This window comes from Symsagittifera roscoffensis, chromosome 8 (assembly GCF_963678635.1).
Source record: "Symsagittifera roscoffensis chromosome 8, txSymRosc1.1, whole genome shotgun sequence".
NCBI lineage: Eukaryota > Metazoa > Xenacoelomorpha > Acoela > Convolutidae > Symsagittifera > Symsagittifera roscoffensis.
Window position 1 is genome coordinate 32,391,173 of NC_087069.1, and position 72,089 is coordinate 32,463,261.

Below are 72,089 nucleotides of genomic sequence, written 5' to 3' on the forward strand. Positions count from 1 at the left end.
ACTGAGCAGATACAACTTCAACCTGAATAAATCAGAACTCAGAGATTGTATTTACTAAAGATACGGATGGGAACCAACCAAAAACGCACTCACATGTGCATGTGGTGCTAAGTTTAACTTGACAAATGCGCTTCACTGTGCAAAGGGTGGTTACACACACATAAGACACAATGAAACTAGAGACACATTCGCCAACCTCATGAACGAGGTTTGCCATGACGTCGAGATTGAGCCGAAACTTCAGCCGTTGCAAGGCGAAAGCTTTGTCAACGATTCAACTACAACTGAAGATAATGCACGACTTGACATTAAGGCAAACGGACTCTAGGGTTCAAGATTCAGCCGCGCTTTTCAATCCCCATGCCAAAACATCGCGAAAACTGCATAAGGACGCATACAAATACAAGGAAACGCTGAAGAACTCCGAACTCCCGAATTTTAAACGTAGAGCAGAGTAGCTTCTGCCCGCTAATTTTCGGATGCACCGGTGGCGCTGCTCCAACAGCCACGCGGACGATGCAGCTATTAGCCGAAAAACTAAGTGTAAAAAGACAATAAAGCTATCCAGAATCTATAAACTACTTAAGAACTTAAATAAGATTCGCGCTCCTGAGGAGCTCTATACTTTGTATAAGGGGGTGCAGATCGCTACGCAAACTTCAATTTATCGACAACTCCATAAGCGCTGTTGTAGAGGAAGGACTGCTAAGATAAATTAACATTACGACGATGCATTTAATGCTGATTTATGACATCATTGCTGATATATATATATATATATATATATATATATATATATATATATATATATATATATATATATATGCATTTTTATATCGCTGGTATGGCCCTATCAAGCTTGTGCACTTACCGTAACTAAACGGAAGGGCCCCTTTTGTAATTTAGTTTTTTTGTGCAATTAAGTCTTCTACTACTACTTTTACTTCATTACTAATCATCTCCTTTTTGTCATTATCACTTCCACATCTAGAGAGTTCCAAGGATTTTGACCGGAATATGTGAAGGGACTCCTGTAACCTCGGTTATTATGATACTTTTGACCTGATTACCCCCCAAAAAATATTAGGTTTTTGAAACCTGATTATGCACTAAAAATGTGCGAAAACGTTCTTTATTTCACGAAATTAACGTTTTCGAACTTGTATGAAACTTTCAATCTTGATGATGCACCAAATGTGCGAAAACGAGCAAGTTCAAATCTGCAAAAGCGAGTGAATTCATTTTTTGAATATCTGATGAAAGAGTCATTTCGTAAATTTTGGTTGTCCGATCATTTTAGCCTAATTGTTGTGATAAACTTATTAAATAGATTTGTTATGTTTGATGTTTGTGCCTGTGTGTGGAGCGCCCTCTGAGGGATTTTAGAGACAGGTCTGTCAAGTGGCTTTCTGTGGGGAGGTGGGGAACTGGAACTGGCTTGAGAAGTCTGGTGGTGCGCCGCTGGACCTACTGAGCTCGGGTGAGATTGTTCCTTGTTTTTGATTTTTAACCTTTATGCTGCCTTTTAACCTTTTAAATTAATTTAGTTGTCTTTTTTTTTATTTGCTGATTTGTAAAATTCCCACTAACCGCTTATCATGGGTTAGTTCAGTCCCCTAAAGTCCAGTCAAAATCCTTTTTTTTACCTTTATGCTGCGTCAAGATGAGGAAAAACAACAAAGAGTGTACAAGCAAAGATTGCTTAAAACCTTCAGGACTGATAAATTGGATTAAATGTGATTGTTGTTCTAGTTAGTATCATATCAGTTGTGTAAATATTTCTCTTAGCGACTCTAAGAAAACCCAATGGTTTCAGTGTCCTTTATGCGTTGATGTAAAATCTGTTAATAAAGCAACAATAGGTAATGATTTAGTGCTAGACAATTATGTTAATACAGCCATCTCAAATGTCCGAGTACTCAAGAGAGTACCAAAAGACTCGCGTGTTCCCTTGGCGGAAAATCTGTCGGACAAAATAAATGACATCGTCTACAATGTAGAAGATGTTACAAAATGGCTAATTTTTTAAACGTCGTTCTTGTTTTTTTTGGAGCAACCGAAAAGAAGTGGACGCAAACAGACCACAAGCATGAGCTCTTTGATAAATAAAAAAATTCGAGCAAATGACGTGTCACTTCCAAAACCCCATCCCCAAGTTTCAAGCCCGCCTCTGAGTGACCTCGAGCAGAGAATAAAGTTAATAAGTAGTAAGCTCGATGAAGGAAATGTAAAGGGAGGAATAAGGCTTGCTGCTTCGGATGACAAAATAGCTCCTTTTTCAACTGATAACTATCAAAAATTATTATCTAAGCACCCGCAGCGAGCCAAATTTGCAGCTCCAAATCCAGAAAAGTTGGATAGTTTTTTCGTAACCGATTTCGACCTATACAAAGCGATAATGTCCTTTCCAAACGGATCAGCAGCAGGTCCTGATAAAATATTTCCTCAAATTTTTAAAGATCTTGTTAGTAAGTCGAATGGCAGTGCAGGACTTAATTTTCTGAAATCGCTTACTAAGCTGATAAACCTCATTGGAGATGGCAAAATACCGGAACCACTAAGACCTTTCTTTTTTGGCGCAAAGCTTATCGCCCTCATAAAAATAGACGGAGGGTTGAGACCGATTGCCATAGGCAACACGCTGAGACGTATCGCGTCTAAATGCGCTGGAAGCAAGGCCCTCTCCGAGCGACAAAATTTTTTCGGAAACGTACAGGTAGGATGCAGTACCAAACGAGGAGCAGAAATAGCTGCGCACTCGTTTCGAAACCTAATTGAACGCGACGACAATCCAAAATGTACTGTTCTTTTAAAACTAGGTTTTAAGAATGCCTTTAACTCTTTAAACAGAGAAACAATGCTGAATCATGTTTTTTCAAATCGCCCCGAATTATATAATTACACCCATTGCGCGTATGCTAAACCTAGTTACCTTTTTTACGGAAGCTCTGTCATAATGTCAGAAGACGGAACTCAGCAAGGTGATCCTGAAGCCCCACCCCTTTTTGCGGAAACAATTCATACACTAGTCAAACAGTTGGAGTCGAAAATTAACATCTGGTATTTAGATGATGGGAATTTAGCCGACGACTATAAGGTAGTACTCCGGGACCTTAAAAACATTCTGAAATCGGAACAAATTTACGGCCTGAGCTTAAACACTGAGAAGTGTGAACTTTGTTTTTTGGGACCGACTACTAGTACACAGTATAATTCAATTTTAACACAATTTCGAAAAATATGCCCCAAAATAAAAATAAAAACAAAAGAAGAACTCCTCATTTTAGGATCTCCAATCGGCGAACTTTGCCGAAAAGAATTACTCGACGAAAAAATTAGGGAGCTTGAAAAAATCTCGGATGTCATTGACAAACTAGACGCCCATTATGGTTTTTACATCCTGAAAAATTGCTTTAGCATGCCAAAACTCCTATATTTTTTGAGTACGAGCCCTTGTTTTTTGCAAAATGATTTTTTGGAACGCTACGATAAATTACTAAGAAATTCGTTATGCAAGGTCACTAACGTGAAAATGGATGATAACCAGTTTTTACAAGCAGTTCTCCCGGCAGCCAAAGGTGGCTTGGGCGTTTCTTCCGCTCGTCTACTCACTTTACCCGCTTTCTTAGCCTCAGCAGTAGGAGCAAAAGATGCCTTGAGCGAAATCTTTGGTTTGGAGCATGTGGATGGAACCTATGATGATGCGCTTAAACGGTGGTTTGACCTTGGAAAAATTGAAATGGCTCCGGAAAATGAAATCCAAAAAAATTGGACGGAGCCAATTTTTGACAGCGAAATTGCAGACTTGATTTTACGACTCGAACCAACGGACGTGAAAAGGTTCAACGCGTTCCAAGATAGATTTGGATCCCAATGGTTGAACGTCATCCCCTGCAAAAATTTAAGGTTAAAACTGTCGAACCAACAACTCAGAATTGCGATAGGACTTCGATTAGGATCAAAAATATGCGAACGGCATAAATGCGTGTGCGGAAAAGACGTTACTGAGGATGATTGGCATGGTCTTTCTTGCCTCAAAAGTGCAGGGAGATTCTCTAGGCATTCAAACCTGAATGCCCTTATAAAGCAGAGTCTATCATCTACTCACATTCCGTCTGTTTTAGAACCACGACACCTATACAGGACCGATCAGAAGCGACCAGACGGTTTGACGCTCGTTCCATGGGCTGATGGTAAGCAGCTCTTGTGGGATGTAACGGTAGTAGACTCCTTAGCTCCTTGTAGGATTAATGCCGGGTCTGTTTGTAACCCTGGTACGGCTGCCGCTGAAGCGGAAGAGCGAAAAATTGACAAATATAAAGATCTTGTAAATGATGTATATCTTTTTCAACCGCTAGCTTTTGAAATTCAGGGCGCGGCCGGCCCCAGCACAGAAGTTTTTTTTGAGCAAGCTTTGTAAGAACCTAAGCATATGCACTGAGGAACCCAGAGCAGGCAGCTTTTTAAAACAGAGAATCTCCCTGGCAATACAGATTGCGAACGCCGCTTGCGTACTCGGAACAATAAATGACAAAATAACTTTCGACGAAATTTTTTACTTGTAACACTTGCATATTATATTATCTCGTGTCGAGTTGCGTGTTCTTATTGAAGAAGCGTAACCCGTATCGATTTTAAATGAAAAGGACTTAAACACTTGACATCTTCTTTTATCATTATCACTTCCATATCTAGAAAATTCCAAGGATTTTGACTGGAATACATGATGAAGGGACTCATGACTGTAACCGCGGTTACTATGATACTTTTGACCTTCTGATTATATGTCAGAGAAAAAAAAAACTAAGAAAAGACGAAAAAAAAGAAAAAAAAAACAAAAAAAAAAAACAAAAAAAAAGAAAAAAAAAATTTTTTTAATCTACGAGTTTGTAACTAACATGTATTATGAGTTTGTAACTAACATGTATCATGAGTTTGTAACTAACATGTATTATGAGTTTGTAACTAACATGTATTGCTGTGTCAGATGACCCAGGTAAGTAATAATTGAGCCATCCTTCATGTAATTCTGAAAGTGTTTGATTTTTGACTCCGAGGCGTTTTCCGGTACCTGATAGTTTATCGAAACACATTGCCAACAGTCCTCTGCTTGATCCAGGAGACGTGATAGCTGGTTAAGATAATTTTCATATGCTTGTAAGTGATATGATATAATTTCAGGTACCTTTTGATATTTATAAATCATATTTTTACATCGATTAAGTAATTGACTGTCGTTTTGATCAGACATAACGTGAAGCTCATTTATCACAGTTTCGTAATCCATACAGCGATTGAGAAATTTCTTCGCCATCGTTTTGTTTTTAGCTGCCAAGCGGTACATATAGGATACATCTTTCCGCTGTAGCTCCAAGTCTTCTTTTTTGATCAGGCTTCGTTTATGTTTGTCTTTTCGCTCGAAAGTTTCTGCCATTCGTTTTACTGCTGGCATATATATGTACCAAAGAAACGTATCAAGAATAATTGCGGATATCGTGGCTGTTGCTAGCATTTCAAGCAAAGTAATAATTGACAAATCCTCCAATGCCATTGTGGTTGCTCAGCTCAAACTAATTTTATTTTGCAGTAAGTTGCATTTGACCACTGTATAATTTTTCTTTGGTTTTTCCTTGAAGGTTGCAGTTCTCTTATTCAGCTTGTTTTAATGAACGGTTTTGTTATTACACTTATTTCTGTTTTTCCTCAAATTGTTAAGCAGTCCAAAACTGATTCATTTTAAAAAAGCGTAAATTGATGCACTGCAGCTGTCTACGTTGGATTTTTTTTGCCCTATGAAAAAATTCCATAGCTGCTTTTTTGTATTTGAGAAGCTATGCTCTGACGAAAATGAAACTTTCAGATCTTTATTCAATAAAACGTTCCTCAATGGTTTATTGTTCCGACTTTCGAAGAAAACGGAATATTTATGCTCGGTGTCGTTTTTTTTCAGCACCAATCGATAATAATAATTTTCAACAAAATTTATTTTAATACCCCATTGAAGATATCGCCTTCCTAAATTCAAATGAAAAAAGATATTTCACCTCCGAATATTTTTTGTGAAGTTCTGGGGATTTGAAATTTGCCATGTTCTGGACTAAATTATACGCGCTTTTAAGAGTTTATTCATCATAATGCTGAGAGCGTAACGCACAGCAAAATCGTTCCAAATTGAATTGAGGCTAGCTAATTTGTCGTATCAATTTCGTACGACTCAAAATTTTACACATAAATTTTGTCCAAAATATATAGGTTTTCAATATTTTCTTTTCCCAAAAACTATTTGATACGAATTAAGGGACAGTCAGAACATTCAGGGCTTTGCCCTGATATACGAGCAGTCTTGTTGTTCATTATCGCCGTTATTGACATTTTTTCTGATTAATAAGCTACTGCTTTTCGAGCATATAATAAATGTTAAGTCAATCGAAGATTGACTTCCGATGCATTAAGATACATCCTCATAAATTGAAGTGGAACTGCATTCAATTTTTTCGGATTAATTTCCTATGACTATCCCTTGTTAGCTCAATTAAGATTTTAAAAAAACGAAAATTATCTGCTCGACGAAAATCTATCACGCGATTAGCAAGTCTCCACAGTGTAGAGTAGTATTTTGCTTTTGAATTGATATCGCGCGATACCGATTTGCCAATTGCGACCAGATTAATTAGGCTATTGCAACTGGATACCAGTCTTTTCTGGATAACAGAAATTTTTCCTCTCTTGTTTTTTCTCTTTGTTATTTTTATGTTTGTATTGTCATCAAACTGAATGTTTCCAGATTTCTGATGATGTCTTAGGACGTAAACCTTTAATTGAAGTAATAGTGATACACGTTTTTACCATCTTTTTCACAATTGTCAAGCCGTTTTTTATCAAAACTGTTTTCACTGGATTTTTTGTTTATTGTCGAAATGTCAAGCTCTTTTCATCTTAGGCTGAACTGTGTACGTTCACGAAATTTGACTTAGTGTGAGAGAGTAGAGAGAAAACTTGTCGCATCAATTTTTGCAGTTACAAAACTGATCGTGGATGGAACAAGTGTACGAAATTAATAAATGTGAGAATGAGAACAAAATAGAACGTTTCATCAGTCACTGAAAATACCAAAACTCTCCGTATTGTTCCGACCATTGAAAATGGGGAGGAACTTTGTATTCCCGGGTGTTTTTTAGTTTGGTTCTTTCTGTTGTCCACTCAAAATCAAGCACCACAAATAAGCATCGGAATGGGTTGAGTGATATATCATATCCTTTTGAACCACTCTAAGTCGTGATTCGAACATTTTAAAAAAAAATTGAAACTTACGGTGTCGAGAAAAACAGGTTTGAAAATTTCAATTTTTAGTCTAATTGTGAGTCAATTAAGCGAGCGAGCAGGCGCAAAATAGGCTTGTTATTTGTTATAGAAGAAGGATCAGCTGTGAAAGTTGTATTCAAGTCCTAAAAATTTAAATTTACTCAAGTAAAATTAGTTCGAAGTTTTTAGGCCATTTTTGGCATCAACATATCAAAAAAATGTGCAAAATTGTTTTTGAAAGTTTAGAAAAATATTCAAAAATTTTTTGACAATTTTTTTGTTGTTCTTGTCATGTTTCGACTGAAAATGTTGTCCATCTTGCCAATATTGCTAAGATGCCTAAATTTTAGGCTTTTGTCCAATATTTTTTGTTCTTGATCCAAGAATATGGTGGAACATTTGATACTTGCACAGCAACCGGCTAAACTTGTTTCTGCTTAAATTGTGCGGTTTCTTCATCAGTAGGTGTTCTACACTCTGAGCAAATGGATTGCAGCTCAACGTATTTTGCTGATGATGTTTTTTTATTTCAGAAAGTCACCCAACGGCTCATGATTTATATCTATCTATCTATCTATACTATATTTAAATGCAAGTGACAGCTATCTCCCATGTTTAAGCGTAATAATTTAGCATGTTTAACGAAAGAATTTTTTCATGTTTAAGCTATAGCACAAATTGCAATGCTTAAGAAAATGTTTCAATTAGTTTTTCGCAAGGTCATTAATTTGTCAGTATTTTTGTCGAGGCCAGATTAAGTCTGCCTGTCTGTATACCTGCTTTTTTAAATTAATTTGATTATGTCTGTCTACCCGTCGCCTAATTTTTTAACTTTCATCTATTATCTATCTATTATATATTTAAATGCGGGCTTCACTATCTGGCCATGCTTAAGTTTTTTCAACTAATTTTTTTTGCATGTTTCGCAACCCTCAGAGTACTCTGATGTGTTGCAAATCTTGCCACCAATTATCACTTCTCAAGTCTTTGTAGTTTTCGAGATATGACGTTTTTTATGATTTTTTCAAAAAGTTTTCAAAAACTTAGATTTTAAAAAATTCCAAAAAGTTGAAGATCTCAATCCTGTTGTTGGATATTGTGAGGGTATTGTCAGGAGTTAAGAATTTCGCCGCCAAATATGACTGCTCAAATCCTTTTAGTTTTCGAGATATGACGTTTTTTATGATTTTCTCTGAAATTTTCTAAAAAAAACTTAAATGTTAAAAAATTCCAAAACTTTGAAGATCCCAATCCTTTTATTGGAATCTGTGAGGGTAATCTCAGGGGGTTGTGAATCTTGCCTCTGAATGTGGCTGCTCAAATTTTTGTAGTTTTCGAGATATGACGTTTTTTTAGGATTTTTTCAAAATTTTTCAGAAAACTTAGGTATAAAAAAAATCGCAAACTTGAAATTCTCATCTCTGTACTGAGGCTCTGTCAGGGTACTCTCAGGAGTTGCGAATTTTTCCTCCCAATATGACTGCAAATTTTGCCTCCAAATAGGACTGCTCAAAATCTTGCAGTTTTCCAGATATGACGTTTTTTGTAATTTTTTCAAAAAAATTTCATGAAAATTAAAATAATTTTTTTTTGAAAGTTTGAAATTCCTAACCTGGGGGGGGGGGGGGGCTGTCAGTGTAATCTCAGGGGTTGCAAATTCGGCCTCTAATTGAGAATGCCCAAATCAATTTTGCTGAAGAGGAATGACAATTTTTGTGATTTTTTGAAAATTTTCAGAAAACTCAAATTACAAAATAACTTGTTAAAGTGAAATTCCCAACCCTGTAGTTGTGTACTTTCAAAGATTGCAAATATTGCCATCAAAAAAGATTGATCAAATTTTGGTACTTTTCGAGATACTTCTTTTACAAAACTTAAGGTGAAGTTTCTCAAAATTTGAATTTCCCAACGTTGTAGTTGGGTACTGTAAGAGTACTCTCAGGAGTTGCAAATCTTGCGTCCAAATGCGACTGCTCAATTGCTTTTAGTTTCTCAGATGTGACGTATAGAAAAACTTGAATATAAAATGTTGCTAAATTTTTAATTACGAACCCTGTAATTGGGTGCTGCCAGAGTACACTCAAAGAATGTATATTTTTGACTCGTCGAAAATTCGAAGGACCGGAGGTGCGTTACGCGCGAGTTATCCTAGATTTTTAGAGTTGATTTTCGCGGGATTATTGCTTGGGTTTCTGATTAAAACACAAAGCACTATCAAGATCTTAAAATGATTTGAGCATGTTTTGTTAACGTTTTCAACGTATTACCAACGTATTACCATTACGTATTACTCTCGAAATTCCATACTCGAAACAAGGATAGCCGGTTGCTTTGCAAGTGGCACAGAATGTTCCGACCATATTCATTGCAAAATTAGAGTTTTTTAGAAAATTTTCTTCGAATTAGTGTCGTTTTTAGTGGGTGATGTGATTCTAAAACTATGCCTACACGATCGCGTAGAGAATTAGCGATTTAGGCATGATCAAAAAAATTTGTTTTCAAAAAATGAACACCAAACAAAACATGATAATAATTTTTTATTTTTTGTACAATAGTTTTATTTTTTTGAAAATTTATTTTGTCAAATAACCGCTGAAAGAAACCTCCAAAACTAGTTTTCTTGATAATTAAATCAAGTTTTGTGAGCCTATGATTAGAAAAAAATTATAATTAATTTCCATATAACGAACGTTACTCGATCGCGTTTTTCGCTCGAAATTGAGCTAAAAATCAAAAATTTTACACCAGCTTTTCTCGACACTTTCTGCCCCGCCCCAAACCAATTGCATATCATACAAATTTAATATAGTTAGCCGAGCTTGGAATTTTAAGCCTTACCCTTCCTCTCTATCTAGACTAAATTTTCTATTTTTTTCAACAACTTTACCTGGAAATTTCTACAAAATGCTTTGCCACGCTCTTTTTCCCGAGGTAGAGACTATAAAACCCATGCCATGTCAAAATTCAAAGCACTGAACTATTGCTCGGACCCCTCAGTAAATTACTCGGAAATAATTTAGATCCATTCCCGAAATAGTTACGCGCGAGTTATCCCAGATTTTTAGAGTTGGTTTTCGCGGGATTATTGCTTGGGTTTCTGATTAAAACACAAAGCACTATCAAGATCTTAAAATGATTTGAGCATGTTTTGTTAACGTTTTCAACGTATTACCAAGTTTTCGCAAAATGTTTAGCAAGCTTCGTCTTCCTTCTTAGGTTTTTTTTTACTCATGCAAGCTAGCGAGTGTAGTGTTAGATTACAAATCCGTTTTCTAGTGCATGATTCGGAATCTAAGTAGGGTGGTCGATTTTTCTTTTTCTCTACTCAAGGTTACTTAGACATGTTGCAGATCAGTTTAATTTGACCCGCCGATGGAGCGTTTTAGTCACGCCCTTCATTGTTTTACCAAAAATACACAATACATGCTGTTGTTAGCAACCAATTGTTCGTTTCCTTATGAGCACAAAAATTGAAGGCAAATACGCGAGGGATGTCGCAGAACTAAAACAGTTTAACCTTTTCCAGGCAGATTCAACCTTCAAACCTCACGAAAGGCAGCTTTTTTTAACGTTTGTTCGAGTAAGTTGAGCAAATTTTCAAGAGCTTGGAGTAGCCCCCTCTATAAGACGGATGAAAAACTTGGACTTATAAAGAAGTTTTTTCTTGCGCTAGCCCCTCTACCGGAAATGCGATTTGGAATATGGGTTCAAATGCCGAATTTATCAAACGGCTGAGATTTTCCAATCGTTCGATAGCTCGAATATTTAGCAAGGGCTTTTTATTTTGTTTTAGAAGATGTTTTAATATTTTTCTTTGGTGTCAAGTCAACTTATGTTTTTTTAATTGCTCAATATCGAAAAAAATCCGCGTTACGAATAAAAATAACTTGATATAAATAGTCGTATGTTACGAATATTCGCCTCATTACGCTTGCGATTAGCAAGCGTTATCAAATCGGAATACATTTTTTTTGGGAAACAACTTATTTAACAGAATCACTATGTATCTTGGTTCCTAATGAATTCAACTTTCTAAGCGTCTCCGGCACACTTAGTCTGGAGGTAACGAATACGCCCGGGACAGTAAATGTCCTGGGTTCGCTTTGACCTGGATCATTTTTTGTTCAAACGATAATTTGTCTGCTTAATTTGTCCAATAACTTATCTGACTAAGTTTTGTCGGCTTAGTTGCCACATCTTAGATTTTTTTCGCCGTACGAAGTTTTCATTGAAGTTGATTTTTATATTTTCATTTACTCCTGCAATTTGCGATTCTACTAGCCTTGACTTCGTATATTTTACTTGTTTTTTTCCTCAAAAATGTTTCAATCTAATTGATTTCGGCTTATATTTTATTTCCCTGCTAACCTAATTTTGGTTTCTTCGAGGGAACCATTATTTGGTTCCATTATTTGTATCTATAACATCACAAGCAAGATAAAACTAGACTGATGAGTTTGAATCTGGGTGCGAACCCTTGAGAACTGTCTTTAAATCTTTTACTATTACTTCTACTACTAAGCTTTCCTCCGGATCGCCCAAAACGTTAAAAGTCTCAGAGTAGAATTTATAGTTCAAAGTTTTTCATGACAACAGTTTTTTTTTCGCTCGATAATTGTTTTTGAATTTAAGCTAAATGCCTTCGAATGTCTTTCTGGACGTGTTTTCCGCAACTAGAGCATCATTCCAGGCAACATTTTGAAGTTCTTTTAATTGTGGTTTCTTCGAAAGTTTTTCCGTTTCCTTTGGAATTTGCGGTTCTTTCCTTTTGTCTGCTAGCTTGCGATTTTTGTCTGCTAGTCTGCTGCAGTTTGAAGTTTTTTTAAATATGGTTTCTTCATAATTTTTCCCGGTTTCTTTGGAATAAGTGGATCTCCTTTCTTTTCCTGTCAGCTACCTTGCTATGCTATTGTTATGGTATCGCAAGTGATGCGAAGCTCCGCTTCGCCTCTGTCAAAATTTAAATTGCGAATTGTCCACTGTTACGAATTGTCTTTCAATCATTGCAAATGCAATATTACCTTTTTTCATGTTTTTTCACGACTTTGAAAAGGCAAGATAACCTTAATGTTTCAAATTTTATCAAATTCTTTTGTCAGCAAAACGTGTTTCAGGACGAAATTCTCAAAAGTTGTCATCGAAAATACATTGATTCTAAAGTGCCTGTTTTGATAGTATGTCATCCATTTCGCCGTAGCCGCGTGTTAAAGGCCGCGCGTCTTACGCACTCGGTCAGCCACGGCGTATCCAATTGATGTTATTTAAATTCAGAGTGGTCTTTAAATGACTGATTTTAACGGATATATTTATAGGGTTGAATTATCATAGGTATATCCGTATTATAATTTTCTATGGATGAATATAGACCTATTGCCATTTTTTGAGGTTTCGGAGAAAAAATTGTGCTATATAAATGTAAAAGTGATCACAAAAACTGGGTAACCGTAGACTGCAACAGTGATTGTTCACGAACATACTCTGCACAACTTAATTCTCTGGTGTTCACAGATAACCTGGAGGGGGTTAGACATTTTTTTGGAAAAGAGGCGTTTTTCTTCGCGGGGAGCTCAAAGGGTAGTCACGGAACAGATGGACCAATTCATATTGACATCTTGCCAAAATCGAGACAAAAATTTTAATACCGACTATATTTTTCCGCGTTGAGTTTGTTTGGTCCAAGAAGAATCTATGAAGAAGTGGATTAATGTTACGGGTGGGTCCGTGCAATTAAGTTGTGCAGAGTAATGATTTTTTTTCGAATTTATTGCAATCTGCCATTTAAAACTGCGTTACCCAAAAAAATTGTTGAAAATAAAGCTAGCAAGCAAAAATGGTTGCTAGATCACGATTTGAAAAGAACAGCAAAAGCCGCTCTTTCAAAATGTGTAATAGTTGTAATAGCATAAAAATGTGAAGACATAATTTTCAGTACTTTCACAGTTTTGCTGAAGCTGAACTCTGAACGAATGGACATGAAAGTTATCGTCCCTTTTGTGTTGAATAGATAACAGTTGTGAATTCTTTTCAGGCGGTATGACGTGAATGTGGAAATTTCCTATTAAGTAGAGTCGAGTGATGTCAGCATCCATTCATAGCAACGCCAGCCCAATGACGACCTCTACTTCCTACCCGTCCGAACCAGCTGGTGAGAAGAACTTTTTATAGTCAGACGGTAGATGAAAATTTAAAAACAGTTTGGGCAAATGAAACCACTTAGGACCAAATATTGCCCTTCACAATTATGAAATCTTCTAGAGTTATTCGAATTAATTAACAGTAAATAAATCTTTTATGTGTCATAAAAAATCAAACAGTTTTCAACGTGCTAATTTACTTGTTCGAACGGTTGTTGTTGTTTTAGGAACTGGCAATTACCAAAATAGTGGGGCGATGGGTATGAGCTCAGATGTAAACTACTCGCCCCTCCCACCGAGCATCGCAAGAAACCTAAACGATCGTTTATACGAAAAAAGAAAGCAAGCGGCCCTAGAAATTGAAAAGTAGGTTTTACCAGTTTTATCTTCTTTGGTACAATAGAGTGGTATCACTGACTGATATACAAATCATCTTCTTGTGAGTCAGTTGCTGTTAAAGTGACACAGAGTATTCCGAACGTGGTTGATTTCTGCATTTTTTTGTTCGGACCACTGAAAGTGGGGAGGATTCTGTTGTTTGTATTCAGGTGTTTGTTTTTGTTTTACTCGGAAAATCAGTTATCACAAATAATCATCGTAATAGTTCAAGTCAGGGGCGGATCTAGGATTTTCTCGTGAGGGGGGGGGGATTTTCAAAAAATTGTTCGACCTGATTGTTTTTTTTAGGTCGACCATATTGATTTTCCGAGCTCTCCCAAAGCACTAAAAAGACGTCCCCCTAAATCCGCCCCTAGTTCAAGTAATGTATCATATTAAGGTCGTTTGATTGAACCAGAAAATTTTTCTCGGTGTCGAGAAAAACCTGTTTTAAATTTTGCTTCTTAAATCAAGTTGAATCACTTAAAGCGAAGAGCCCTGAATTGAGCTATAAAACTCGTTGTCATTTTATGTTATCGAAATTTTAAACATTTTTTTGCTGGAAACAAATTTTGCTGGAAACAAATAAGTAACTCAAACTGAAAAAAAATTGTTTGAAAATAGCTGTGGGCAGAAATTTACAGCAACCGGTAAATCTTGTTGTTCCGACCATTTGAAAAATGTAGAGGAACTTTTTATTCGCGTGTTTTAGATTTTTTTCACGCTCAATTAGCTACCACAGATAATCATTCGAATGGGTCGAGTGATATATCATATTAAAGCCTTTTCAGTCATGATTCTAATTGTCCATAAATTTTTCCCAGTGGTGAGAATAACCAGTTTGAGTTGGTTTTTCTCCCAGTGGTGAGGAAAACCAAATTTTTGAGTTCCAGTCCAATTTCGAGAGTGTAAAGTGATTCATTGCAAAATTAGAGTTTTTTAGAAAATTTTATCCGAATTAGTGTCGTTTTTAGTGGGTGATGTGATTCTAAAACTATGCCTACACGATCGCGTAGAGAATTAGCGATTTAGGCATGATCAACAAAATTTGTTTTCAAAAAATGAACACCAAACAAAACATGATAATAATTTTTTATTTTTTGTACAATAATTTTTTTTGAAAATTTATATTGTCAATTAAGCGCTGAAAGAAACCTCCAAAACTAGTTTTCTTGATAGTTAAATCAAGTTTTGTGAGCATATGATTAGAAAAAAAATTATAATTAATTTCCATATAACGAACGTTACTCGATCGCGTTTTTCGCTCGAAATTGAGCTAAAAATCAAACAATTTTACCCCAGTTTTTCTCGACACTTTCTCCGCCCCCCAAACCAATTGCATATCATACAAATTTAATATAGATAGCCGAGCTTGGAATTTTGAGCCTTACCCTTCCTCTCTATCTAGACTAAATTTTCTACTTTTTTCAACAATTCACCTGGAAATTTCTACAAAATGCTTTGCCACTCTCTTTTTCCCGAGGTAGAGACTATAAAACCCATGCCATGTCAAAATTCAAAGCACTGAACTATTGCTCGGACCCCTCAGTAAATTACTCGGAAATAATTTAGATCCATTCCTGAAATAGTCCAACCACTACAAGGAACAAGCCACTTGAAACAGACTAAGAAGTTCAATGCAAAAATCCCGCGTGAAACCAACTCGGACCTAAAGAAACAAAAACGACAAACTGTTAAACATGTTAAATCCTTGATCAAACCAATCCAATTAAAGCGACCCAGTTTTGTCACATGCAGTTAGCTAAATTTTTTCAAAAGTTATTAAACTTTGAAAAATGCAGCCATGTGCCTTGATAACACGTGCTACAAAATGAACAAACAATGGCCTCCTCCGCACTTCTCAACGTTCGTCCATACACTATGCAAATTATTATCAGTATCCTTATACATATATCTCGTTCAGAACTAATCGAGTTGTCATCTAAACAACTATCCTGGCCGAAAAAATAAACCTAGAAAATGCAGCACGCGTGAATTTTTGAAACCAGATTCAAACTCAACTGCTGGGCCCGCTGTAGCCTAGCAACACTCCGCTCCTGTTTTTCTTCATTCGAAACTATTACCTCAACAGACTCGATCGAACTATCCCAGCCAGTATCCCCTAAGTGCTCCATTTTCAACCATGAAACTAATCAACATTATACCTCTCCCTTACACCATACCCCTTGACTATCTTCTCTTTGACGCTGACCGTCGAAGTCGCTAATTTATTCGTTTCGTCTCAACTTTGGCTCTTAGTCTCAACTATGAATAATGTTCACGTCCTCATCGAGGTCTTTCACCTATACAGAAAAAACGAAATTTGGTCACCATAGCACTATTATTAAAGCATTACCACGTTTAAAAGCTTGGTGCTTCAATGAAACAGCCGACGAAGCCGATCAGCTCACTATGTTATCCGCCTCTAGAAGGTGGGAATGTTATCGGCGAAATGTTAAACACTCTTCCAGGAAGGCCTTATAGTGAGTAGGTACGATGTAAATTTAAAAAAAAAAAACAGAATCAACGGTGGACTGAGGTTACGGAATCGGGGCCCACTGCTGCCAAGAAGTATCCCAGCGAAGACCGCAGTGTGGACCTATGAATCTTCGTTCACTTAAAACTTGACCACCGACTCAACCCATTCAAGACGTTTTACCGTTGACCGAAATAACAAGCGCCACTGCAGACAAGACAAAAGCTATAACACTTTTGTATTTTCAAGCACTTAAGCTCAAACAATATCTGTGTCATAATGCTTGACATGAGTTCTTAATCAGGAGGCCTTCATCATCTCTGAAAAATCTAATACGCTTCTGTTATGATGTACTTTTATTTGTGCTTATGCTTTGGATGATCAGAATTTTTTCGTTTGAAGTTTTGTTTTGTTCATTTAGAAATACGGTATTTAAATTCATTAGCTGTTTTAAATGCCCATTGCTGTCTTTAGGTATAAATATTGCATTAATTGATGGCGTTATGATTCATTTAGGCTAGTGCGCGGCTGGGTGAGCACAGAACACCCGAATCAGTGCAAGAATTATGTGCAGATGCTCATTTCATGCCTTCAAAAAGAGTATTTATATAGAGGCAGCAATCCACACACTAGAAAGGGAGGCCTCATAGGTCTAGCAGCCACTGCGATTGCCCTTGGATACAAAGAAGTGAGTGCGGCTCATTCTATGTCGTTGTAACGTACAAACGTCCTCACGTTATTTCAGTCTCTTCTTTTTGTCCTGTTATAAGTTCACAACATACTCACTGCATTTTAACACCAGATGAATATGCTTCGTTTTCTATTAGCAGCTGCTCCTCTACGCCGAAGTAAGTTCGGTTTGATCGTAAATTTTTGTTAAGGTTTAGTTGAGAATTGACTATTGACTGCTAGTTTGTTTTTGACCTCATCAATACGGAATTATTCGAGGAGTTTCTTGAAATCAGATAAATTTGAAATAGGAGTTGTCGATTCATTGGTGGTTTTTTAAGCAATTGCAATACGTTATGGAAATATAATATGATATGATTGTAATTGCTATAAAAATGTTGATATTTTGTTCATGTTTTTTGTTGCTTAGGTTCACGTGCACCTTGTTAGTCTTATCAACCCTGTGGTGGATTGCTTCAATGACCAGGACCCACGTGTGAGGTATTATGGCTGTGAGGCTCTATTCAACATCTCCAAGGTGGCCAGAGCCCACATCATGCCCCACGTGGGAAAGATATTCGACGGACTTTGTAAGGTACAACCAATTTGAGCAGCCTTATGATGTCAGCATTTGAAGAATGGATAGATTTAAGGGTTGACCCTATCCTTTAGGGATTCAACCTCAACATCTAAAGGGTCTCACATTGTTACTATTTTTAGCCGATTTGCTTCTATTGACAATCACTTTTGTTGTATTTGGCTGAACAATTTTTAAGGCCTTGTTCAGATTATTTTGCTGATCATGGTTGATCGAACGGCGAAATATTTGGGGACGATGTTTTCCAGCAGAATCAAAAATTGTTTTTTGAAAAAAATGCTTAATGTATACGGAAATCGAATAAAATTTTGTTTTTATAAAATTTCTGCTCTGATTTATTTGTGACGCCTTAGTTGAATATGTATACTTTCAAACATTTGTTGCACCGACGAGCGGCTGAAAGTTAGTGTTAGAATGAGCAGCGAATGAATTTTTCAAAGCTTTATTTCATTTTTTTCACCAGAAGTGTACTTGACTGTAAATATAGGTGAAAAGTAAGGGAGATCGGAATCAAATAGCGGGTGAAATAATTGATTTTTTTGAAGTGTAAGTTCAATAGCCGTCACAGAAGAGGTTTTTGTTCTGGTCTATTTTGGAGGTCTATATTTCATATTGATAGACAAACATGATTTCATGTTGGTGTGCAGTTCGCTGCTTTTCAAATTTCAATCATGGTTATTGTTGAATAAACAATCGTTCGTTTCAAAAAGGAATCTGATTTTCGGTAAAATATATACCAGTTTCAGTATACCAATGTAATTTTTGGAAGATCTGTCTCAGACAAAGCATATGAGTATGAGACTCTGTTAAATGACGGTTAAACTAGAAAGACAATCATCTCTTGCAAAGAGTTGATAACTTAAAGGGCCACTAACAACCGCAACCCTGAAACAATCAATTGAGTGTTTCCAAACAAGAGTTTGCTCACTGCTCGTTTCTTGTTCCAGCTGGCAGCAGATGAAGATGCTAATGTGAGGAATGGGACAGAATTACTGGATAAACTAATGCAAGACACAGTGGCAGAACATGTGGATAAGTTCGACGTCATCACATTTGTCCCCATGCTCACCGCCAAGCTGAAGAGCAACGACAAACAAATCGCTCTGTTCCTCGTCAAATGGGTCAGTAAAAATTGGTCCTAGCTACTTAAGACGACAAGTCATTAACACGACAAATGAGAGTTCAAACATGTAAATGAAGTGTTCGAATTTAAGCCAATTATATTTCTCAGAATTACAGTTTCAGGGTGGCCGCAGTATCTGAGAAATCGCAGGCACTGATACTCGCACTGATGAAAATAAGTGCGAGGCACTGAAATGTTCTGAAAAAAAAAATAGCCTGTTTTTTGGCTTTGTTACCCAACTTTTTTTTCATTGGCCGAACTCATTGGCCCAATTTCTTGACCCAACTATCTTCTTCTCGGAGCTTCTAATACTGCCTGAAAAAAAATCTTTTACTGTGTAAGCCTGCTTCGATTTTTGATTTTCAATGATTCATTAGAGAAGCGCGATGAAAAGAACTGGCACTGATTTGGCACTGACCGCCCTGATAACGTGGCCACCAAGTTTTAAGACGACAACCGCTTTTGATGGGACTTTAAGACGACGATGCACGCGCATTCTGGGTGGCCCCGGTGTCAGTGCGGTCAGTGCAAAGCGTGATCTATCAGTGCCATATCAGGGCCAGCAAATGATTATCAATGCCAATCAAAAACCTAAGCAGGCTTACACAGTATAAGATTTTTTCAAGTAGTATGAGCAGCTCTGAGAAGAATTTAGTTGAAAAAAAAGTGGGCCAATGAGTTCGGCCAATGAAAAAAAGTTGGGTAGCAAAGCCAAAAAAAGGCTATTTTTTTCAGAAAATATCAGTGCCTGGCATTTATTTTCATCAGTGCGAGTATCAGTGCCGTCAGTGCTTGCGACTTCTCAGAAACTGTGGCCACCCTGTAACAGCTGTCGTCTTATTGACCGGACACCGTAAAAATCCTTGATCTCTTGTTTTATTACTGAAAAAAAGTACAAATTCATTTTTTGGTAGTTTTTAGCTCTTTGAATTGGTCCTAATTAGCAAGCTGAAGTGTAGATCTTCCGGCTTGTAATAGTGATCTTAAATAAGTCCCAAAATCCATTTTTTGAATGTATATAAATGTAACACGCCTAATTTCAAGAAATTGGTATAAATCAGCAAAATCACTTGTCTTAAACGTTCTTTGAAAATGGAGGTTTTAGGAAAAGTCGTTTTTACGAATCTATAAATTGATAGTACAGAAATATTTAATTTGAGAACTGATTCATTCTGTATCTTTTATAGATAGTGGCGCTGAACAGTCGTCCGAACTCACACCTACTGAAGTACCTGCCCCAACTGCTGGAAGGTCTGTTCGGGTTCTTGGCTCTAGACGATGAAGTGGTGTACAAGGCGACGGAGGAATGTCTGAAGGAGTTCCTGAATGAAGTGAGGGAGAGACCGGAGAGTGTCCAGTATGCATCCATGGTCAACACAATTGTCTACCACTCAAAACCAAACCGTGAGTATAGCCTATAAAATGCCACTCCTAGGGATAACAGGTTTCCTTTTTTAGAAAAAAAATAGTCAATTCTTGCTTTGTTTCCAGCACCTGCTGTTTTGCAATTGAACTAATCGGAAGATATTTTCTGTGCAAAAAATTGCAATCGGATCATAAAGAGTCACTGTATATTACGAAAAAAAAAAGTTTTTTTTCCAATCCGACTTGCTAAAAGTGGTGCTCATTTTGTGTTATTTTTGCTCCATTTTTATCCGCGTTATTGGCGGTAAGTGTTAAGTTAATTAACGAGCAGAAGTCGGAGATAGGAGGACCTAAGAGTCTCTATGTTAGGTGCTGTTCGATTCCTTCGCATGGAGATAGCTTTAATATTGACACTTGCGACAGCAAGTGTATTGTAATCGAGAACTAGAATTTGTTTTTTCCCCGTAAACAACTTTTCTTACAAATTTTCATTTTTTTAACTGAATCTTAACAACTTTGAGGTTCCTTCGCACATAGCCTAGAGGTAACGCCGTCGCCTTTGAACCCTTATGTTTGGGGTTCGAATCCCGGCTGTACCTTGTTAAGATTTGATGAAGGCAGTTCCTACTCTTATATAAGTCTCGATGATTTTTTACGGTTTTTTCAGGAAAATTTGTTCCCAGCGAAATAAGAAGTTTTTTTGTCCAGTTTTTATCAAATTGGGTTAATTTTATCAAAAAAGTGTCAATCATAAATTGTTCTAAAAATTTGAAGAGTTCTGAGGCCATCTTTTTTTGAAGTTTGAAAGTTGCATTTTTTTAAAATCTGTTTTTCTGTTAACTTGCGTTTATTGAGTCTTCAACTGTCCGTTGGCTGTTTTCAGTGATTGAAATTGATTTTTATCGCGTATCAATGGTATTGCATTGATTTGAGCTCTTATTTAATTGAATTTATTTTTCGAATGCGTGTTGTTAGTCCGTCGTCCGACTTTCCCTGATGTTATTGAAAACGGAGATTGCAAACTTTAATTCAAAGTTAATTCGCCTGGTTTTGGTGGCTGATTATAATTTTGTGTTCTCAAACAGTATTGACAAGATTAGCATCTAACATACCATGAACTTTACTTTACATCACGCTATTTATTAATATCAACATAACGCCACTAATCAAAGTTCAATGTCTTTACTTACGAAGGTGAATGTTAAAGTTCATGTATGTTACAATTTTTTTTCAGAAAAAATTGAGTAGTCTGACTATAGTTCGTCTGCTTATGTTTTGTCGGCCTTAGTGGCCAAACCACGACTTTGGCTTAGTTGCGCTTTGAGCAGTTTTCATTAAAGTCTCAAGTTTCGTTGATGAACGCTTGTAGTTCTTAAGTTTCTATCCCTGAATGGTATGTTTTTCATTTTTTGTTGTTTTTGGTTTAGAAATTTTATTCGGTTTGAATATTTTCGGCTCATGTTTTGTCGGTTTAGTAAAATTATTCTGGATCGGTTTTAAATTCTGGATCGGTTTTAATTATGACAATTTCCTCTGGCATTTTGTTTTCGGATCAATTTTGTCTAATTATGTGTCGTTGGCTAAGTGAACGCTCGGAAAATAGAAGAAAAGTTGTTAAAAACTGGTGGTTGTGTTTCTCGCATGCTTTTTTGATATTGTTTTTTTTCATGTTTTCAAGAAAATACTTGAATTTTTCATGACAACAATTTCATGTGGCATTTTTGTTTTCGGATCAATTGGCGTCTAACCACGTGTTTTTGCCTCAGTGAAGGCTCAGAAAATACTAAAATTTTGGATAAAGCTAGAGGTTGTACTTCTCATCTGTGTTTCGGAGAATGAATTTTTCGTATTTCCAAAAAATTGTTGAAGTTTTTTAAACCTATTTATTTTTATCTCACTCTTTATTTGGTAGCTTGCAATGCTACGCTTTTCTGGTATGGCAAGTGATGCGAGCCAAGCTTGTTTTTGCCTTTTTCTCAACTCATTTTTAGAGTCACATTTTGGCGCTTTGTGGCTTGAGTTTGCGAAATACAGCTTTGTGTCTGTTTGATTATTACATTATTAAGAGACGATGAACGTAAATGGTGATGTTTTTTTTTCATGAAGTCGTGAAATTTTTATTACGCTCCAAATCGATTTTTCGCGGTTTGACCTTCGAGTTCATTTTTTGAGTTCAGCTCATTTCCTTTGTGGCTTGAGTTTGTGAAATACAGCTTTGCGTCTGTTTGATTATTGCATTATTAAGAGACGACGAAAGTAAATCGTGATGTTTAAGATGCGATGAACGTAAGGTCGCAATGTTTTTTATCACGCTCCAAATCGATTTTTCGCGGTTTGACCTTTGAGTTCATTTTTTGAGTTCAGCTCATTTCCTTAGTTCAAAAGAAGGCAAAATCCACTATCGAACCGCAAAAGTTTAAAGGTCACTAAAATCATGATCGACTTCTTGGTTCGAAAGTGGATACTATTTTTCAGTTTTCCTAGCGGGATAAAAATTTCATCTATTGATCAAGTTCTCTCAAATTGAGTGAGTTACTTTTTATCAAAAAGGTGTCAAAAATAAATTGTTCTAGAACCAAGAGCTTCTAGTCCATCTATTTTTTTCTTTGAATTTTGAAAGTTTGGGTAAGTTTTTTTCTGTTTACTTGCGTTTGTTGACTCTTTTCCAACTGTCCGTTGGCTATTTTTTTCCGTGTCTAGCTCAAGAGCCTTGAGGCAGTGTTATTTTTTTCTTTGAATTTTGAAGTTTTCTCTGAATAATTAAGTCAGTCTTTTTTCTGTTTACTTGCCCTCGCTGACTTTTTTCCAACTGTCTGTTTGCTTTGTTTGATTATTCTTGTGGTTCATTTTCAGCTTATTTCGGCTTCGACCAATTGACAGCAATCGGCCATGCAAATCGAGCACGAGGTTTGCTATTGCACTCAACACGGTTTTACATCACGCCGCAGCAGCACTTGTTTTTAGCTTTCATTAACTGAAAATTGCTTTCTGTTTATTAAAGATTATTTAGAGTGGCTGCCGTTTTTGGAGAATCATCCTACTAAACGTTTCACCGCTATAATTTTATAAAATTTTAATAGAAGATTGATAATGCCTTATTTAAAGATGAAATGGTTGTTGCGAGCACTTCACAAAATGGAAAGCATCTGTGGAAATTCATACTGTTTTTTGTCTGTAATAGAATTTGCACCATACATAAAATATTCTCCTCTGATTATGTGTGCTGTAGAACTTCGAGTGCAGAAGATGGCGTTGTTGTGGCAGAGTGAGTTTGTCAAGTGTGCTGGCAGGGAGATGCTCCCTTTCCTGTCCAACATGCTCCAGGCCATCCTCCCCATCCTCTCACTCAGTACAGAGTCAGTCACAGCCGAACTAGTCAGACTGGCACACGAGGTAAGAGAAGAGGAGTTGGAAGAACATTGTTTGTTGCTCATTGGAGACTAGAAACAACAGCCAATTTTTCTTGAGCTTTGATCTGAAAATCCTCAAAGGAACTTGGAGTAAGTGAACAAAATCATACAATGGATAAGCAATGTTTCGACTTTATCAATACGGAAGCTCACAGGATTACTTACTACTTCTTAATTTTGTCATGTTTGAGCAAAAAGTGTTGAGCATGTTTGTGTACTTAGGTGAACTCTGACTTGCAGCATCTAATCACAGAAGCAGACGATGCGCCAGACTCCAGAATGGGAATGGGAATGGGAATGGTCACCACATCGCCGGGAAGTGCAGGAGCAGCGGGTAACTTCACATCTCTCCAGGTCATCACAAACCACACTGGGGCAGCCAACATCAACCACAGCGGAGGGGGAGGGGGAGGGGGAGTTGCCGAGAGTCTGACGTCAGTGTCTTCCAGCTCAATCGACGATCAGGACAGTTTAGAACAGTTAGTATCCACATAGAAAACACCATGGAGCATAACTTCGTTTAGAGCTGAACAAAACGAGCACTCGTTTTCTGCTTTAAATAACTGTCTGCTCTGGGCACACTGTAAAAAACATAAGTGGACTTGCACATCAATATATATTTATTTATTGAGAGTTATGCTTAATTACTAAGTCCGTCTGAGACTTAGAGAAATATGGAGTATATGAATAGACTTGGTTCCTAGAGTTAGAAACTTCAACTTTACGTGCACTCGTAATTTCGTTTATCACACTAGCCGGCAGTTAATGTATTAGTACGAACCTTCTTTTTTTCTAACCTAAGTCATACAAAAAGTGTTAACTTATACGGTTTTTTCACTGTAGCATTGCAAATTCCATAGCATCTGTTCTCTGCTTTATGTGTGACTAGTATTTGAGCGTGTGTGGCTGAGTAGTTAGTGCGTGAGACTCCTAATTTCTAGATTGCAGTGTGTAATAGGTTCGAATCAGAGAAGAGATGTATCTGAATTTTTACTAATTCGAGGCTATTTCTACTTTTTCTTATTGCATTTTATAGAGGTGCTTTTGTCGTTTTCTCGTTAGTGTTTGCGAAGCAAAGCATCGCCTATGTGTTAATTTTACAATGTGCTGTTGCTCATTGTGTTGTGGACTCTGTTTATGTTTCCCAGATAGACTCTAAATGATGCATGTCATGATTGGCTCAGTTTGACTCAGGATGTGAGTAAGCCTCTATTTGAACTATATATCCGAGTTTGTTCGTTCGTTTCAGGATTCGCTCCAGACCCGGAGGTCCAGATAGCAATGGTCCCACACTGGTCACCTTTGGCATCGGAGCAGTGGAGCAACATCACTCTGACCAACATCACAGCCAACAGCAGCAGTCCACCAGACTAGTACCTCATCCAGTCCATGCGCCACAGGCCATACATCCACACTCCCATCATGTCCAGCTAGATGTCAAGGTCAGTTTCGCTTTCTTACATTCTGCTACTGATGAACAAAAAATCAGCCAGTCTTTGTGAAATTAGCCTATAATGCTCCGGCCAGTGAAAGGGTCACGAAAAACGTGATCGACTTTTAATTTCGAAACTGGATTATAATTTTCAGATTTTCTAGCGGAAAAAATCTTTACCTATTGATGCAGTTTTTTTTTCAACTTTTGTTATTTTTATCGAAAAAGTGTCGATCATAAATTGTTCCTGAAATTCAGAGAGCTTTAAGGCCATTTTTTGTTTGAAATTCAAAAACAAGTGAGTATTTTTTTTGTTTAATTGCGTTCATTGACTCTTTTTTTTCCAACTGAAGGCTAACTGATATTTTTATTGGCTCAATATGTTGGCCATGTCTTAGGATACTGTGGACACTTTGGCCCAACTGATCAACCAGAACCAGGGCCAGAATAAACTCATCCCCACCCAGGAGGCATGTCTCGACTGGCTCTTCAAGCTATACTCCACAGTGCCCCACAAGGTAACACACTCCTGTCCTCTGAGTCACTATAAGACACCTAACTGGGTGTAACTAAGCTGTCACTTTTTGTAATTTGAGCTGATGTATTCAGGTTACATGCTATGAAGTCATACCAGAATTAATTTTTGTAAAAGAGTATATGACAGTATTGCAGATTTTAATATTCAGTGAAAAAGGTGTGGGTTTGACATTATGTGTTTTAGTTCAACAGACAAATTATAAATAGCATGCACTTGGTGTGAAAGATAACGAGGATTAGTAGTCGTAAGTTTAATGAGCATTTTAGGGGAAAAATAAATTTTTCTCCACAATCCTATATTTATTCGAATGTAAATTTATCTTTATTACTTAGTTGCAATCATAATTTGTTCAACGGGTAGACGTCAAGTAGGCACATACTGCGCCTTTTGTCTATCCCCTCCATTTTGTTGATTTAATAATTTAAATAAATTGATGCTTGTATTATCAACTATATGGAGAAATAAATTCTTCTTCTTCTAGCATTTTTTTATTTCCCCAAATCTATGTATGCATTTGAAGTCTATAGAACATCATGACGCTATGAGCCTCAATTTGAGAATGGTTAAATGTTGATCTAAAAAGACAGCAGCTTAACGGTGTTCGGCATACATTATTGATATAAAAATGAGAAATGTTACTGATGACTTGTATGAAAATCATATTGAATTTTGATCTGATGTGAGGATGATTTTGTGATTGTTTGTTGTGTTTAGATGTTCATTTGCACAGAGAACATCTTCCCCACTCTGATAGCCCTGGTGCGCACCCCCTCCTCCGCCTCAGAGAGGGACCACAGCAGTAGGGACACCGCCTCCTCACACCTCCACCACAGGGACACGCCGCACCACTCCACGGTAAGTAGACCCAAGGCCACACTTTGAAGAGCAATATAGAACAACTGCAAACTATGCTAATCCTTGTCAAGTAGATCACGCCAATATTTGTGCTTATCAAGAATCGTTAATCACCTAACGATTGATCGCTACTCGAATTTAATTTCAATAATGAATTATCAGACAGGGTCGAATAGGGATGTTGACGTTTCGATTATTTTCACTTTCATGATTTTGTGGCCATGTGATTCTTTTGAAGTGTTCAACAAGACGAGTTTGGACAAATTAAGCTCATGGAATAGTTTTTTTTTACCTCATGACGACCTCCGATTTGTAGTGTTTTTTTTACGATTATTACCAAGTTGGCAAAACACCAGCATAGTTATTTTTTGATCGCAAATTTGAATCACTGGAGATTTTTTTATTGATCAGGTGCATGAGAAAGTGTTGAAAGTGCTAGCAGAGATTGCCTCCTCAGCTGCAGCTCCTCTGGAGACCTCCTCGGACATCACCTGTCCCTCCCAGAGGAACGTCTACTTCCGATCACTCCTCCGCAGACTTCTCGAGAGCTTCGCTGCTTATCCAGACTTAACAGAACTGGACAGGTCACACGGACTATTCATCATCAGGTTTGTTATTTAAGAACATATATATTCGAAGAAACATACCGACTAAAGTAGATGTGCGCTCTAGAGAAATCTGACACTATAGTTTCTGTAAAACCTACACGATAGTTCTTTGAGATAATTTTGCATTTTTAGAATTCACTTGAAATCGATTCAGAATTGGTCATTTTTTGCTGTGATATGAATTTGTTTATGGATATGATTGGTAATGATGGATATGGCTTAAAGCTTAAGATCTTATAAAATTACAATTTAGCGGCAAAGAGTATTTTGCCCGATTTTTTTGAAGAAATCATAATGTAGTGTAATTACACAAGCATAGCTTGTGTTATAGTATGAACTCTTTTTTTCAAACCTAATTCGCAAATTTTGTTGCGACAAATTGTGTTCATTTTGATCAAGCTATTAAGTACACCCAATGCTAAAGATATTAACTCAGACTATTATATTACAAATAGCACTTTAGCTTCAAGGTATCATGGGTCTGTAGCGTAGAGGTAGGGAAGGAGACAAGCAACATAATAAGAGGGTTCGAACCTGGGCAGGGTCGGATGTTTAAATGAACTGTTTCTGATACTACTTAAAATGCGTCCACTCTATAAATTGAGGCATGTTAATTGGTAAATTTCTTTTTTTTTCAAGTTGACTGGTACTGCTTATGCGTCATAATTGGCTTGCGCCACTTAGCAATTATGTAGACTCATAATTGGCGTGCGTCTCTTAAGAAATTTTTTAGACTCAAAGTTTTACTCATTCGGTTTTTCCCAGTAGCGTTATCGGTCATATTGTTGCTTGTATGCGAAATGCAACTTCGCCTCCGTTTCAAGATTCTGTAGCTTGCACGAAAAAAGACTTGAATATTTGAATTTGCCAGAGGCAGTAGATAGTAAATTCACTGCCTGGAGGGAACAATCGAAAGAGTTCTACTCATTTAGGTGTCATGAGAGCGTAGAAAGAGAGGAGTTGATTAAAGGGTGAGAGTGAGATAGATTAATTCTACTTAAAAAAAAACAACTCAAACATTTGCTTGTTATCAAAAACGTAGTTTATGGAAAAAGATTTGAAAGAAACATGTAAATTCTAGATGAAAAAATGTTTTTATATTTTGAGGAATCAATTCATTTTGTTTTCCAGAGCTATATGCAACGTTCAACCTAATTTTAAGCGCCTGCGCTCCAATTTTATTACGTGAAAAAACTGATGGGATAAGATTTCTTGCGGTTTGACGAGTTGATGTCCGTTGTGTTATGTCATATATTTTCAAAAAAGATGTAGACGCAGTTTCTCTCAATTCTGCAAAAAGTAATTTAAAAAGATTTGCAATGAAATTTTCGAGAACAGAGAAAATGCTGTTTTGAATTATATTTTGTTGAGTAGACTCGTAACGTTTTTTGTTAACTTATGCGTTTTTTGAACGTAGACTCGTAACGTTTTTTGAAAAGAGTAGACTCCATTATGCTGGGCACATTTTAATTTGATAAATCATCGCGCGTCTGTGTACTTCTTTTTCTTGATTGTCAAAATTTTGAAGCAGCTTCCTTGCTCTGAGTGAGTTCAGTTTGGATTTTCGCTAGGGTCTATCGTAGTCTTTTTTTGCCATATTTCGTCGTAAAATTCCCAACTCTAATGTAGACTTATAGAGAAGAATTTTTTTCGTCGTTAACCTCCTACATAAAATTTATTTCCCTGTTGATTTTGTATAAATGTATTCTTTAATTGGAAATTTTCATTCAGCTGCTAAAATTTCTAATGGAAATCTAGCTCACATTAAAGCAGGCTTTATTCTTCTGGACTTAAAGCTCCAATATTTTCAATAATTATATGATGAGGTTGCTAAAAATAATTGAGGATGATGATGATGGTGTGTTGTAGGAATCTGTGTGCCCTATTGTCTGCCCGTGACGTCTATCGCACGCTGTCCGAACTGCTCCTTCTGAGAGTGACTGCAGTACACCACGAGGATGGACAGGATAGACAGTTTGTGTCTAAGATGGTCAACCTACTCAACACTATCCTCATGACCACACACGAACTGTACCATTTGAGGGATGAGTTGAAACACTTTAAACTGCCCGTATGTACCAATTTTCATCTTCCTTTTCCATAAATTATGAATTAGAATTTTCCAAAATATCAAAAATCATAATAGAAAATACAAAGTAACAATCAATGCAACCGCTTCATTTAATATAGTTTTTAAAAAAATAGTAAATCTCATAAATTTCATGAAATCGTAATATCATAAGTTTCTCGGTATAATTTTATCCAAATGTAAAAGTAGTGAGAATTTCAGGACACTCGAGATCTGTTCACGTGTGTATACCGCACCTGGTGTCTATGTCCAGTAGCTGCTGTCTCTCTCTGTCTCCTCTCTGGCAAGTACAGACACGCGTGCAGACTACTCCACCTATTCGGCTCACTGGAGATAGACGTGGACATCCTGAATGAAGTGGACAAATTAGTACAGCTGCTAGAGAGTCCCATCTTCGCCAGTGAGTCAACTACCTCTTCATTTTCATTAATGTGCAACAGTTAAACTATACATGACTTAGTTGAGCATTTTCAAAAGGTCACCTGCTAAAACTTTTACCTGCAAAAGGCTGCAAGGAGATTCAAAAGAAGTTCGAAGAGAGGCTTCAGTTTTGTTGCTGCAGCACTGCGCAATAATCTGCAGCAAAGCTTCTTTTTTCTCTGCCTAAAAGTGGCAGATATGGAGCTCGATCTCAAGTTCGATAAAATTTGGTTTGCATGCTGTAAGTAATTGCTGTAGATTTAAGCCAAAACATGTGCCATGGTCTAGGCTCGAATTCGAGTTTAAAAAAAAAAAATTGGTTTTTTATATGATCCAGTTGCTTGTTCACAACTCATTAAAGATGCTTAGTACAATTTTTGTAATAGGGTCGAGTGATATATTATATGTTTTGCGGTGTCGAGATAAAAAACGTTATGAATATTTTTTTCTCAGACCAATTAAAGCGAAGAGTTGAAGGTGAATTGTATGTTTCTTTACGGCCGCAATAATTTCATAAGCTGTACATTATTTGTTAGTTACGCTGAGGTTAACTTGACATAAAAATTGAATTTACCCACCCTCTTTCTCCTCCGCTAATCCTAATTATCCTAAAATTTAATATTTCAAAAATGTGGAAAATTTCTTTATTACAGAACTATCTATTTTGCTTTCAGAATCATGACAGAGAAATTTAATATGATAGCAAGAATTTTTTTGGTTTATTCAAATTTGACAAGGAAAGTCTGCACTAGACGAAAATAGATATGCTATTGAACTAAGCTAATTTTCCATTATTGTTTCGACCATTGAAAATAGGGATGGACTTTGTATTCGGATGTTTTAGTTTTTCTTTTTTTTCCACGCAAATTAGGTACCACAAATAATCATCGGACTGGTTTGAGTGGCAAATCATATTAAAGGCCTTACAGTCCTGATTCGAACCACATTAAAAAAATTTTGAAATCCCAGCGTCGAGAAAACCCGGTTCGAAATTTTTGATTTTTCGTCTTAATTCGAGCGAATAAAGCAAGCGAGCAGGCTTACAACAGCTGAATTATGCATAATTTAAGACCTTAAAACTTAATTTTAAGCACTTAAACTAACTTTTGGAATTTTTTTAGCTTCATTTTGGGAACCAACAATTTCAATATCTCTGCGAAAAGTTTTGAAAATTTTTTTTTTTTAGTTTTTCTTGTCATTTTTTAACAATTTTTGTCTAATTTGTCTATATTACTATGACTGTTTAATTTGCCTAAACTATACTTTTACGTCAGATCCTTTTATCACACGAAGCAGAAAAACTCCACTAATTTGAAAAAAAAACTTTCTTAACCGTAGTTTTCGAAAGACTATGGTCGGAACATTGTGCTACTTGCACAGTAACCGGCTATCCTTGTTTTTTTCCTTTTGTTTTTCATGCAAAATCAGGTTCCTCTAATAATCATCGGACTGGGTTGAGTGATATATCAAGGTAAAGCCCTCTGAGTCGTGATTCGAGCCACATAAAATTCCCAAAATTTTTTTCTGGAATCCAGAAAAACCGGTTTGAAATTTTAAATATTTAGTCTAAGTTCGATTAAGTAATGCGAGCGAGCAAGCCTATTTATGCCTAATCTAGGCTTTTCTGTTGCAACTGAGATATTTTTCTTATGTTTGTCGTAATTTAACCAACTCGGCTTGTTAAAATGTCATTTTTGTTTGTTTTTCCTTTTCTTTTTCTCGGTTTATTAGGTTTCGTCATATTCTACATCGGCTTAGTGGCCTCATATTACTTGGCTTGATGAGCGTGTGTGTGCGTTTTTCCGATTTTTAAAATTTTTTTGGCTTTAAGGGTTTCGCTCAGTTATTTTTTTTTTTACCGCCTGTCAAGTTCTGCGATGGTAATTTTTTTAATCTATTTTATTAATTTGTTTTTGATTTCTAGATTAGATCTAGTCAGGGGCGTATTTAGGGGGGGGGGGGGGGGGCAGACCCCCCTCTCCCCCCTCAGGGATTCGACCACCTGCCGACCCAAAGCGTACCCTTTTGTACTATTTTGAGATATCCATTTCTGGCTGATGGACCCTAAAATTTTTCTAATTTATACTAATTTTGAAGGAAAAGCGTGCGCCAAAAAACGCCATTTTGTGGTCAAAATTTTCAAAAAAAGTGCCTAAAAACAATTTTTTCGGCCTACTTTTTCAAAATTTTGCCTGCGACGTAGAAAGTTTGGCCAAAACAGGGTGTTTTTTGTGCGTTGAGAGAGCTCGGAATATCAATTTGATCGACTTTAAAAACAGGTCGACAGAATTTTTGGAAAACGTTATTTTTCTTTTTTTTTGAAGTTTTTTCGACCATTGTTTTCGAGTATTGCATCGCAAGTGGTGCGAAGCTCAGCTTCGCATCTGTATTTTTATTTTTATTTTATTATTTTTTAAATTTTTATCTTACTATTATTTATTAATTGTTATTTAATGATTTTTTTTTATTCTTATATCATTTTATTTATTTATTTTTTAAATATAATTTTATCAGGAGGTTCAAATTAGTCTCTCTGATGACAGCTTTTGATTAAATTGCTTGGCTCAATTGCATAAGTTTTCTAAACTTTAATCTCCTTCAACTTGCGAGAGACTTTTGTTTCCATTGAACAAGACTTTTGTTTTCATTAAACAGCTTTAACAATTCTGTAAGAAATTGAACCTTAGTCATTTCAAGGCCCCTTCCGACTTGGTCTGGTTTTAAACGCTGCCATGGGATCCTGAGGTAGTTTAGAAATTGCTTTTTTGGCAAAACGAATGTCCTGCTTGCTTTCTTAAGCGTTCTATTATAAGCATCTTTACTGTAAAAAAAGTTTTGTGGTAATTTGTAAATTTATCAACTCTTATTTAGTAGAATTTTCGTTTTTTTCTCGTGCAAGTTGTTTCGGCTTAGTCGTCTTAAATATAATTTATACAACAATAGACTTAATGCTGTTGTGTGTTTCAGGCGTAAAACTTGAGTGCAAAACTTTATAGCTCAAATTTTTTCATAGAGTAATTTGTCTTTGGCTCAACGGTTGTTTACTGAAGTAATATGTGGCATTGTGGCGCTCCGATAGTGATGATGTCCAGCAATCTTATGATTGCTGGTTCAAACCGCACGTGCGCTGCAATTTGCAAGGTGAGCTCTTGCAAGTAAGTCATAGCTTAATGGGTGCTGGTGATATGCGCCAATAGTATGCGCGTAAATAGTTAACCTTCGGTAAATAGTTAACTAAAAAAATATGTACTCGGTTTCTGCTCCATAATTGTTTCAGAATGCGTTGTTAACGTTAATGATTGTTTCTCGACATGTTTTTTGACATTATACTAAATTAAATTTTCGTCTTAGTGAACTCCGTCTCATTTTCTATTCGCTTGTTTACATTGGCTTGTCTTCGCCTCCGTATAATTTGCTTTTTGTCTTCGCCTCCGTATAGTCGTTTTCATATTCCATGACTTCATGACCATTTAACCTAAAGCTATTTTCAATCAAGCCATACAAAAAAGGAAGGAAGACCCCATAGACAAGTGGTTAAGACAAATGACTGGTCTTCAGCAGGTTCGGGTTCCAGGTCTGAAATATTCTTTTTTAGAGGTTGATTTTAATAGTTAGTTGTATTTTTCCTTTGCCATTTTTAGAGCTACTTTGAAAGTTTTTTTTGTGAATTGCAACTTCGTCTCTGTGCAGGGGTGGATCTACGTTTTTCTGGAGGTGGGGGGATGGTTGTTAGAATTTCAAAAAAATGTCACCCTTGTCGACCCCTTTTTTTCAAGTCAACAAAATTGATTTTCCAAGCTCTCCCAAATCCTTAAAAAAAACTATTTTGGCCAATTTTTTTTGCCTCAGGCAAAACTGTCAAAACGAACCAAAACAGGCATTTTTAGGCGTTTTTTGGACAGTTTTTACCAAAAAAATGGTGTTTTTTGGCGCGCGCTTCCTTAAACATAGTATCTATTGGCGCTGTTTTAAGGTCTTGAAATAGTACCATCAGGGGGACCCTTTGTGGGGCCAGGGGGTCGAATCCCTGAGGAAAGGGCGTTCGCTACCCCCCCCCCCCCCCCCCCTAAATTCACTACTGTCTCTAGAAATAAATTTCGAAAGCGTGTTTTTATTAGATAATTGGAAATGCTACACAGTGGCGTAACCTTAATGTGAATTAAATTGGGCAATTTTTGTACCTACTACCTCTCTGTTCTCTCAATTTTTTGTTGGTTTTTTTCTATTTCATGAAAGAAACTTGTCTTACTCAGCGTGCAAATTACGTCACAAATTTATCGGGCAACAATTTAATTCACAACAAGGTTGAGTTTCAGGTTGAAGTTCAGAATTATTTAAAACTTTAAGACGTTGTCCGATGAATTTGTTATAATTAGTAGCAAAAAGTTCGGACAGACAAAAAAGAGCAATTGATCTATTTCGAAAAATTTTGCATGCAAAATCATATTTTTTATTCCGATTTTGTGTATCAGGGTTGTCTGAAAAAAGAATTTGCGTGCAAAAATCTGTCAAAATGGTACGATTGCTCTTTTTAATTATTTCTGTCTGTCCGGACTTTTTGTAGCTTTGAACAAATTATTCGGACATCGTACAGTGCTGATTTAAATTAACCGGACAAAACGCGTTAAACTTGAAATTTAAAACGCGTTTTTCTCAAATTGGGTTGAGTTTATGTGAAAACTTATGAAGACAAAACTTGCTTAAAATTTTAATAGAATTAATATGGTTTAATTTGTTTTGCAAAGCTCGGGCCCAAAATTTTACCCCAAAAATGGGTCATTTTGGCTTTTCTTAGTTAATCAAAAATTACGCCAAAAATACCCAGTCGATCACAGACATAATTATATCAAAGTGAGCCCCTTACGTAGCTCAACAAACTTTGTGAACGGTATATTCTCCAAAAAAAATTGCAAACCGTTTAAAAATTGTTTTTAAATCAAAAGTGGGTATTTTATATAGTAGAAACGACCTTTTTTGTCTATCAAACAAAAATAAATTAATTTATACAATGTTTTGGAGAATATACTTTTCGCAAAGTTTGTTGGGCTACGTAAGGGGCTCACTTTGATATAATTATATCTGTGATCGACTTGTTATTTTTGGCGTAATTTTTGATTAACTAAGAAAAGCCAATTGACCCATTTTTGGGGTAAAATTTTGGGCCCGAATTTTGCAAAACAAGTTAAACCATATTAATTCTGTTAAAATTTTAAGCAAGTTTTGTTTTCACCTAAACTCAACCCAATTTGAGAAAAACGCGTTTTAAATTTCAAGTTTAATGCGTTTTGTCCGGTTAATTTAAATCAGCACTGTATTAATGTTTAAATAATTCTGACCTCGAGACAGTAAAATCCATTTGAAATTGCAAACGAATTTTGAAAATTGAATTTGAACTGTCGAAAGAGCAAACCAAAATGATTGCGCTTTTTTAAATGTCAGATTTTTCGAATTTTTTCAGGCCCTTAACTTCAAAACCATTTTCATTCAGCTGTGATCTGACAACAATTTTTGAATTGAAATGAATACATAAAACGGCGACAAAAAGGCAAACTCGAAAAATCAAAGAAATATTTCTAAATAGCTTCCGCTTCAAGATGAGAATTATTTAAAAAATTTAATACGTCCGATAAATTTGGTAAAAGCTATATAGTTACGCGTAACACGAGTGATCATGCAAAAGTAAGCTACACATTTTGTCATTTGTATGAAATATAAAACCTAAAGACTCGTCAGTCTCTCTAGTTTTCCAGATTTTGAAGTGCAAACTGCGCATAAGTGTCTGGGTGTCAATCCACTTTCAGCAGGTTGAATTTGTGGATTATAGCTGCTTATTCATTTCCTCACTTTTGGGTAGATTTCTGTCTAAGTAGGATTAGATCTGGTTTCTTTTCCTCTTTTGAGGCCCATTGTCATTTCCGTTCTAGCCTCTATCTCCCCCGCCCCCTGCTGTGTGTGGACTTAAACCAACTCACCTTACCGAGGCTAATACTGTTAGTAGTAGTAAAAATTACTAGGCTGGTTAGAATGGGTCTTGATTGAATAATTCATGCTGACAAAGGATCTGAGCCCGCAATGCAAAGCGAACATTGATCTAACTTAAATGTCTGTTGAATGAAGCAAATTTAAGATGTGTTCACTTCGCCGACAATTTAGACACTGGCTGCTGAATGTCAATTGAAAATGACTAAGCTTAGTCCTCCAATTGCTGAGAAAATCATCCGAGTGTAAATTTACTCTTAATATCCCCAGCCTACTATTAGCAAAAATTGAAGTCTAAAAAAATTGTTGTTTTCGGTTAAGTGAGGCGTTAATTGCAATTGAAACGACCGAAATTTTGTTCAGTTCTGCTCCTGTTCAATTCTGCTCCTGTTCAAATTAAAATCACCGACCCGACCGGCTACTGACTGGGTCATGGGAGGTATTTATTGAATTGGTTTTGGTATTTCTTGGTACTCTCACTTTAAGGCCTTCAGTAGTAGTGGTACCAGTTGAAATCATTCATTCATTCACACCACACAGCCTTGCTTTGGACACGCCGCAAAGAAAAGGAAAATATGCTGAATTAGCGAAAATAAATGAAAAGAAATCGAGCTATTGAAAAAAAAAAGAAAGTGAAAAAATAAAAAGATTGAAATGGAAAGAAAGAGAGAAAGAATCCATTTAGTATTATGGACCTGGCATTTTAGGGGACACCTGAATTTACTAGTGCTCTTACTACTTTTACCACTTCCACTATACCATTGCCAGGTTGACTGATCTAACAGAAAATAATTTAAAATCAATGCGCCATGTCATAGTGCATGCTTGTTTATCGATCGATCGAACTACAGCTCTTTATTGTTCGAAAAGTAAATCCTGATCTAAATGCAAAACAAACAGGTATTTTATGGAAATTTAATTTTTAATGGAAATGGGTTTATCGTCAATTGACAAAACCTTCTGCTGTTTCGAGAGCGCATTTATTTATTTTCTTCAGTATTTTGATGTGTGATTGATTGGTGTGAAAGCCATTCATGAATTGATCAGTTATTTGTAAGTCAACATTGTGGCTGTACAACTGGTCGACTTATTTATATTTGTGACCCAAAATTACACGAACTGATCTGATCTATGACGAAAGAAATTTAACTAATGAACGTGAAGTTAATTCGATGATATATACTGGTGTCTTGTTAACTTAGATTTTCATGGTTTCTTTTGAGTTTGTTTTGCAGCACCAAAAGCACTGTATGGCCCTAGTGTCCAAACAAGACAACTCGTAGCAGAGCAAAACCCTGAATGTTCCTACTGCCATTTAATTGGTCTCAATAGATTTTGGTATATGCAGTATTAGCAAAACTATGAATTTCAGGCTGATCATATTAAAATTATAAGTATTACAATTTGAGTAGGGTATGGAATTAATAAAACCAATTAGCTGCCTCGTTTCAACTTAGAACGATTTTGTAGTGCGGGATAATTCACCACGGGTGTAAGTGATCAAACGAGCGGTTTAGGCAGACTCGTGGCAGATTACTATTATGGTGTGCGCACCCGGCTGGGCTCATGCAGATCACGAGATCGATCCCCGAGGCGCCAGAGATTTTTGAAATTGGTTCGAATAAAAAGCCACCCCGAGCATATATATACTTTGCATTTTTCAATAGTCGGAAGGAACAATTATGCCTTGGAGATTTCGAAGAGCTAATTGAGCACGTATTTTCAATTCAAATTTGTTTGCTAAAAAGGTAAATTGCGCTATCGAATAATAAAAGTTCACATGGCGCAAAAACGCATCTAACTTTAGTTTCGAAAATGGATTTTATACTGGCCGACATCGAAAGTGCAACAGTCATTTTTGATGTCTTTTTTATTGGGCCAAGGTGCAAGTATTTTTTCTGCCAAATAAGTTTTCTACCTGTTTTAAACCACTATCTTGCAAAAACCTTGCCTTTCTGTATCAAAAGTTTGAATACATTTAAACAATTATCTATCTACAGCCTGATTTCCTTAAATCAACGCTGGCAAATTTTGCGTTTTTTTAGGCATAGTTTTCATTTAAAATCACATCAAAATTCAAAAAATGAATGGAAGCAAATGCAGATAACTCGTGATTAAATATTTTCAAAAAACATTGCTACAAAAATTTTGGTATTATTAAGCATCCCATACAAAAATATCTTATTACAAAATATCCCATGACAATATAGCTCCATGGACACAAATGCCCATGCAATTATAGCCTACGCAATTAAAATATCCCATGAAGGATTAAAAACTAATTAAGAATATAAGTTACCGAGGATTGTTTCATATCTCTATATCGCAATCAAAAAGAGTCTCCGTTCAGCTGCCTCAGTTAATTTCTAGATTTTTATCACGAGCACAGCCATGAGTTTAACCCCAGTCTCGTGAAAGCAAGGCAGCTAGTTATTCAACTAAAAGAAGCAGAAAATCTCAAATCAGACCTGTAAATAACCAGTTGATGTGCAGCCTTGACAAGAACCCTCCATCACAACAAAACGGCAAAACTACTCGAAGTGATTTCATCGACTGACGTTACTTCGACCTTCCCGACAAATCTTTGTCTTTCTGTCTGGCTTATGTTTTTAATCGCAATCAGTGCAACGCTTCACCTCTGTAGAAATCGTTTTTTTTTTTCATTTGCTAAATGGAATATTAATTATGCTCACCAAAAAAAACGCTGATCGCGCGGAAAACATGAAATTCTGTAATTTAAAAAGTGCAGATTGCTTTCACAGAGTAATAAATAGTAGTAATCTAATCTAGTTTTCTCAATTTTCTTGAAAAAGCTCAATCATAAAAGATTTTCGAGGGATTCAAAGGGATATGTTTTTGGAAATTGGAAAACAGAACTGTCAATTTTCAGCTTGCCTGAGGTTAATCGCACTTTACCAACTGTCTGATGACTATGTTTAAGTTTCGAGTGGTGCGAAGCCCTGCTTCGTTCTTCAACTGTGTTGCTTCAATGCCCAGCTCAATTAAAGATAATGAGGTGACAATGTGACCAAATGGTAGGTCAAAAGCAAACAGCCAAATCGAACAAAATAGTAGCTGTGTTTAGACCTGAGACTACAGATGCTAGAAATGAGTGACAGTGAACAGCCGCACCTAGTGAAGGCCATGTACTCTCTGTTGATGCTACTCCCCCAGACAGCCGCCTACTCCCTCCTCAAAGACAGACTCTCATGCATACCCTCCCCACAACTCATGCCAACAGGGGGGTGCACCAGTAATAGAAGTGGGGGTGGGGGTATGAATACTAACAGAAGTACAACTATGGTGCCCAATTCAGAAGGGGGAGGGGGCGGAGATGATGAGTTAACTGCGGCGACCAAAAGTCCTCTTTGCAAGTTAGTATCTTCATCTTCGTATGTTCAAAGTTTGTAGAGTCAATTAGCTATCTTTAGCGGTTGCTTCGTTTGTTTTAAAGAGTCAAGAACATAGTGAATACACTTATATAGGGCTTGGTTATTTATTTAGTTTTTGATTTCAGGATAAAGTTTTAATTTTTTTTCAGGAACTTTTTCCCGCTCAAATTTGATTTTTCGCGGTTTTTATTTATTTTATTTCCTTTGTTAAAAGGAAGGAAAACTCCACTATCGAACAGAAAAAGTGTAAAGATCACTAATTTCGAAAAGGGATTTCATTTTTCAGATTTCCTAGCGGAAAAAAAATTACCTATTGATCCAGATTTCTCAAATTGGGTTTGTTTTTATCTAAAAGCGCCAATCATCGTTTTTTTATTGTTTTCTTTGAAATTCGGATATTGAAGTTTTTTTTCAAAAACTAAATAAGTATTTTGGTTTGTTTCCTTGCTATCATTGACTCTTTTCCGACTGTCTGTTGGCTATGTTAAGTATGTCGTAATGGAAAATCGGAAATTAGTATTTTGGATCATTTAATATTTATTAAATATAACTTTTGCTTGGCAAACTTTTGCTTGCGATCATAACTTTTAGCTGAATTTGATAAGCCAGATTACAATCACTTACTTCTAAATGAATGTAGTCCGCAGCCATAAGTACATTTTTTGCTCGGTATGAACCTTATTGCCCGTTTTACATTGATAGAATTTGCACACGCGCTTGCCAAAAATCTGAATATTTTTTTTAAAACTACGTCCAATAATACTTAAAGTTTATTGTTGATTGAGTCAACAAATTTAATGAACAATTTCATGCTTTTAGTGGACCTTCGGAGTTAGATTCAGTGCACAACATGAAAAACGATCTCCATGATAGAAACACTATGTCGCCCTCAGCTTCACACGGACACCACGAAGACATCGATTCAGACGCCCTGTTAGACTACTTCCGCGCATTCAATGTCGCCTCAGATGGAACCCCCAACGGACTGTACACCACCTCAACTGTACCCCTTCACAGCACCCTAAGTCCAGTAGGAGGAATAGGGGGAGGGGGAGGACTAGGAATGAACAGGGGGCCTCCTCAGAATCACATGAACTACTTCCGACCCTTGCAGAAGCCACAAGTAGTGAGTAGTCAAAGTCAACCCCCCAATTCACACATGTACGACCCAACTACACAAGGAAGTACGACAGTATCCGACGTTTAAAAAATGTCCAAACTGTTAAACAGCTGTTGTCATAGACTGTGTTTTGTAGTTAATGCCACATTGTTGGCATTCTCTTTTTCGGTAAACAATTCCAAGCCAGATTAATAAACATAATTTTGCTCAAATATTTTTTCAATATGATGCTTAAATTAAACGATTTTGTCAACAAGCTGGCATTAACTGTGAAATTGATGTTTTGACTGCATTTTAAACTCAATATTGAATGTAATTATACAAGCGTAGCTTGTCTTTTTAAAATTGTCTTGACTTTAAAAGTTGTCCATTTCCTTGTGAATCTTTGCTTCATTATTGTGGTAGTGATTTTTGACTACCTGAATCATTGTAGTTGTAATAAAAACAAGGTTTGCCATAAAATTAACTGGAATTAGAAAGAAGCAAAGAAAAGCAATTATCACATCCAAGCTAGAAGACCGTTACTTACAAAATTAGAGCTCAATACAAGCAGCAAATGTCATCCCAGATATTTCATATTTTATGCCATTTTGATGGTGTATTCGAAACATTACTACTTGCAATTTCACAATTCTGCCCAATGTGCTGTATATTGCGATAGACTCCAAAAATAATTATTGTTTTTCAACTCATTAAATTTACAATGTCGTTTATAGTAGTTTAAAGTGAATCTACTGACCTAACCATAAAAATTAAACGGAACTGAAGAAACAATAAAAAAAATATTGATTATGCTAGCAGCATCTGTTTACAAATTCAAGTTTTTAGTCTAATCTTCCTTCTCATTGATAATTCAGGAATCGTCTCATCAAAAAGATTTTGATTAGTTCAGTTATCAATTAACAATTGTTTGTTTTTATGGAAATATTTACTATTTGGTTTGTTGAAAAGTAGTGGTTTTAACCGTCTTTCTACTTTTTATATCTGATCGAAGTTATGTTCTTACACACATTGCATTTTTAGTGAAACCGAAATTCGAGGCGTATTTTCTCATGTCAAAATTGATGAAAGAACATCTTCTCAGATTTGGAAATCTCGTATTTTTGCCAAATCTTCTAATTTATGCAGTAAGTTTGAAATTGCAAACTGTTTTGTGGTCTTATTGATAATTATTTTCTAATTTAAATTTCTTCAAACCAATTTGTCATTTTTTAAATCGGAATTCAACTATCAAGTTATTATCATTTTGCAAGCAGTTGTTGTTCTTGCTGTTAGGACCGGACCAAAGTTGCCTTGTAAAACAAATTTTGAAAAACCATTATAAAAAATTGTGTGGAGGGTGGGAAAAAGGTAGAATAGGAAATCTTAGTGTTAATGAACAAAGTGATACAACTTTTAACTCAAATGCTTTTTCAACTAGTGGTTTACTGAAAAGAAGGAAAGTTACGCTGTCCAAATATGAAAGTATACATAGTGCAAAAAACATATAATACTAAGTTTCGAAGATGCGTTTTACATATTAAATTTCCTAGTTGAATAGAAAATAACCTTTTTGAGTTAGTTTTCTTAACTGGGGTTAGTTTAAATAAAAAAGTCAACTATAAAAGATTCGAGGAAATCATTGTGAAATTTTCCTTAAATTGAAAATTTTCCGAAAAAAAAATTATTTTTTTTTGAGGTCTCACAGAGTTCATTGCATGTTTTACATTTATCTGGTAGCTGTATATGACTTACTTGACCCAAATCAAATTACACACAGGAAAGTAAATTCCACGGAAACTGCGATAATCAAGATATCAAGTTCAATCCGTATGGCGTTTGAGAGGAGAAGCTCCAAAATTTTGTTTTGTCTTGATTTATCGGCTGGTTTTGATACAATTGATCACAAAATTTTAATGATGCTACTTCGAACGCATGTCGGCTTGGTAGGCGAGCGACGCGGCAAAAATAATGCAGTCATACTTCAGCGGAAGAAAGCATTGAGATGAAATCAACGGGGTTAGATCAGAATAACTTATAGTTGCAACATATACCGCAGGGCTCTTTGTTGAGGCCGACATGATTTAGTCTGTATCTTATTCCCCTGGGAGAATTAATAGAGTCTCTCACAGATTTATCAAACTTATGCGGATGATACAGTGATCTTTTTCAGAATTGGAATTATCAAAAATTGTCGTGCAGAAATTAACGAAAAAATTAACAGATTTACTGAATGATTCGCCAGACCCAAATTAAAATTGAATGGAGGCTAAACTAAATCTATGCTTCTCAGTTTTGAAGGAAACACAGATGATTATTGTTTTGTCAATATTGATGGTCAAATTAAAGAACCTGTAAAAGAACCTGAAGTCGCTCGGAGTTACCATTGATGAGTGTTTTAACTTGAAGAAACACTTTTTCATATAACGTTTCGTTGTTTGAAAAAGCTGTAACATCAGGAAGTACGTGAGCTTTGAGGACGAATCTGTGCTTGCTCGCGTTTTGATCAACAGTCGGTTTGATTTTTGAAATTCAGTATACAAAAATTTGCCAGAAAAAATGTATAGACTTCAGAATATGCAAAATTCTGCATGCTGACTCGTTTTAGGCTGCCAGAAAGCCTCTTCAATCGGAATAATTTTACACAATCAACACTTGCTAGCAGTCATGTCTACAATAGACTACAAAATCTTAATGTACATTCATAAATTAATATAAAATCCCCATATGGTGCCGAATTTCTTGCAATCTTTGATAAATCAACCTTTACATAACGCTCAAAGACTGTTTGAAATGCGCATTGAAATACCGTTCATGAAATCAAAAGCTGGGAGTTGTTTATTTGAATTCTACGGACGAAGCTGTTGGGGTCGCTTAAGTCTTGACTTGCGAATTGAAAGTTATCACCCAAAAGTTTTGAAACATTTGAAAGCTTATATATTTAGAAAACATATCTTATTAAAAATTAAATATCAAATTGAACGTCTCCTTTTCTGTGTTTCTGCAAGAAGTTGAGGGTCATTTTTTTCGCTCATTTTAAAAAAGCTTCAAAAATTGGAAAATTGAAGTTGTTTGAAAAGCTGAAAAGGAAACGATGGAAACAAATAATTTCAGATAGTTATAGCATGCCTTCAAGAAAAGATGCATTGATTGAGAATCAGCGAACAAAAATTTGTATTAGAAGAGAAAGTCTCAAACCATTTAAAATATCAGTGGTCACTGATTTAAAATCCTCTTACATGCAAGCTGTCATAGTGAGTCAGTTGTAATCGGCAATTATCTGAAAGATACAATGATGGTGTCGTGTCGCGGAGCTGGCCTTAATTTCTTAGCAAGTCGGATTGATTTAAAAAGCACAAAGGCTTAAAAAGTTCACATAGTGCGAGGAATAATGATCTAGTTGAACGTGTAGCTCTGATGGAAATGAAATAGAAGAAAAAATGAAAGGACCGGCAACATTATTAAAAAATAAAAAGTTCCAAGTAGTATTAATGAACACAATTGGGCGTTCTCGGAAAAAAACAAAAAAATGAAAGCTCCGCTACCTAAAAAGCTACATGAATCAAACAAAGATCTGTATTCTGCTGATGAGCTCCTCTGCTAATTTTCCCGATCGAGGGTCGAATTGTTGAGGAGTAGAAGCTATCTGATATTTTTAACTAGCTGGAGCCTTTTATGGTGATGAATATGCGATGAAGTGCACAGTAAGAAAGCATAGAAAATAGCATTAGGAAAAACGCTACCCCCAAAAATAAAAGACATAGCCGATGAAACTACTCAAAAAATTTTTTGAAAAATATCAACTAACACGTCTGATAACAAGAAGAGGTGTTTAAATCAAGAAAGTATGATGATGATGATGATGATGATGACTCTCAAACATTATTATGAAGTTAAAAAAGGGCATCGGGCCTAGCAAACTATCTATACCGAGAATACACTCCAAATAAGAAGGGTAACTGCAAATGTAGCATTAATCAAAGATGAAGACAAGGGTTGCGCACATTCAGATATTTTTTGGATTTACTAAATCAGTTGCCCAATTCAAAAGAACCTCCTTTTTGTTACAAAAGGAATTTAATATTCGGGTTTGTTTTTAATTGTGCTTTCCACGCATGATGATCTAAACAATAATCATCCTAATTGGCCGAGTGATATAACAATTAAAAGCCTTTCCAAACGTGATTCGAATGACATTGAAAAGTTTCCAAATTACTCAGTTTCGAGAAAAATGGTTTAAAACTCTTAACTGGCTCGAGCTTTTTATAGTGATGAGTATACGATGAAGTGCAAGTTAAGAAAACATAGAAAATAACATAAGCAAAAAACGCAACCCCAAAAAAACGAGTCACAGCCGACGAAACTACTCAAAAAAAATTTGAAGATATATCAATTAACATTGCTGAGAAAAAGAATAGGTGTCTAAATAAGAAGAAATGTTTTCCACGCAAAATCAGTTACTACAACAACTCATCGAAAATATTCGAGTGATATATTATTTTAAAGCTTTTTTAGTTGTAATTTGAACGAAATTTAAAAAATTCGAAAAATTGAAGGGAAATTTTCGACGTCCTAGTATAGAAAAAAAACTTTGATTTTTAGTTTCTAAGCTAATATCGAGCGAAAAAGCGCTAGTGGGCTTATGTCAATTTATTTTAAATTTATAACAACAAAATTCATTCAAGACAGGAAAATTTTTGTTGCAATGTAAGAAAACCAGGAGATGTTGTTTATGTATCAAAGATATCTGTAGTGAGTAAAGCCTACTTCGCTAAAATTCTACGCTTCCGTATTCTTTTTCATCCAGTCACACACAGAAACTTCTCTAATGTCAGACTATATTTTTTTTGTGAATACAGTGGAGCATTCTGCGCTAACTGCACAGCAACCAGATATCCTTGTTATCAGTTTTAATTTTTTTTAAATAGCTTGACAACTTATGGTGAAAACAAATGATCTTACAAACTGTGTATCAGAACCAGCTGTTTCGAGTAACCTAATAAGTTTTTATGCTCTTTTCTAGTAATCACTTATTGTTCCGACCATTTTTAAAAGTGGAAAGGAACTTTGTTTTAGGGTCTGTTTAAGCAAAGTCAGGCAACAACAATTCATCGGAGAAAATCGAGTGATATATTTTTTTAAAGCTCTCTTAGTTGTAATTCGAACGAAATTCAAAAAAAAATTGAAAAAATGAAAGGAAACTTTCAAAGTCCTAGTAGTAAGAAAAACGGGTTCAAAAACTTTAATTTTAATCTTAATTCGAGCAAATAAAGCTTTTCATGAAGCAAATATTTAAAAAAATAATTCGATCACTCTTGCATCAGCATATTTTATTAGCCTAATAGCTTACGATAGCTCAATTTGAACCGTAAACCTTTAGTTTTACTCTAGTAAGGTTCATGAAGCTTTTAGTTCCTTCTTAAAACAATAACATTCGAAATAGTGAAAAATGTTTTTTTTGTTTACAACTCACAGTTCAATAAAAATTGTTGTCCAATTTGCTGATTTTACTGTGACTGTCGATTATGCATCAGCTGTATTTTTTTGTCAAATCCTTTTGTAATATCTCCAAAAAAAGGTCACTAACTTAATTTTTTTTCAAAAGTATGGTCGGAACATTCTGTTCTACTTGCACAGTAACCGGTTATCCTTGATATAATTAAGAATTGTAGTTGAACTAACTCCACATCCGCTGTAGAAAAACTGTGTCTCAATTGAGACTGAAAATAAGAAAACTTGACTTTATTTTTCTTGACTCTGAAATTTGTTTTTTTTTCTGAAAACCCTATGAGGAATAAAATTAATTGATCGATTACAATTGCGAAAGCAAGTGTTTTGTAACTGGAAACAGTTTTTTTTCTCGGAAATTTTTTTTGTTTCAGATCTGTGAGAAATTGTGAATTTGCGTTATTAGTAACCCTTAGCTACCACTTGGCCTAGAAGGAACGCGGATGCTTTTTGTTCCCTGAGGTTTGGGTTTCGAGTGCCGGCTAGATCTTGTTTTTTATCAGTAAGTATGAATTTTTAGAAAACTTTCTGGAAGAAGATGTTAATTTCGTTTGTCTGATTATGTGTTGTCGGCTTAGTTGCCATATCGGGTATTTTCTGGTGCTATCAGCAAGTTTTATCGTAGATGCAGGCGTTTTTGGTTTACTCCAGTATTTTTTAAAATTACTTTTACTTCGTTGTGTTTTTTCCTTGGATTTTATTTTATTAAAAGAATAAAAGCTTTATTTAGACTGATTGTTTTCGGTTTCTATTTTTATTAACATAGTTACTTTAATTTGTGTTGCTTCAAAAGCAAAAACTGATTGATTTTTTGAAAATTTAGGTAGTTTCTGTTGCAAGATTTCATAGTTTCAAAACGTAACTGCTCAAAAGTCTTTCATGACTCAGTAAATACTGAAAGATTACTTAATTTTTGTGGTTGTGTTTTTTCATCAAGTTTTCATCATTTTTCTTGAATAATATACTTTTTTCGATTTTGTTATTTCCGTCTCGTTTTTTAGCTCTGTTTCGCCTGTGTGTACTATATTTAAAATTGAAAAATGAGTTATAGCTTCCTCTATTCTGAATCCAAATCATAAGCACGAGACGACTGAACTGTTGTTATAAGCAAATTTCTCATATTCATAACATGATTTTAGTGGTAAACGATCAGAAAAAAAATCAGTGCAATCGTTAAAATAAAACGTCGTTTTGATAAATATATATTCAGGTTTAAAACATGAAATGAATTTGTTGCTTGAACAATTCAAAAATTGATCGCCCCTGCTGCGCACAATTAAATATTTTTTGAAAGCCATAGATGATTTAAATAAAAAGAGACAAACCACTGTTTCAGTTACGCATTAATCTTCATCAACCTATATTGATTGCCCTGAGACCCAAAGACGCTAAAAACCGCTCAAAAAAGTAATTTTGATTGAATGATCTGGTTAACATGCACACACTACAGAACTAATTTCAACATGTCAACGGAACGAAAGTTGTTTCTAACCAATTAAAGACGAATATTTGAACTTTGGTTTTGTTAAAATCAATTTAAAATCAATAACGGAAATTACTGCAATTAAATTTACTTCAAGCGCAATATCTCTGAGTCATTGGAAGAAAAAGTCAATTGACAACATTCGCAGGAAGCGCAAAATCCGCTGTTGATAAAGTTTTTGAATCATAAAATAAAAATTTGTTTGATTTTGTTGTTTCTTTGAGAAGGAGTCAAATTACTTGAACTCCGGATTTCCAGTTAATTACCAATTAACTGCAATTATTTTCACCGAGTTAATCTTAAAAAAACCATGCTGCGAATGCATGACTGTTTGCCGTGACAAATTTTTCCAATCACCTGAAGCTGGGCGTAAGCTTTAAATATGCCAGCTTTGTATTTCTGTCATTGTTCCTCTTTTTTAATTGCAGTCGAGAAGTGCGAAGTCTAAACTGCTAAAGCTTTTGTGATAAATTAAGCCTTGAAGACTCTCTTCGCTAGATTTTTTTCCATGAGTTTTTTGTTCTTTTTCTTTTTTCCTATTATTTTTGGTCTTTTTCATTGAGATGGGTTCATTCCAGGCATCATACTGATTAAGTGAGAGTTTTTTATTGATGAGTTGAGGTTTCGTTAGACAAAATCAAGGTTTTAAGCAACCAATTTTTCACCAAAGGAAGTCCCATTGGAGCTCACGAAGTAGTCAGTATATCCATTACTGTACACTAAAATACCCCATCAGGGATCAAGTGGGCTTATATTTATCCTTTTTTTATTCGGTCGAGCACACTTATCTCGGTCGAGCACGGTCGAAACACCTAATTTTAGTCGAGACGGTCAAAACAGACATTTTTTGATCGATTCGGTCGAAACAAACCGATTTTTGGACCAGACGGTTGAAACAAACCGATTTTTAGTCGAGACGGTCAAAACAAACCGATTTTTAACCGAGACGGTCGAAACAAACCAATTTTGACCGAGACGGTCGAAACAAACCGATTTTTTTTGCCGAGACGGTCGAAACAAACCAATTTTTGGTCGAGACGGTCGAAACAAACCGTTTTTAGTCGAGACGGTTGAAACAAACCGATTTTTTACCAAGACGATCGAAACAAACCGATTTTGGGCGAGACGGTAGAAACAAACCGATTTTGGGCGAGACGGTAGAAACAAACCAATTTTTGGTCGAGACGGTCGAAACAGCAAATTTTTGGCCGAGACGGTCAAAGCAAACCAATTTTTGGTCGAGACGGTTGAAACAAACAAATTTTTGGTCGAGACGGTCGAAACAAACCGCTTTTTAGTCGGGACGGTCGGAACAAACCGATTTTTTGCCGAGACGGTCGAAACAAACCCATTTTTAGTCGAGACGGTTGAAACAAACCGATTTTTTACCAAGACGATCGAAACAAACCGATTTTGGGCGAGACGGTAGAAACAAACCGATTTTGGGCGAGACGGTAGAAACAAACCAATTTTTGGTCGAGACGGTCGAAACAGCCAATTTTTGGTCGAGACGGTCAAAACAAACCGCTTTTTAGTCGGGACGGTCGGAACAAACCGATTTTTTACCGAGACGATCGAAACAAACCGATTTTGGTCGAGACGCTCGAAACACACCGATTTTTGGTCGAGGCGGTCGAACAAGCCGATTTCCGGTCGAGATGGTCGAAACAGACCACTTTTTGGTCGAGACGGTCGAAACAGACTGATTTTTAGTCGAGACGGTCTCAACAAACCGTTTTTTTTTCCGAGACGGTCGAAACAAACCATTTTTGGTCGAGACGGTCGAAACGAACCGATTTTTCACCGAAACTGTCGAAACAAACCGATTTTTTGTCAAGACGGTCGAAACAAACCGATTTTTGTCTGCGATGGTCGAAACAAACCGGTTTTTGGTCGAGACGGTCGAAACAAACCGATTCTTGGTAGAGACGGTCGAAACAAACCAATTTTTGGTCGAGTCGGTCGAAACAAACCTATTTTTGGTCGAGACTGTCGAAGCAAACCGATTTTTGCTCGAGACGGTCGAAACAAACCGATTTTTGGCCGAGACGGTCGAAACAAACCGATTTTTGGTCGAGACGGTCGAAACAAACCGATTTTTGGCCGAGACGGTCGAAACAAATCGATTTTTTACCGAGATGGTCGAAACAAACCAATTTTTGGCCGAGACGGTCGAAACAAACCGATTTTTTACCGAGACGGTCGAAACAAACCAATTTTTGGCCGAGACGGTCGAAACAAACCGATTTTTAACCGAGACGGTCGAAACAAACCGATTTTTGGTCGAGACGGTCGAAACAAACCGATTCTTGGTCGAGACGGTTGAAACAAACAAATTTTTGGTCGAGACGGTCGAAACAAACCGCTTTTTAGTCGGGACGGTCGGAACAAACCGATTTTTTACCGAGACGATCGAAACAAACCGATTTTAGGCGAGACGGTAGAAACAAACCAAATTTTGGTCGAGACGCTCGAAACAAACCGATTTTTGGTCGAGACGGTCGAACAAGCCGATTTTTGGTCGAGATGGTCGAAACAGACCACTTTTTAGTCGAGACGGTCTCAACAAACCGTTTTTTTCCGAGACGGTCGAAACAAACCATTTTTGGTCGAGACGGTCGAAACGAACCGATTTTTCACCGAAACTGTCGAAACAAACCGATTTTTTGTCAAGACGGTCAAAACAAACCGATTTTTGTCTGCGACGGTCGAAACAAACCGGTTTTTGGTCGAGACGGTCGAAACAAACCGATTCTTGGTGGAGACGGTCGAAACAAACCAATTTTTGGTCGAGGCGGTCAAAACAAACCGATTCTTGGTCGAGACGCTCGAAACAAACCAATTTTTGGTCGAGACGGTCGAAACAAACTGATTTTTGGTCGAGACGGTCGAAGCAAACCGATTTTGGGCCGAGACGGTCGAAACAAACCGATTATTGGCCGAGACGGTCGAAACAAACCGATTTTTGTTAGGGATTGTCAAACCTGTCAAAGAAGTCCGGGAAAAAACAAAATCGAAGCCTAAAAGCTTCCCAGAATGCCAAGTTTTTCGGAATAGTATAATGACAGCATCTTCAGAACAGCGCGGCCTGAAGAGATAAGGGACATACTTCACAAAAGTAACAGCTTCCATCCTTCTCTGATTTTCACTCTTACCTCATCCTGTTTTTCATTCTAACAGTATCGTCTAACAGTATCCTAATAGTACCAACCTGCTAATATCGAAACTAGCATGCGCGCCTACATTAAATCAATGTAAAATAGGATAGTAATCACAAGTTGAACAATGCAACATTTGGGAAAAAATGTTGGAAATTAAGTCAAACAGATTGAAAAAATTAAGAAGAAACCGGTAAAAATCAAAAGGGTTGACCAGATATGAGCCCACAGCTCTGTCAGATGCTTAAGCTAGGCTTCTTTTGAGTTAATTTGGCAATACAAATAAAAACTATCAATGGATCCAAAATAGTTTTTATCATTAACGGTGCCGATTACGCAGCATTCGCAACCTGTATTGAGGGGGAGATGAGATGCTTAAGAAATGTATTTGGCCCCGGTTTCTTCAGTTTATGTGCTCAAGCTCTTAATGAGCCTACTCAGAAAAGTTTCAGTGCTAGGGCTGGAGGCACCCTGCACCCTGAAAGTTATTGGGCGAAAAAGTTAATCATCGTTTTTAAAATACATCTATAATAGTCAATTTTAAGATATTCGAACTCAGTGCTGCAGTTCCCAATTTACAAACTGAGCATAATTTACTAGGGAATAGGAAGGTAATTACCGTTATATACAACATGAACTACAACGAGCTGTTGGGCTACTTTTTTGAACATAGGCGGGGTCCAATTACAAAACTAACTGGCTGATTTGTTGTTTTTCGTTCTAAAACTTTATACGGGAAAAAATGTAACGGCCAGATTTTTTCTGGTAAGCATTGAATTGTTTTGCATTAGATCTCAGCTTCAAATTTATTCGAGAAAATTCGCTCTCGAAAATTGTTTTCAATTTTTTGAGCTTTATTTTCCGGCGACCTTTGGGATTCTGCAAAACCCAACCAAAAAGTTTGCATAATTTATTTTTAACCCTCAAGGTTCAAAAGTACAAAGTTTGTAAAACGTAGCTATCGGTCTTACTGCTGAGACTAAAAATAAGAAAAAAGTTTGACTGCAGGGAGAACTACTTCCAAAAAACTTTTTTTCACTTTTAGCTTAGTTACCAAAAATATTGTTTTTTTTTAAATTAGCTGAAGATGTTCAGAATATTTACTCAAAAAACCAGAGGTAGGCCCGTCGGCACCATGAACTCATAAAATAATGGTTGAAAAAGATAGTCTTCTTTTTAAATATCTATAGTTGCAGTATTAGGCTCAACCGCTGCAAGTCGCTTGTGCTTCATCTACTTAGGACTAGGCAGTCAAACACCCTTACATCCCACTGGAGCAAAACTCAAACCATTTGGTCGCTTATGATCTGTCTTCTTGTGGCTGCAAAACTTGAGTCAAAGTTTTTTCTTAAAGCTTTCAAATTTGACTGTCTAGATAAACTCACTGCATTTTTGTTTGATAAGACAAGCCAGTGTATCCGCTTTCGATTATATTGTATGCAGATAAATTTATTTATTTTTGCGTAACTCTAAGTCTAGACGGAATTTAATGTCGTTTCCTAAATGCTGGTTTGTCAATATTTTATTTTAACTTCAACTAATGGATTTATCATTACAGCCATTGAAGCTTTTCAAATTAGCGCATTCTAGTTTCCAAATCATTGCGAAGTATCGCTATCAATATGGACTTAGTTTTCTTTGGGAAAACTTTTGTAGACGCTTCACATTCTGCAGAATTGATGCAATTTTTTGAATGCTCCATTGTAGGCATTTTTTGTCTATTCTCAAACCTTTTGTTACTGAGGCTAAAAAGGAGCGGAAAAACTTGCGGGCGAGCTGAGACGAGATAAACCCAAGACATATTAGACTGCTGGGAAAACAGCTCAAAAAACCATTCATATTTCTTTTTCAATGAGTTACCAGATTTTTTGATGTTCTCAAAATTCGATTGTAAAAATGCATAAAACTGAGGAGAACAGGGAAATGCAACCAGGTTGTCATTAACTTCGAAGATTTTATGCTAGTTCAGATTTGTTCATTGAAACTCTCTTAAGACTCTCCGCTCTTTGCGTTACGATTCACTTCTAGGTGAGCCTAGGGTAACAAATACATCCTTTGTTTTGAATTTTTAGGACATTTCTAAAAAATTGATCTATGATTGTTTTGAATGGCCGTTTTGTGGTTTGTCTACCTAAACAAAACTATTTTTTATTGTTCCTACCTCAGCCATAGTTGTTTTCCGAATTCAGTCTGTTCTTAAGATCCCGGAGCGTTGTCTTATAATTGTTGACTAGGCTTATAGCATCGAATTACTGTGTTTTTCTTCAGCTTTCATTGGTAGCGTTCGTTTTGTTTTAGCTGTTAAAGTTAGAGTCCGGAAGTCACCTTGTTGTATTTCGTTCTCTCACAAAGTGATATGTGGATCACTTGTGCGGAAAACTTGTGAAAATTAGTTGTAAGGGCCAGCCCCGAACCGTTTTAATAAACATAATTTCTGCCATTAGATCAGACTCAATTGAACAAAATTATTGAACTTTTTTGGCTTTCAGGCAATATTTTTTTAACTCTTTTTGATTGCTCAAAAAAAAAATTTTAGTTGGTACTAGAGAAAGACGAAAAATTGTCAGCGAAAGCTACAGGCATTATACCCTTTTTTCCATTTTTTCTTCATCGAGCTTAGCTTTTAATCGGCTTTAATCTGAGCCAGCGATTCATTTGAGTCGGGTATGACCATTGATTAGAAACTTTAGGCTTTGAACAACCTTTTTCTCTTTTTTCGGTTTCTCTTCAGTTTAAATTGTTGATGGCTTACGAAAACTGTTGCTTGCTGACGACTTTTAGTATGTTCCAGATAACACAAAAGAGGCGTCAGAAAAACCGGCACATGGCGTCAGAAAAAACTCTAGTGTCGAAAATGTCATTTAGTTTACCCAAAGAGTATGAAGCCAAGGGAACTCGCAAGCCGATAAATTCATGTAATCTCTTGAATTGAGATTTAGGTACTTAATCACGTAATTATCTAGTAATAAGTTGTTAACATTGATGCGTAATTAAACACTTTAATCTAACAGCATAAAATACATTGAAACCCTTGTATCTTTTCGAAGATGCTAAGAATTATGGCTACACAATTGATAGGCTATAACTCTGAACAGTTATAGGGGGGGGGGGGGGGGGCGGACGTTTTCCTTCAGGGATTTGACCCCTTGCCAAAAGCAACAAAACAGAAACAAAGTAACTGTATTAAGCAAAATGATAAACTAATGAAACTTTAAAATACAAAACGCTACAGATGGTTGTATAAAAACAAAATCGTATTCTTCCCATGTAATTTATATTGGCTTCGCTGCGCGGCACTGGTTTCAGGGCAGAATGGCATAACGGATAAGGCGTCTGACTTAAAATCAGAAGATTGGGGGTTCGAATCCCTCTGTGGTCGACTTTTTATTATTAAATCTTGCCAGGTTTTTGAGCGGTTTTTTTAGATAAAACGTAATTGTCTAAAAAAACGACTCAAACCGCTCAAATCTTGCTTCAAATTAGGTGAAAAGTCTCGACTCGGGAAGAACAGCTATGTAGTAAACATGAAAAACAGAGCCAATATAGTTTCACTGTCGAAAGCCTTCCCAGGCAGATCTCGAGCAAAAATTAAGTTAATCAGCGTCCCACTAAAGAGCGAGGGAAATATAACGAGAAAGTTAAGACTTACCTAACCACCAAGAAGAGCTGATATGAATTCCCCAAACCCGAAAAACCTCGCTGGATTTTCTGTAATTGAGTTCGAAATGTACAAAGCAATGATGTTTTTCCCAATGGGTCAGCAGCCGGTCCGGACAAAATTGCTACCCAGGTTCAGTAAATTAAACGGCAATGCGCTGATATGAGTGCCCCAAATCAGAAAAATGTCGGTGGTTTTTTTTCTAGCTAATTTCGAGTTGTACGAGCAATCATGTTTTTTTTCCCGAATGGGTCAGGAGCTGGTCCGGACAAAATTAATCCCCAAGTTACACAAGACTGAAAGTTCCGAATGCCTTTTAACGTTCATGGAGCAGTAATAACATAAACAACATAAAAAAATAATTTTTTTTTCAAAGATTTGGAAATTTTTCAATGAAAAATCCCCCCACACGCCATATAAAGCACAAAACAATAGATTGCGCTCGTTGTAACAAATCAATTATGGCAAATAAGCTTCTTTTAACCAATTTGGAACGATTTCTAAGACGGATTAAATCTCCGCTTACGCGTTAATAGCGCGAATTATATCGCGCATTAATTGTCCCAAATTGGTCAAAATGGCAATCTTTAAACCCTCATAACTTTACAAAAAATGATCACAGGTGAAATATTTTTTCAAATTTAGGCACAGGACAACAATAGCTTTCAAATGATGTAAAAAAAGTCCGTCAAAAGTGGCTAGTTAAAAAATCGAAGTTTGTCTGAAGAAAAAAAACCCTACCCGAGCACAAATATTCCGTTACTTTCGTATCGAAAGTCGGAGCAATAATTATGAGCTACGTTTCCTAGAACAGACAACAACAAGTAGGCCTTTAAATACAATCATTAATCAATTTCAAAATAAATGGCCAAAAATATTGACTACATCTAAAGACGAGCTCGTAATCCAAAGATGACCTCGTAATCTTAAGCTCTCTATTGGCAAATCTTGTCGCAAAGAACTGCCGGCGGAAAAAATAGACAAACTTGAAACAAATTTCGTAGTTATTAAAAAGGTACAATCACACTAGGCGTTTTTGCAATCAATATAATGAGCAAAAACATTCGATTTAACATTTTTAATTTCTCAACGAAACAGTTTAATTTATTTTTTTTTGTTTTTTTTTGTATTAATTGCATTTTAATAATCTTAAGCTCTCTATTGGCAAATCTTGTCGCAAAGAATTGCCGGGGGAAAAATAGCCAAAATTGAAACAAATTTCGTAGTTGTTAAAAAGGTGCAATCACACTAGGTGTTTTTTGCGTTTCATTAAAAAGGTGCAATCACACTAAAATTGAGAACCAGACGTTTTTTGTCAAATTTCTTTTATTTTTTATTTTGGATCAGTTCGTTTGATCTTTGGGAATCCCATTATGTAGAGTAACGAATGTAAAATTGAATGATGACCAGTTTTCATATGCAGCCCTCACGTCAGCCAAGGGTGGCTTGGATGTTTCTTCTGCTTGCCCCTTAGGTTTACTTGCTTTTAAAAGCCTCAGCAGTATGAGCGAAATTTATATCAGGAAACAAATTTGGCTTGGAGCACGAGGAGGGAAAATATAAAAATGCATGCAAAATTTTTATTAGATTCTGCAAAAAGTGAAGCAGCTTCAGAAAACGGAAACCAAAAATTGAGCGTTTTTTATGATGAAAAGTACAAAACGATTTGAAACTAGAACCTTCTGGTGTGGATAGGTTAAGTACATACCAGGTTAATTTCGGAGTTTCGATAATTTAGCAGGGCAATAATTTAGCAAGCAAACAAGATTGAAATTGACAAATCAGCAACTAAGGATCGCTATTAGAATTAAAATAGGCTTAAAAAAATTAAGAAAACAAGAAGCGTTTACAAAAAAAAAATTAATCAAAGAAAATTAGCATAGCCTCATGCCTGAAAAAATTATATGGAGATTGTTTAGCCGTTCAATTTTGCATGCGCTAAAAGAAATGTTTCGTCTCCACTCACATTGTTTCTGTTTTGGAGCCACGACAGCTTCACAGACAGATTAGAAGCGACCAGAGAGTGTGACGGTTGTCCCTGGGACTGCTGGTTGGCAATATCTGTAGACTGTAATGGTATTTGAGTCCATAGCCCCTATTAGAACAGGCGCCGAATCGGATTGTTACCCGAAACGGCCGCGGCAAACTGACAAATATGGACTTTCAATTGATGATGGATATAATATACTACCAGTAGCTTTTGAATTTCCGCCGGCCCTAGCGCTGGGACTTTACCACGTAAGCTCTGTAAACACTTAATCATTTCAGCAGTTTCTTCTTTGCAGAAGCAATTTTTCTCAACCTGACTGGCTTATTTCCCAGCCATTTGACTCTTTACTTTGATTCGCATTAAATATTGTTTTCTTTAATTTTCTGAAATTTCAATAGTTTTTTGAATAGTTGAAAGGATGATCGAAGAGTGAAGTACTCTCGGTTACATGATAGTTTCTCACATTCTGACATTGAAACAAGATAAGCAAAACTTTAAAAAAAACTGAAATTTTTTTTTTTGGTTTGTGTCAATTTTTGAAGAAAAACGTATTCGATTGTGTCTACCTCTAATTTTTAACGCGTTTCTTAAGTCAAACTACGCACTAGTAACTACAAAAAAAAATAAAATAAATTAAACCATTTCGTTGAGAAATTAAAAATGTTAAATCAAATGTTTTGCTCATTTTATGCATCCTCAGGACTTGATTTTATATACAACTTGAAATGATCCATGATCTAGAAAAAACAAAAAACATGCCAAAAATACAATTAAATATTTTGACCAATTGAAAAATTACCACTGCAATTACATGAAAATATTGCAATCATTCATAAAAATTTCCTTTACTTTTCTGATTGCTTCTATTTTTTGATTTTTTTTTTCAGAATTAATTTACGGGATTAGTTTTCTCAAATCTGACAAGTCAGTTGTTTGAAATTGTTTTAGCTATGATTATCCATTTTTTTGTTTGTTCCCTGCTGCTGAATTTTTCAAGCGTGTTAATTTTTGTCGTTTCCTCTAAATATGCAAATGTTTTAGTGTGAGTTGTGGGCTATGATCTGTGATTCAACTCAGCAATTTTACCAACCTCCTTGTCGTATCCATGCAAAACATGTCCTACTGCAAGTCTTCATTGCGATGTTCATCAGTCCTGGTGGCTAAATGCCGCACTAATTGACCGACATAGGTAGAGTTACCTCCACTTCGTCTTAGTTCATACACCATTTTGGGTTTCAGTTCAGGTGTAAAAGAAACGTCGAAGGAGGGCAAGCTTTTTTCAATTCCTGCTGTTGAAAATTGATCGGCTCAGAAGTTTGGCCCAATTAAGCACAGAACAGTTGTAATGGATTGCGTCCCTACTCTATTGTCAAAAAATGCGTTGCATTGCTTGACCAGTTTTCGTCGTCGGTTTCTATACCGGCAACGCGGATCTTCTCTTACTTTCAAAAATCTTGTTAAGTGACATGGATACTTTTCTATTCAAACCATAAGAGTAAAAATTTAATCCATTTTTAATCATGATTAAAATCAAAATGAAATAAAAAAACTGACTTGGCAGATTTAAAAAGAAAATAACCTCGAAACGAAAAGTTACAACGGAAAAAAGATTCAGAAATTTAAAGTAAAAGGTTATTCAGCGTTAAGTAATTTTTATTTGTTCACAGTTGTATGAGTTTGATTTCTCGAAACTTCCCGACTTGGAGTAATTTGTATTCTGATGATGCACAAAATGTGTAAAAACGCTTAAGTTAATTTCGAAATTTTTTAAGCGAAATTTCACGATATCTTTTTGTTTTTAGTCTCAAGTTTACAAACGCACAGCTTGGTGTAAGTATCTGATAGACCAGTGGTCTCATCTCCAGCAAAAACTACAAATTTCTCTAAACTCTGGTTTACTTTGTGCAGGTGTTATTTTTCTCAACCTGGTTGTCTTGATTCTAAACCATCTGAATCGTTGTTTTGTTCATTCTTAACTTAACTTTTTTTTCCTGATTATCTGATGTTCCAGAGGTTTTTTGACTGGGTAGAAGGATGGTGGAGTAACGAATTAACTTCGGTTACAAGCTTTTTTCGACTGTTTGAAATATTTTTGAAAAAAGATCAAAAACTTATAAGAAACTTGAGATAAATTTTTTCTAAATTTCTGTTTTTTTTTAAAACAATTTTTGTCAATGTCAATCTGATTTACTTCACACATTTTTTTTGTTTTTAAAATATATTCAAAATCACAGAACGCGCTAAAAACGACATTAATTTGCAAAAAAAAAAAGACAATTTTTCAAAGTTTTTCTCAAATTTTGTTCATCATCAAGACCAACTTTTTTTTACAACCTTTCCAAATTGGTTCAAGATCATGAGAGATGGCAATTCTGGTTAAAAGATCAAATTTGAAAGTTCTGACCTATAAAAATTGTTCAATTGTAATTACATAAAAAATACGAAATCATTATTAAAATTTTGATGTTATTTTGTGAAAATATTTAGTTCAGTTTTGTTGTTTTTACAAAGTAAATTATTCTTTTTGAGATTTTTTTTCGTGCTAAATCTGATATCTAAATTTCTGAATTTATTTTAGCGATACTTACACAAAAAATATAGCTTTAGTGTTAGTTCGCGGCTACTGAATTCTTGCGTGTTCAGTCTTTGCTTTTCCCTCAATATTCAAAACTTCAGAGTGAGTATTCAACTCAGAAATTTACTAACATCCTCAACACATCCATACAAAACTTGCCCTACTGAGTGTCTTCTTTGCAAGGTTCATCATTCTTTTTGGCTAAATGCAGCACTAATTGGCCGACATAGGCTTAGTTACCTCCACTGCGTCTAGGTTTATACACTCCGAAGGACGGCAAGCATTTTTGTTTTTCTGATGATGAAACTGTCTGGCCCCAAACATTTGGCCCAATACTGCACCTAACAGTTGTGATGGGTTGCCTTCATAAGTGTTTGTCATAAGTATCTAGACGCAGTTACCTGCACTGCGTCTAGGTTTATACACTCCGAAGGACGGCAAGCATTTTTGTTTTTCTGATGATGAAACTGTTTGGCCACAGACATTTGGCCCAATGTTGCACCTAACAGTTGTGATGGGTTGCCTTCGTAAGTATTTGTCAATAAAGAGGGGTGGAATTTTTGACCAGTTCTTGTTTTGATTTTTGCTGCCGGAGCCGCGGATCTTTCTGTAATCCCAATGATCTTCTTAAGAGTTTCGTAGACCATTTTATTGACCATAATAATAAAAAATTAGTCTTTTAATAGTGAAGCCAAGAAACATTCAAAACATGGCATGGCAGATACAAGAAAACAAAAATCTCAAAGCAAACATATATTACGGAAAATTTTGTTCGAAAATTTAAGAAAAATGTTATCAATAAGTACGTTAATTATAATGTATATAGTGTATAGATTTTTTAATTTTTTTTTAATTGTATGATGTAGGCATGTTTCTGAGTTTTTTCTTCGTTTTGGTTTATTATGTATCCTGATAGCTAATATTCTTATTGATAATTGAAAATAATATCAAAATTATGCCTAAAATTGGTAGAGCTCCCACAAGTAAAACAATTGCGGCATTTCTTTGCTGAATTAATTTTTTGCCCACTTAGCCGACATTTATCATTGTTTTTTACCTCTGGGATTGTCCTGGGTTGGAAGTTCTTGCTCGATCTCTTGAACCTTGTAGCCTCTATGGTTTTTCTTCACGTCGCGTTCCTCCCCAAAGACTAGTGTCTCTTCGACCGTCACTGCTGCGGTTTATTTTTCACTACCGACCGATATATGTTCAACAATTCTGTTCTTCGAGTCTTCTAGGAATTCTGTTTCATCCACCCTTATGGCTGCTGATCGCGGCGTTTGTTCTCCCTTCTCTATTCTAAGGATAGCTTTCAAGTGAGGCGCCTACTTTGAAGTATTTGCCATGTTCGTGTCCTTGTCCCTAACTGTCTTGCGTAGCTCAAGTCTAACTTGACTGTGGTGCATCCCTTCAGGGAAACCTCGAAGCAATAAGTGGTCCCGTATATCTTTGGACTCGTCTGGGTACGCCTTGAGTGCCGATGGCTAAAAAATACCTTAAAAAATCTGTTAATTTTTCTCCTGGCTGCCGCACGCAATGCGCTATCCGTCTTCTGAAGACCATTGATTTGTCAGTGTAATGCCTTCGAAAAGCTTCAACGGTCTCATAATAGCTATTTCTAGTAACATCTGAAAGAATACGGTATATCTCAATTGCCAATTTCCGCAATCTCAACACATTGTAAGGCGGAGTTCATCAGTTTCGGTTCCACACATAATACTCTTACAGTTTTGTAATTCGGCTAATTATTCAAGGTTTGTTAAGTATCTTTCAAATTCGTTAGAAACGGTGAAAGCCCCGGTAGAAAAAATCTTTCAGACCGAACTTGCCGTGCTATACTTAACGCCCAGCCTACTCAATTATTATTTTATTTATCCCTTTACTTGGAGTTTTTCTAGGTCTTACCAAGTCTTATCCAAATCTTGCGTCCAACTTAAGAGTTTTGTAGACCATTTTATCCGACCATAATGCTTATAAATTAGTCTTTCTATAGTCATGGCCAAGAAACTTTCTAAACATGGCATGGCAGATACAAGAATACAAGAAGACAAAAATCTCAAAGCAAAAAAATTATTACGGAAAAATTTTCGAAGTTTTAAATAAAATATTATCAATAACTAAGTTGATTGTAATGTATTTTGTGTTTTTTTTTTATCTTTCCAAGTTTTTTTATTTGTATCATATAGGCTCGTTTGTGAGTTTTACTTCACTTTGGTTTATTGTGGAGTTATGGCATGCTAAAGTAATTTTTCAGTAGGTAAAAACCATAATGGTCGTCTAGTTTGTCAATGTTATCCGCGAATTTTTCAAGCTCCTTAATTTTTTTCTTCGAAAAAATCTTTTCGGCAAAGTTCGCCGATTGGAGATCCTCGAAGAAGGAGTTCTTCTTTTGTTTTTAATTTTATTTTTGGGCATATTTTTCGAAACTGTGTTAAAATTGAAGTGTACTGCGTACTCGAAGTCGGTACAAAAAAAAAACAAAGTTCGCACTTCTCAGTGCTCAAGCTCAGGCCGTTTTTTTTTTTGCAATTTCAGAATGTTTTTAAGGTCCCGTAGTACTGCCTTATAGTTATCGCTAAATTTCCATCATCTAAATACCAGCTGTCAATTTTCGACTCCAGCAGTTTGACTAGTGTCTGAATTGTTTCCGCAAAAAGGGATGGAGCTTCAGGATCACCTTGCTGAGTTCCGTCTTCTGACATTATGACAGAGCTTCCGTAAAAAAGGTAACAAGGTTTACTATACGCGCAATGGGTCTAATTACCCAATTCGGGACGATTTAAAAAAAACATGATTCAGCATTGTGTCTCTATTTAGAGAGTTAAAGGCATTCGTAAAATCTAGTTTTAAAAGAACAGTGCGTTTTGGATTTTCGTCGCGTTCAATTAGGTTTCGAAACGAGTGTGCAGCTACTTCTACTCCTCGTTTATTACCACATCCTACCTGTACTTTTCCGAAAAAATGTTGCCGCTCGGAGAGGTCCTTGCTTCCAGCCCATTTAGATGCGATACGTCTCAGCGTGTTGCCTCTGGCAATCGGTCTCAACCCTCCGTTTATTGTTATGAGAGCGATAAGCTTAGCGTCAAAAACGAATGGTCTTAAGGGTTCGGGTATTTTGCCATCTCCAATGAGGTTTATCAGCTTAGTAAGCGATTTCAGACAATTAAGTCCTACACTGCCGTTTGACTTTAAGAGCTTTAAAAAAATGAGCAACTATTTTGTGAGGACCTGCTGCTGATCCGTTCGGAAAGGACATTATTTCTTTCTATAGGTCGAATTCGGTTATGAAAAAACTAGCTAAGTTTTTTGGATTTGGAGTTGCAAGTTTGGTTCGCTGAGGGTGCTTAGACAACAATTTTTCATAGTTATCAGTTGAAAAAGGAGCAATTTTGTCCTCCGAAGCAGCAAGCCTTATCCCTCCTTTTCTATTTCCTTCATCGAGCGTACTACACATTAGCTTGTCTCTGCTCGAGGCCACTCAGAGGCGGGCTTGAAACTTGGGGTTGGGGTTTTGGAAGTGACACGTCATTTGCTCGAACTTTTTTATTTATCAAAGAGCTCATGCTTGTGGTCTGTTTGCCGCCACTTCTTTTCGGTTGCTCCAAAAAAAACATGAACCAAGTTCAAAAAATTAGCCATTTTGTGTCATCTTCTACATTATAGACGATGTCTTTTATTTTGTCTGACAGACTTTCCGCCAAGGGAACAAGCGAGTCTTTTGGTACTCTCTTGAGTATTCGGACATTTAAAGGGCTGAATTAACATAATTGTCTAGCAATAAATCATTAGATAATGTTTATTATTTTACATCAACGCATAAAGGACATTGAAACCACTTTGATTTTTTTAAACTTGCTAAGATAGATATTTACACAACGGATACGATACCAACTAGAACAAAATCAAATCCAATCCCATTTATCAGTCCTGAAGATTTTAAGCAATCTTTGCTGGTACACTCTTTGTTGTTGTCATCTTGACGCAGCATAAAGGTAAAACAAAGGATTTTGAATGGACTTTAGTTGACTGAACTAACCCATGATAAGCGGTTATAAATCAGCAAATAAAACAAATAAAAGACAATTAAACTAAAGTTTAAAATCGAACTACAAAAATCAAACACAAGGAAAAATTTCAGCCAAACTCAGTACGTCCAGCGGTGCACCACCAGACACCTCAAGCCAGTTCCAGTTTCCCCCTCCTCACAGAAAGCCACTTAACAGACCTGTCTCTAAAATCCCTGAAGGTGCTCCACAAACAGGCACAAACATCAAACATAACAAATCTTTTTATTATGTGTATACCCATTCTGCTCTTAGATATCGTGCTTATTGCTGAACCTCCTACAAAACATTAGTGGACAAAATTGAGCCTAAATTAAGGATTTTAATCTCTAAAACGCCTGTTTTCAATGTTCATTTTGAATAACATTTCCCTCTAAATTCTGTAAAATTTTTGCATAGAGCAAGAGCAAATGATCAGAACTAACCTCTAAGAACCCATCAAAAATTGGTTTCAATGTCTTATCAATGTAAACCGTGTCTGAAAATGCCAGTTTTTCTCAATTGCAGTAAGATCCTGAATATGTGCTTAATTTTGTCCACTAGTGCATAAGATTTTACCAAAAAACAAGGCAGTATTTTATGTCTGTATATTTGCGTTCAATGACTCGTTTCCATCTGTCTTATGGCTATGTTCTATGCTTACCATCCTAAAAAGAGAGTTTGAAACTCCCGCAAAAAATGTTTCAGCCAAACTAATTGTTGTGATAATTTTTAGCCTAATTGTTGTGATAAACTTATTAAGTAGTGTTTTTCAGATTAACTGAATTCGGAACAGCCGTGGTGGTCCCTATCTATTAATGAGATTTCATATATTCAAGGATATATTCACAAGCATATATTCACAAGCAAAACGCCTGGACTTCAGCAACATCAACATCCTCTATTGGCCTGGAGCACAGATACGCGACCTCTACCGGTTTGTACCAGCTAAAGATCAGTACAACAAGATTGTAACTTTTGCGGGTGGAAACGATCTCTATAACGGGTATTTGCCGACAACTGAAAGCGTTGACGACGTAGCGGAACGCATTGTCAAACTAACAAACAAGCTGCTGAACGTAAGCGAACGTGTTTGTGTAATCGGTATACCAGCTCGCTATCCCGCCGAATCTGAACGTGAACTGGTTCAGGATCATGAACTCATCAGACATTTTGCAGTCAATCTGAAATTAGAAAAGAAAAGCGCTGAAGCTCGCTGGGTTTTTCGAGGCCTATCTAGAGTGAGAAGCACGTGTCTGAACGAGATCACGTCCACCTAAAGGAACCATTTCTCAGTGGACTGAAAAGAAAGTTGAAGCAACGGGTGTCGTATGAAGACTATTCAGAGAACATACTTGAACGAAGACCAAAAGTATACGAGTGCAGTCAAGCGACTGGCTGTCTTTGCGGAAATTTCTCTGGATAAGTTACTACCCCTTTCGATTCTGTAACAGATAGGTCTCCTTCTCAGGAGTCACTGGTTTTTTTAATCGACCCCCTTTCGGTTCTTTAACAGATAGGTCTCCTTCTCAGAAGTCACTGTTCTAGAGTCGACCCCCTTCCCTTTTCTTTCCGCATAAGGCTTAGCAAATTGGTATCATTTCCAGGATTCATTGCCCTGAAGCCTCAAAGAAACAGAAATACACTATCGTGATAGATTTTTTGCTGCAATCACATAAATCAAACATATCCATTCAAAATACAATCACAAAGTCAAAATGAGTCACGAATCAAAACAAACAAAAAACTGCAAGACATGTACCTCCGCCATCGATAGCAAAACCTTGTCATACCACTGCATAGCTTGTGGTGAACACATGCATTTAACGTCAAAATGTGCTGGCCTGTCACATGACTTTATCTTTGGGCTAAGCACTTTCATTCACAATGTACCACTATTCTGCCAGAGTTGCATAAAACTAAAGAAGAAAGACCAGATAATTGACCGAATAAGTATCTCAAGAGAAAAACTCGAACAAAAAGAATTCGAAGAGAATGTGAAAACTCTACGAAATAAAGTGGATGAAATCAAGAATAACCTGAATGTCAATAATCTGATTAATCTGCAACAGTGACAGGAGCTTAAAGAAAAGTTGGATAACAAAAAATTTCCCCCGCCTGAACCAAAAGTATCACAGCTACCCCAAAAACCAAAGCAAATTAATTAAGAAGCTTTTGACGGAATAAGACTGCGAGGAATACCAGAACGCAGGTCAAACAATAGTCGGGAGCGATACGATCATGACATCAATGAGGCAAAATCAATTGTTGCACATCTTGCAGTAGAGGGAAATATTGAGGAACTCAAAAGAAGAGGAAAATATAGCGAAGGAAGAAATCGAACTTTTGTTATCAAGCTAGACAGCCAACATGCTAAACGCCTCATTTTTTGGTCAATAAGCAAACTCAAAACTTTTTGAAAGCCTGTGTATGTACGCAAAGGTGAATAGAAACTGGAGAACAAAATAATAATACAACGATGAGATCTTATAAACCAAAATAATGATCCAAAATAGCTACGTATACGAGAAACTTAGTCTACTAAGAGAAATAAACAATAAATGGGTCAGCCTAGACCAAACTAAAACTGAACAATAATGACTAGCATCAAACCCAGCTCTGACCATACTAAACTACAATATACACAGCTTACTTGAACTAAAACGTAGATGTGTTTTTGCAAACTGCTGAAGAATTGAAAGTAATATCCAAGTTATATGTCTATCTGAGACGTGGTTAACGAGTGATATCCCTGACAAAGCTTTTTATCTACCCTTTTTACCCTTTTTCGACACATATTGAACCGACAGACCAACACATGACTATAGATTTAAACACGGTGTTGTGCTAATTGGTGTCAGAGATATTCCACATAAACCGCTAGGCCTAAAAACAGAATGTGAATGTGTTGCAGTTAAATTAACCCCCAAAAGTGAATCAATCATTATATGCGGTCTATAAAACCCTCCTGAAAAAAATCATTATCGAATTTGTCAACAACGAATCCTCGATCTAATTGATGAACTTATAGCGGTTAGTGAAAACAAAAATTGTAATAATTTAGTCATAACAGGCGACATAAACTTCGTACACGCGAATTGGGAGGCAATGGACTCGAATGACAGCTACGAGCTGAATGTTTTAATCTTTTCTCCGAAATTGACTTTGAGGAATGTTCATGCCATAACAATAAAAAACATTTAAATATATTTTTGACAAATAATCCAAATGTCTCACTGAACTCAAACAATTTCAACAAGTCTTACAGATCCGATCACTTAGCATACACTATAACGATTCACACTGAAACGGAAGTAACCAATACAATACAAAATGAACGGTTTGCGTTTCATTAAGCCGATTGGAATGCAATAAATAAAAGTATATTAGATAAACAATTTCTTCTGTACTGTTATAGTGATGTCGACAAACTTGTAAAAAAATGGTATAAATGGTTTTGCAAGATCATTGTCTCCAGAGTAACAAGCCACAAAAAGAGGCTCCCCCTTGGGTTTCTAGTAGTACATCACACCAAACAAAAATTATTTCCAAAAAAAACTTAAAACGTTAAAACGTCAAATTGAAGAGAAAAACAGAAACAATCTAAGCGGCCTCATGAAACTAAAAAAGAAAGAAGCTCTGCTACGCAAACGCTTAACACAAGATCAAGCAGACTATAAAAAAAAAGCTTTTCAAAGGAAATTTTTTTTCTGAAAAGCAAAAAAATCTTCGATCAATCCACAAAGGCAGTCATTTTCCTGACCTTATGTCTTTCGGAAACAATCAAGTTTTCAATGGTAATGAAAAAAGTAAGCTTTTCAAGAAATTTTTTTGCAGTGTCTTTACCAGAGATTATCAACTAAATGAAAAACTAATTTACGAAATTAATTTCCATAATAAATTAGTTATAACAGAAAAATAAATTGTCCAAATTCTCTCGAACCTTGATACCAGTAAAGCATGTGGGCCTGACAACATCGGAAATCTTATCCTAGAAAATTTACCATTTCTATCAAAATCACTCTATCTTGTTTTCAAAACTGTAATAGCAAAAGGATTTTTCCCCACTTATTGGAAAATCAGTGAAGTAGTCCCAATTTTCAAGGACGCGAACCAATCACAAATAGAGAATTACCGGCTAAAAAGCCTCTTTGCATTGTATCAAAAATACTAGAGACACTTATCTTTGATGAACTTTATAATCTAACCAACAAACACTTGCATGAAGCCCATCACGGTTTCTGTAAAATGCGATCGGTGATGACTCAACTTCTACAATTTCTTGACCATCTGTACCAAAAACATGACGTTTCAACTGAAACAGAACTTTATGTTCTCCATGTAGATTTTTTAAAGCATTTGACAGCGTTCCTCACCAAAAAAAAATTGATAAAATACAACAAATTGGAATTGGCGGATACTTCGTGAAACTCATTGCAAATTACTTAACAAACAGTGGACAATATGTGAAAATAAATGATAAGCGCTCCCCAACAGCATCAGTAACTAGTGGTGTGCCACAAGGGTCAATCATTGGACCCCTATTATTTATCCTATTTATGAATGATTTACCAATTATTATTAAAAATAGCGAATCTTTTGGGAATGCAGATGATTTCAAACTTGCAAATACTGACCCTTGTACTCTACAAGAAGACAAAAATAGAATAAAAAAATGGTGCTCAGAAAACAAAGTGAGACTCAATAGTGATAAATGCTATAATGTTCCAATCAAAACGAAAGGTGAAATTGATAATTTAACGCTAAATACCAATCGCCTAAGTTGTAAAAAAGAATAAAAATATCGAGGTATTATAATGGCGACGAAATTAAATTGGAAAGCAATTTGTGAAAAAAGATGTTCCAAATCCTGGAGAGCTTTCTATTTTCTAAAACGCAACTTATCAAACTAGAAAACAAATCTATGAAACTGAACGCATACAAAGGATATTTAGTCCCTGTAAAAGCATACGCATCTCAGGCATGGTCAACAAACAAAGGTGAAATGAGTGATATCCAAAAACGGGCCACCTCATGGATATTTGGCATATGGGAAAATTACAACAATAGATTAAAACGACTAGAACTCCTGCCTCTGATGAGTTCTGAAAAAAGCCGATGAAAACTTCTGGAAGAGATCTGACAGACTGTTGTGAATATAACAAGCCTAATTGTTGTGATAAATTTATTAAACAGATTCGATATGGGAGGAGGACGAGCCAAGCAGAAGAAAGCAAAGAAGCTCAAGGATGACTGTCCAAAGTGTGACAAAACAACGACTGTTGGAACATCTATGGATAAAACTCTTGTGATTCCTGGTGGCATCCGGTATGCTTCAACCTGACGCAAACAGAAGTAGATGTTTTATCAAAAATAACTGCTTGTAAATGGCACTGTCCGACATGCCTACCTGCTGTTGAAACTAAGCAATGTATCTGCTGGATTAAAACAAAAAATTTTTTGAAGAGATTCAAGAAATAAAGCAAGCCGTTGTTGCTAACGCGCATGACATCATAGGTTTTTCACATGCCAATCAAGATATTGGACCAACAGGTCAAAGAGCGGCGCCATCGCACGACTTTGTTAGCAAACGATTGCGTTTTAAAGGTGTCACTGAAAGCGCAAGCAAAGAGCAAATGGATGAGCAAAACTTGGTCCAAACTGTGCTTCCTTCTGTGGACCTCAAGGTGCCCGTTGTGAATTTAACAAGGTTGGGACGATATAGCGCTGACAGAAAAAGGGCAAATATTGTTGAATTGAATTTCAACTGGGACACCAAGTTAGTTCTCCACAAAGCTTGTAAGCAAAGACTTGACAACAGACGAGCAAAATCTAGAAAAACAGGCACTGAAACAGAGATATGAACTGATTAAAAGTGGTGTTGACAAATCCACGCTAAAAATTGTTAATTTCCGCTTTCAACGAGATGGAACAGTTATATCAAACCTTTGACTAGCTCCAAAAAAAATGTTAATAAATGTTAGATCGCTCAAAAAACCACACTGTTGTGAGCTGCTAGGTGCTGATATAATTGCAATTGATTTTGATATGTGCTTTGTTGCTGAAACATGGCGCAATTCAGAAATACACTACAGTTTTATCAAAATCGATGGCTACAGTGTTTTGCGGTCTGACAGGACGACAAGAAATTCTAACAAGCAAATTTTTGGTGGCGTAGTTGTATACTACTGAGATGGATTCAGAGTATGCCAGTTTTTTTCCTATGGGTTTGAAGATTTTGAAATTTTCTGGTTCTTGTTCATTCTGAGCCACAGAGTGTACGTTTCTGCATTGTTGTATCACCCTCAGATGCTATCAAGGAAGTTGACTTATATATCCATTTTTCCAGTGTTGCTGATTGTTCATTCAGATCATTGTCTTGCTCAGGGAGTTTTCAGAGCGGAGATTTTAATTACTTCGACATAAGTTTGTTTTCCGGTTTCAAGCTGGTTTTTAAAGCATTTACGCGAGGACGCACTCAGCATGACCGAATTTTAACTTCATTTCCATCTCCATTCCAAGATGTTCAAGTGAGTTGTCTCACCGTGCCAACTGATCTGTAATTTGTTCTCCTTCAAACAGACCAGAAAAACTCCAAAAATCAGTATTTTTAGTGATCAGCGGGATAGGAATCGACAATCTTTCAATGTTGCCTTGGATTATCAAGACGTCGACTATATTCTGGAGTACACTAATAATGACAATGCAATGGGTGAAATTATTCGGGTTTTGATGGTTGAATTTAACCACAACTGTCCGTTAAAGAAACTGAAAATGAATACCAGAGACCCTTTTTGTATTATCCCACTGATAAAGTTTCTTACCAAGCAGAAAAACAGAGCGTACTCTCCAAAAAAATCTCAGAAAGCTGCTGATTTGGAAGCCAAAATAAAAATATTGATACGCGATAATCTGAGAAATACGAATCGTACAGGTTCGAAACACTGGTGGCCTGTTGTGAACCAGACCACGGGACGAACAAAGTCAGATCGGCGACACTTGACTTAACTCCTGATGATGTCAATAAAAATTTTGCTAAGATATGCCATACAGACAACTATTTCGAACCAGAAATTATAGAAAGTCACATCGACGCTTACCCAGCCTTGACTTTTTACGAAATATATCACAGTCTGAGAAAACTGCAAGGGGGTTTGATGGCATTCCAGCGTGGGTCTTGAGCAAAAATGCCCATTACTTAGCTCCTAGTATTCAACACATCTACAATTTAGCACACAGAAGTGGTGCTTTCCCGAAGGCTTTCAAGATTTCAAAAATTGTTCCTCTAGCCAAAGTCCTGCAACCAAACAGCTTGGACCAACTACGGCCAAAATCAATCACACCAGTACTCAGCAGACACTTTGAGCGTTTGGTCTACACGAAGTTCATAAAAAACAACTACAAAAGTTCACTGAAAATTATCAATCCTGTTTCGAAACTCATCATTTTGACGTTGTACGTCTCTTCTCGCTGGACCTGTCCAAAGCTTTCGAAAGAGTGCCCCATCTTTTTATAATTAGTCAGATCAAACAGATAAACCCAGGAGTCAAATCACATGTAGTGAATTGGCTGAAAAGTTTCCTATCAGACCGAGTGCAGATTGTATCATATCGGAACGAATTGTCAAAACCAGCCTCCATCAACCAAGGTGTACCTCAGAGGACGGTACTTGGATAGAAGAAGTGTAAATTCAAGTCTTCTTAAAAGACATTATTGCAAATTTGAAAACATGAAAAGTATCAATAGTTAAAGTTTCAAAGTATCAAACATCAGTTGTAGTCTAGGTGTAGTTGTTTTAGGTAATATCAAGTCAGCTTTTAACGTTTATAAATTGAAAGTGTGACCCTTTATTACGGTGTAACTCATGTTTTTTGGGACAAATCTTTGAGAGGTCTCGGAATATAAGCGCTATTGGTACGGTTCTATATTTTGGCAGGCATACAAATCACTGATATTGCTACAAACCATTTGACAGGAAAAAAATTTCGGATTCTAATTGATTTTCCAATGATTCTTCCAAATAATGCCGCAAACGCCCAAACAATTCTTTCAAATAATGCCGCTAATGATTCTTCCAAATAATTCTTCCAATGATTCTTCCAAATAATGCCGCTAAAGCCAGAAGAACCAAGGTACTCGTGAACTTGCTTGACTTCATCATTCCATCACAGTTTCTTATTTTTAGTATATCTGATTTTTTTTTTCTGATGTTCATTTAATATTTTTCTACTGTAAATGTTTTGAACAATATGGTGAAATAAATTCATGCACATGGAAAATCATCTGAAATTGTGGCAATTGCAATCCGATGCAGAAAATATAAGTGACCAAAACTGTGGGGTGCAAACCCTTGAGCCAAGAGCTCTAAAGACTGACCAATTACTACTACTACTACTACTACTACTACTACTACTACTACTACTACTACTACTACTACTACTACTACTACTACTACTACTACCAATGAACTAAAATTTTATCGCCGAAAAACACGATGAATTGCAGGAAGTCGGCGTTTTCTGAAGTCTTGTTTCATCAGTATTAAATCAGCGGTTTGTGGCACTAAGTTGCGTTGTTAATGGGTTTTCTTTCTTGGTCGGTTTGTTTTTGATATGCATACGCTCTTATGAAAAAAAAACCAAATTACAAAAGGGGCCCTTCCGTTTAGTTACCGTAAGTGCACAAGCTGGATAGGGCCATACCAGCGATATAAAAATGCATATATATCAGCAATGAAGTCATAAACCAATATTAAATGCATCGTCGTAATGTTATTTTATCTTAGCCGTCCTTCCTCTACAATAGCGCTTATGGAGTTGTCGATGAATTGAACTTTGCGTAGCGATCTGCACGCCCTTATACAAAGTATAGAGCTCCTCAGGAGCGCGAAGTTTATTTTAGTTCTAATGTAGTTTATAGATATTGGATAGTTTTCTTGTCTTTTTTCACTTAGTTTTTCGGCTAATCGCTGCATCGTCCGCGTGGCTGCTGGAGCAGCGCCACCGGTGCATCCAAAAATTAGCGGGCAGAACCTACTCTGCTCTACGTTTAACATTTTTTGCTTATATTTGGAGTTCTTTAGCGTTTCGTGGTATTTGTGTGCATCCTTATGCAGTTTTCGCGATGTTTTGGCATGGGGGTTGAAAATTTTCACATCAAAGAAAGCGCGGCTGAATCATGAACCCCAGAGTCCGTTTGCCTTAATGTCAAGTCGTGCCTCATCTTCAGTTGTAGTTGAATTGTTGACAAAGCTTTCGCCTTGCAACGGCTGAATTTTCGGCTCAATCTCGACGTCATGGCAAACCTCGTTCATGAGGTTGGCGAATGTGTCTCTAATATCATTGTGTCTTATGTGTGAGTAACCACCCTTTGCACAGTGATGCGCATGTGTCAAGTTAAAATTAGCACCACATGCACATGTGAGTGGGGTTTTGGTTGGTTCCCATCCGTATCTTAAGTAAATACCATCTCTGAACTCTGATTTATTCAGGTTGAAGATGTATCTGCTCAGTGGTAGAGCATTGAGCCAGCTAGAGGCTTCCTTTTCAGAGGTCGGGTCGATTGCGTAATTATCTGTTTCATTTGAGGAGCTAATGAGGTTTGTTTTTTTCGATTTGTTCTATCAGTTTTCAATTTTTTGATTTTCGTACATATTTTTTCTTGCTGTGTTACTGCTGTAATAGGATCTTGAGATTCCAGTACTAAAGGTGTTTCCTTAGACCATTCTAGGTAGCTTTCATGATCGGACGGCAGCTTGATGTTAAGTCCGCCCATTTTAAGGGGTAAGGAAGATATCTCACGGAACTG

At 36.3% G+C, this 72,089-nt stretch overlaps 1 protein-coding gene across 2 annotated transcripts; it reads left to right on the forward strand.

Annotated features, from left to right (window-relative positions):
• Nucleotides 1-1,300: 1,300 nt before the first annotated feature.
• LOC134852980 (protein VAC14 homolog) lies at nucleotides 1,301-41,028 on the forward strand. Of its 2 annotated transcripts, XM_063868874.1 has the most exons (18): nucleotides 1,301-1,328; nucleotides 13,329-13,447; nucleotides 13,664-13,802; nucleotides 16,807-16,978; nucleotides 17,390-17,554; nucleotides 18,505-18,678; nucleotides 19,868-20,084; nucleotides 22,899-22,952; nucleotides 23,275-23,438; nucleotides 23,678-23,934; nucleotides 24,705-24,897; nucleotides 25,286-25,405; nucleotides 26,140-26,280; nucleotides 26,692-26,888; nucleotides 28,758-28,959; nucleotides 29,179-29,377; nucleotides 38,462-38,750; nucleotides 39,588-41,028. In XM_063868874.1, exons 2-18 carry the CDS (start codon nucleotides 13,378-13,380, stop codon nucleotides 39,973-39,975), a joined length of 3,141 nt encoding a protein of 1,046 aa, XP_063724944.1. In that variant the 5' UTR covers nucleotides 1,301-1,328; nucleotides 13,329-13,377; the 3' UTR covers nucleotides 39,976-41,028. The 2 variants fall into 2 exon arrangements, with proteins under 2 accessions (XP_063724944.1, XP_063724945.1); XM_063868875.1 differs by lacking the exon at nucleotides 22,899-22,952 and having other exon boundaries at nucleotides 39,588-40,932.
• Nucleotides 41,029-72,089: the final 31,061 nt, after the last annotated feature.

Bases quoted from the DNA above. Each gene is read 5' to 3' on its own strand.
- LOC134852980 (XM_063868874.1), top strand. From the start codon at position 13,378: ATGTCAGCATCCATTCATAGCAACGCCAGCCCAATGACGACCTCTACT. The intron at 22,953-23,274 runs GTTTGCTATTGC...TGTGTGCTGTAG, and splicing joins CCATGCAAATCGAGCACGAG to AACTTCGAGTGCAGAAGATG. The intron at 26,281-26,691 runs GTAAGTAGACCC...TTTATTGATCAG, and splicing joins ACACGCCGCACCACTCCACG to GTGCATGAGAAAGTGTTGAA.